At 33.9% G+C, this 69875-nt stretch overlaps 3 protein-coding genes across 3 annotated transcripts; all 3 read left to right on the top strand.

Moving 5' to 3' along the window:
* Positions 1 to 56998: 56998 nt before the first annotated feature.
* LOC137633676 (keratin-associated protein 21-1-like) lies at positions 56999 to 57651 on the top strand. Its single transcript, XM_068365923.1, has 2 exons — positions 56999 to 57219; positions 57543 to 57651. Exons 1-2 carry the CDS (start codon positions 56999 to 57001, stop codon positions 57649 to 57651), a joined length of 330 nt encoding a protein of 109 aa, XP_068222024.1.
* Positions 57652 to 58319: 668 nt separating this feature from the next.
* Positions 58320 to 60710, top strand: LOC137633675 (antifreeze protein Maxi-like). The gene is made up of 3 exons (XM_068365922.1): positions 58320 to 58551; positions 59591 to 59987; positions 60479 to 60710. The coding sequence occupies exons 1-3, from the start codon at positions 58320 to 58322 to the stop codon at positions 60708 to 60710; spliced, it is 861 nt and encodes a 286-aa protein (XP_068222023.1).
* An 86-nt stretch (positions 60711 to 60796) lies between these two features.
* LOC137633673 (keratin-associated protein 21-1-like) lies at positions 60797 to 62650 on the top strand. The gene is made up of 2 exons (XM_068365921.1): positions 60797 to 61014; positions 62467 to 62650. The coding sequence occupies exons 1-2, from the start codon at positions 60797 to 60799 to the stop codon at positions 62648 to 62650; spliced, it is 402 nt and encodes a 133-aa protein (XP_068222022.1).
* Positions 62651 to 69875: the final 7225 nt, after the last annotated feature.

Below are 69875 nucleotides of genomic sequence, written 5' to 3'. Positions count from 1 at the left end.
CACGTGTTAGCCCAACCATCAAGGCACACTTTCTAACACATAAACATGAAAAAAAAATGAATAATATACGGCAATTCCTTACTACGTAGTAATTTTTACAAATATTGAAAAAAAAACAGAAATTGGTAACCGCAGTTAAATACCCAATATACCAATAACTACGTCGTATCTGACAAAAACAAAGTCATGCATGGGTAGCCAGATCATCTAGACACACTTTCCAACACTAAACAAGCAAAAGTTTTACGACACTATTTGGCAATATCTTACGGAAAAATGACTTGGCAAAAAAATGAAAAAAAATGAAAAAGGGGCACTCGCGGTAAAATGGTCCTCGTGGTGATGAACGACATTTTAACTAAAAAAAAAAACATGCACATGGTAGCCAAACAATCCACCAAGACTTTCCACAACTGATAACCTATACAAGTTGCACCATTCTACGACAATTTCATAATACGTAATAACTTTGATAATTATGCAAACTACCTCAGAAGGGTAAACTCGGACGCGAACGACCCCGACGCGTCTCAGAAATCGGGGAAGGAGTACAGCTACAGCAATGCACATCTGGACACTACTAGAGCGTGTAGGGGAGACACCTCCTGCAGGTCGATCACCCACAAATTCAGTCACAGGGGTGAGTCACGTGAGAAAAACCTGTTTTTTTTTGACGCTCGGGGTCGCAAACGACCCACCGTACCTATCCAGGGTTAAGCATTCATTGAAGTTTTTTTTGGCAAAAGAAAAAATTAGGTTACTGCAAAAACTGATTTTTCAAGAATTTTTTTTGGCGTCGGGGTCGTTCGCGTCCGAGTATACCCTTAAAGGGGTGTCCGAGGACCGTACCTATCCAGGGTTAATCAAAAGCTTATTTCAAGCCTAAAAGCTTATTCTAAGCTTAAAAGCTTATTTCAAGCCCAAAAGCTTAATTCAAGCTTAAAAGCTTATTTCAAGCCCAAAAGCATATTTCAAGCTCAAAAGTTTATTTCAAGCCTCAAAGTTTATTACAAGCTGAAAGGTTATTTCAAGCCTAAAAACTTATTTCAAGCTTGAAAGCTTATTTCAATCCTAAAAGCTTATTTCAAGCTTAATAGATTATTTCAAGCCTAAAAGCTTATTTCAAGCTAAAAATCTTATTTCAAGCCTGAAAGCTTATTTCAAGCTCAAAAGATTATTTCAAGCCTTAAAGCTTATTTCAAGCCTGAAAGCTTATTTCAAGCGTGAAAGTTCATTTAAAGCCCGAAAGCCCATTTCAAGCCTAAAAGCTCATTTCAAGCTTAAAAGCTCATTTAGAGCCTAAAAGCTCATCTCAAGCTTAAAAGCTCATTTCAAGCCTGAAAGCTTATTTCAAGCTTAAAAACTTATTTCAAGCCTAAAAGCTTATTTCAAGCTTGAAAGCTCACTTCAGGCCTAAAAGCTCATTTCAAGCTAAAAAGCTCATTCCAAGCCTAAAAGCTTATTTCAAGCTCAAAAGCTCATTTCAAGCCTAAAAGCTTATTTCGAGCCCAAAAGCTTATTTCAAGTCTAAAAGCTTATATCAAGCTTAGAAGCTTATTTCAAGCTCAAAAGCTTATTTCAAGCCCAAAAGCTTATTTCAATCTCAAAAGCTTATTTCAAGCCTAAAAGCTCATTTCAAGCCTTATGGCTCATTTCAAGCTTAAAAGCTTATTTCAAGCTCAAAAGCTCATTTCAAGCCTAAAAGCTTATTGCAAGCTCAAAAGCTTATTTCAAGCCTAAAAGCTTTTTTCAAGCTCAAAAGTTTATCTCATTCTGAAAAGCTTATTTCAAGCTTAAAAACTTATTTCAAGCTTAAGAGCTTATTTCAATTGTCAAAACTTATTTCAAGCTTAAAAGCTCATTTCAAGCCTAAAAGCTTATTTTAAGCTTACAAGCTCATTTCAAGCCTGAAAGCTTATTTCAAGCCCAAAAGCTCATTTCAAGTCTCGAAAGCTTATTTCAAGCCTAAAAGCTTTTCTCTAGCTCAAAAGCTTATTTCAAGCTCAAAAGCTTATATCAAGCCCAAAAGCTTATTTCAAGCTTAAAAGCTTATTTAAAGCCTAAAAGCTCATTTCAAGCCCAATGGCTCATTTAAAGCTTAAAAGCTTATTTCAAGCTCAAGAGCATATTTCAAGCCTAAAAGCTTATTTCAAGCTCTAAAGCTTATTTCAAGCCTAAAAGCTTTTCTCTAGCTCAAAAGCTTATTTCAAGCTCAAAAGCTTATATCAAGCTTAAAAACTTATTTCAAGCTTAAAAGCTTATTTCAAGCCTCAAAGCTTATTTCAAGCTCAAAACCTTATTTCAAGCATAAAAGCTTATTTCAAGCTTAAAGGCTTATTTCCAGCCTAAAAGCTTATTTCCAGCTCAAAAGCTTATTTCAAGCCTAAAAGCTTATTTCAAGCTCAAAAGCTTATTTCAAACCTAAAAGCTTATTTCAAGATTAAAAGCTTATTTCAAGCTCATAAGCTTATTTCAAGCTTAAAAGCTTATTTCAAGCTTAAAAGCTTATTTCAAGCCTCAAAGCTTATTTCAAGCTTAAAAGCTCATTTCAAGCCTAAAATCTTATTTCAAAATCAAAAGCTTAATTCAATCCTATAAGCTTTTTTCAAGCTCAAAAGCTTATTTCAAGCTCAAAAGCTTATTTCAAGCTTAAAAACTTATTTCAAGCCTAAAAGCTTATTTCAAGCCTCAAACCTTATTTCAAGCTTAAAAGCTTATTTCAAGCCTAAAAGCTTATTTCAAGCCTAAAAGCTTGTTCCAAGCCTAAAAACTTATTTCAAGCCTAAAAGCTTATTTCCAGCTCAAAAGCTTATTTCAAGCCTAAAAGCTTATTTCAAGCTCAAAATCTTATTCAAACCTAAAAGCTTATTTCAAGCTTAAAAGCTTATTTCAAGCTCAAAAGCTTATTCCAAGCTTAAAAACTTATTTCAAGCCTAAAAGCTTATTTCAATCCTCAAAGCTTATTTCAAGCTTAAAAGCTCATTTCAAGCCTAAAAGCTTATATCAAGCTCAAAAGCTTAATTCAATCCTAAAAGCTTTTTTTAAGCTCAAAAGCTTATTTCAAGCTCAAAAGCTTATTTCATGCTTGAAAACTTATTTCAAGCCTAAAAGCTTATTTCAAGCCTCAAACCTTATTCCAAGCTTAAAAGCTTATTTCAAGCCTAAAAACTTATTTCAAGATTAAAAACTTATTTCAAGCCTAAAAGCTTATTTAAAGCTCAAAAGCTTATTTCAAGCCTAGAAGCTTATTTCAAGCCTAAAAGCTTATTTCAAGCTCAAAAGCTTATTCCAAGTCTAAAAGCTTATTTCAAGTTCGAAAGCTTATTCCAAGCCTCAAAGCATATTTCAAGCTCAAAAGCTTATTTCAAGCCTAAAAGCTTATTTCAAGCTCAAAAGCTTATTTTAAGCCTAAAAGTTTATTTCAAGCTTGAAAGCTTATTTCAAGCCCAAAGGTTATTTCAAGCTTAAAACCTTATTTGAAGCCTGCATGCTTATTTCAAGCCTAAAAGCTCATTTCAAGCTTAAAAGCTCATTTCAAGCTTAAAAGCTCATTTCAAGTCTAAAAGATCATTTCAAGCCTAAAAGCTTATTTCAAGTTTAAAAGCTCATTGCAGGCATAAAAGCTCATTTCAAGCTTAAAACCTCATTTCAAGCCTAATAGCTTATTTCAAGCCTCAAAGCTTATTTCAAGCTTAAAAGCTCATTTCAAGCCTAAAATCTTATTTCTAGCTCAAAAGCGTATTTAAAGCCTAAAAGCTTATATCAAGCTTAAAAGCTTATTTCAAGCCTTAAAGCTTATTTCAAGATTGAAAAATTATTTCAAGCCTCAAAGCTTATTTCAAGCTTAAAAGCTAATTTCAAGCCTAAAAATTCATTTCAAGCCTAAAAGCTTATTTCAAGCTTAAAAGCTTATTTCAAACTTAAAAGCTTATTTCAAGCCTAAAAGCTTATTTCAAGCTTAAAAACTTATTTCAAGCCTGAAAGCTTATTTCAAGCTCAAAAGCTTATTTCAAGCCTAAAAGCTTATTTCAAGCTCAAAAGCTTATTTCAAGCCTAAAAGCTTATTTCATGCTCGAAAGCTTAATTCAAGCCTAAAAGCTTATTTCAAGCTTTAAAGCTTATTTCAAGCTTAAAAGCTTATTTCAAGCCCAAAAGCTTATTTCAAGCTCAAAGGTTTATTTCGAGCCTCAAAGCTTATTACAAGCTGAAAGGTTATTTCAAGCCTAAAAACTTATATCAAGCTTAAAAGCTTATTTCAAGCCTAGAAGCTTATTTCAAGCTTAAAATATTATTTCAAGCCTAAAATCTTATTTCAAGCTTAAAAGCTCATTTCAACCCTAAATGCTCATTTCAAGCTCAAAAGCTTAATTCAATCCTAAAAGCTTTTTTTAAGCTCAAAAGCTTATTTTAAGCTCAAAAGCTTATTTCAAGCTCAAAAGCTTATTTCAAGCCTAAAAGCTTTTTTAGAGCTCAAAAGCCTATTTCAAGCTCAAAAGCTTATTTTAAGCTTAAAAACTTACTTCAAGCTTAAAAGCTTATTTCAAGCCTCAAAGCTTATTTCAAGCTTAAAAGCTCATTTCAAGCCTAAAAGCTTATTTCAAGCTTAAAAGCTTATTTCAAGCCTAAAAGCTTATTTCAAGCTTAAAAGCCTGTTTCAAGCCTTAAAGCTTATTTCAAGCCTAAAAACTTATTTCAAGCCTAGAAGCTTATTTCCAGCTCAAAAGCTTATTTCAAGCCTAAAAGCTTATTTCAAGCTCAAAAGCTTATTTCAAACCTAAAAGCTTATTTCATGCTTAAAAGCTTATTTCAAGCTCAAAAGCTTATTTCAAGATTAAAAACTTATTTCAAGCATAAATGCTTATTTCAAGCCTCAAAGCTTATTTCCAGCTTAAAAACTCATTTCAAGCCTAAAAGCTTATTTCAAGCTCAAAAGCTTAATTCAATCTTAAAAGCTTTTTTAAAGCTCTAAAGCTTATTTCAAGCCTAGAAGCTTATTTCAAGCTTAAAAACTTATTTCAATCCTAAAAGCTTATTTCAAGCTTAAAAAGTTTATTTCGAGCCTAAAAGCTTATTTCAACCCTAAAAGCTCATTTCAGGCTTGAAAGGTCATTTCAAGCCTAAAAGCTCATTTCAACCCTTAAAGCTCATTTCAAGCTCATTTCAAGCTTAAAAACCTCATTTTTTGCCTAAAAGCTCATTTCAAGCCTAAAAGCTTATTTCAAGCTTAAAACTTAATTTCAAGCCTAAAAGCTCATTTCAAGCTCAAAGCTCATTTCAAGCCTCAAAGCTCATTTAAGCTTAAAAGCTAATTTCAAGCCGAAAAGCTCATTTCAAGCCTAAAAACTCACTTCAAGCTTAAAAGCTCATTTCAAGCTTAAAACTTTATTTTAAGCCTAAAAGCTCATTTCAAGCTTAAAAGCTCATTTCAAGCTTAAAAGCTCATTTCAAGCCTAAAAGATCATTTCAAGCCTAAAAGCTTATTTCAAGCTCAAAAGCTAATTGCAGGCCTAAAAGCTCATTTCAAGCTTAAAACCTCATTTCAAGCCTAATAGCTTATTTCAAGCCTCAAAGCTTAATCCAAGCTTAAAAGCTCATTTCAAGCCTAAAAGCTTATTTCTAGCTCAAAAGCTTATTTATAGCCTAAAAGCTTATTTCAAGCTTAAAAGCTTATTTCAAGCCTAAAAGCTTATTTCAAGCTTGAAAACTTATTTCAAGCCTCAAAGCTTATTTCAAACTTAAAAGTTAATTTCAAGCCAAAAACTCATTTCAAGCCTAAAAGCTTATTTCGAGCTTAAAAGCTTATATCAAGCTTGAAAGCTTATTTCAAGCCTAAAAGCTTATTTCAAGCTTAAAAACTTATTTTAAGCCTAAAAGCTTATTTCAAGCTCAAAAGCTTATTTCAAGCCTACAAGCTTATTTCAAACTCAAAAGCTTATTTCAAGCCCAAAAGCTTATTTTAATCAAAAGCTTATTTCAAGCCTAAAAGCTTATTCTAAGCTTAAAAGCTTATTTCAAGCCCAAAAGCTTAATTCAAGCTTAAAAGCTTATTTCAAGCCCAAAAGCATATTTCAAGCTCAAAAGTTTATTTCAAGCCTCAAAGTTTATTACAAGCTGAAAGGTTATTTCAAGCCTAAAAACTTATTTCAAGCTTGAAAGCTTATTTCAATCCTAAAAGCTTATTTCAAGCTTAATAGATTATTTCAAGCCTAAAAGCTTATTTCAAGCTAAAAATCTTATTTCAAGCCTGAAAGCTTATTTCAAGCTCAAAAGATTATTTCAAGCCTTAAAGCTTATTTCAAGCCTGAAAGCTTATTTCAAGCGTGAAAGTTCATTTAAAGCCCGAAAGCCCATTTCAAGCCTAAAAGCTCATTTCAAGCTTAAAAGCTCATTTAGAGCCTAAAAGCTCATCTCAAGCTTAAAAGCTCATTTCAAGCCTGAAAGCTTATTTCAAGCTTAAAAACTTATTTCAAGCCTAAAAGCTTATTTCAAGCTTGAAAGCTCACTTCAGGCCTAAAAGCTCATTTCAAGCTTAAAAGCTCATTCCAAGCCTAAAAGCTTATTTCAAGCTCAAAAGCTCATTTCAAGCCTAAAAGCTTATTTCGAGCCCAAAAGCTTATTTCAAGTCTAAAAGCTTATATCAAGCTTAGAAGCTTATTTCAAGCTCAAAAGCTTATTTCAAGCCCAAAAGCTTATTTCAATCTCAAAAGCTTATTTCAAGCCTAAAAGCTCATTTCAAGCCCTAAGGCTCATTTCAAGCTTAAAAGCTTATTTCAAGCTCAAAAGCTCATTTCAAGCCTAAAAGCTTATTGCAAGCTCAAAAGCTTATTTCAAGCCTAAAAGCTTTTTTCAAGCTCAAAAGTTTATCTCATTCTGAAAAGCTTATTTCAAGCTTAAAAACTTATTTCAAGCTTAAGAGCTTATTTCAATTGTCAAAACTTATTTCAAGCTTAAAAGCTCATTTCAAGCCGAAAAGCTTATTTTAAGCTTACAAGCTCATTTCAAGCCTGAAAGCTTATTTCAAGCCCAAAAGCTCATTTCAAGTCTCAAAAGCTTATTTCAAGCCTAAAAGCTTTTCTCTAGCTCAAAAGCTTATTTCAAGCTCAAAAGCTTATATCAAGCCCGAAAGCTTATTTCAAGCTTAAAAGCTTATTTAAAGCCTAAAAGCTCATTTCAAGCCCAATGGCTCATTTAAAGCTTAAAAGCTTATTTCAAGCTCAAAAGCATATTTCAAGCCTAAAAGCTTATTTCAAGCTCAAAAGCTTATTTCAAGCCTAAAAGCTTTTCTCTAGCTCAAAAGCTTATTTCAAGCTCAAAAGCTTATATCAAGCTTAAAAACTTATTTAAAGCTTAAAAGCTTATTTCAAGCCTCAAAGCTTATTTCAAGCTCAAAACCTTATTTCAAGCATAAAAGCTTATTTCAAGCTTAAAGGCTTATTTCCAGCCTAAAAGCTTATTTCCAGCTCAAAAGCTTATTTCAAGCCTAAAAGCTTATTTCAAGCTCAAAAGCTTATTTCAAACCTAAAAGCTTATTTCAAGATTAAAAGCTTATTTCAAGCTCATAAGCTTATTTCAAGCTTAAAAGCTTATTTCAAGCTTAAAAGCTTATTTCAAGCCTCAAAGCTTATTTCAAGCTTAAAAGCTCATTTCAAGCCTAAAATCTTATTTCAAAATCAAAAGCTTAATTCAATCCTATAAGCTTTTTTCAAGCTCAAAAGCTTATTTCAAGCTCAAAAGCTTATTTCAAGCTTAAAAACTTATTTCAAGCCTAAAAGCTTATTTCAAGCCTCAAACCTTATTTCAAGCTTAAAAGCTTATTTCAAGCCTAAAAGCTTATTTCAAGCCTAAAAGCTTGTTCCAAGCCTAAAAACTTATTTCAAGCCTAAAAGCTTATTTCCAGCTCAAAAGCTTATTTCAAGCCTAAAAGCTTATTTCAAGCTCAAAATCTTATTCAAACCTAAAAGCTTATTTCAAGCTTAAAAGCTTATTTCAAGCTCAAAAGCTTATTCCAAGCTTAAAAACTTATTTCAAGCCTAAAAGCTTATTTCAATCCTCAAAGCTTATTTCAAGCTTAAAAGCTCATTTCAAGCCTAAAAGCTTATATCAAGCTCAAAAGCTTAATTCAATCCTAAAAGCTTTTTTTAAGCTCAAAAGCTTATTTCAAGCTCAAAAGCTTATTTCATGCTTGAAAACTTATTTCAAGCCTAAAAGCTTATTTCAAGCCTCAAACCTTATTTCAAGCTTAAAAGCTTATTTCAAGCCTAAAAACTTATTTCAAGATTAAAAACTTATTTCAAGCCTAAAAGCTTATTTAAAGCTCAAAAGCTTATTTCAAGCCTAGAAGCTTATTTCAAGCCTAAAAGCTTATTTCAAGCTCAAAAGCTTATTCCAAGTCTAAAAGCTTATTTCAAGTTCGAAAGCTTATTCCAAGCCTCAAAGCATATTTCAAGCTCAAAAGCTTATTTCAAGCCTAAAAGCTTATTTCAAGCTCAAAAGCTTATTTTAAGCCTAAAAGTTTATTTCAAGCTTGAAAGCTTATTTCAAGCCCAAAGGTTATTTCAAGCTTAAAACCTTATTTGAAGCCTGCATGCTTATTTCAAGCCTAAAAGCTCATTTCAAGCTTAAAAGCTCATTTCAAGCTTAAAAGCTCATTTCAAGTCTAAAAGATCATTTCAAGCCTAAAAGCTTATTTCAAGTTTAAAAGCTCATTGCAGGCATAAAAGCTCATTTCAAGCTTAAAACCTCATTTCAAGCCTAATAGCTTATTTCAAGCCTCAAAGCTTATTTCAAGCTTAAAAGCTCATTTCAAGCCTAAAATCTTATTTCTAGCTCAAAAGCGTATTTAAAGCCTAAAAGCTTATATCAAGCTTAAAAGCTTATTTCAAGCCTTAAAGCTTATTTCAAGATTGAAAAATTATTTCAAGCCTCAAAGCTTATTTCAAGCTTAAAAGCTAATTTCAAGCCTAAAAATTCATTTCAAGCCTAAAAGCTTATTTCAAGCTTAAAAGCTTATTTCAAACTTAAAAGCTTATTTCAAGCCTAAAAGCTTATTTCAAGCTTAAAAACTTATTTCAAGCCTGAAAGCTTATTTCAAGCTCAAAAGCTTATTTCAAGCCTAAAAGCTTATTTCAAGCTCAAAAGCTTATTTCAAGCCTAAAAGCTTATTTCATGCTCGAAAGCTTAATTCAAGCCTAAAAGCTTATTTCAAGCTTTAAAGCTTATTTCAAGCTTAAAAGCTTATTTCAAGCCCAAAAGCTTATTTCAAGCTCAAAAGTTTATTTCGAGCCTCAAAGCTTATTACAAGCTGAAAGGTTATTTCAAGCCTAAAAACTTATATCAAGCTTAAAAGCTTATTTCAAGCCTAGAAGCTTATTTCAAGCTTAAAATATTATTTCAAGCCTAAAATCTTATTTCAAGCTTAAAAGCTCATTTCAACCCTAAATGCTCATTTCAAGCTCAAAAGCTTAATTCAATCCTAAAAGCTTTTTTTAAGCTCAAAAGCTTATTTTAAGCTCAAAAGCTTATTTCAAGCTCAAAAGCTTATTTCAAGCCTAAAAGCTTTTTTAGAGCTCAAAAGCCTATTTCAAGCTCAAAAGCTTATTTTAAGCTTAAAAACTTACTTCAAGCTTAAAAGCTTATTTCAAGCCTCAAAGCTTATTTCAAGCTTAAAAGCTCATTTCAAGCCTAAAAGCTTATTTCAAGCTTAAAAGCTTATTTCAAGCCTAAAAGCTTATTTCAAGCTTAAAAGCCTGTTTCAAGCCTTAAAGCTTATTTCAAGCCTAAAAACTTATTTCAAGCCTAGAAGCTTATTTCCAGCTCAAAAGCTTATTTCAAGCCTAAAAGCTTATTTCAAGCTCAAAAGCTTATTTCAAACCTAAAAGCTTATTTCATGCTTAAAAGCTTATTTCAAGCTCAAAAGCTTATTTCAAGATTAAAAACTTATTTCAAGCATAAATGCTTATTTCAAGCCTCAAAGCTTATTTCCAGCTTAAAAACTCATTTCAAGCCTAAAAGCTTATTTCAAGCTCAAAAGCTTAATTCAATCTTAAAAGCTTTTTTAAAGCTCTAAAGCTTATTTCAAGCCTAGAAGCTTATTTCAAGCTTAAAAACTTATTTCAATCCTAAAAGCTTATTTCAAGCTTAAAAAGTTTATTTCGAGCCTAAAAGCTTATTTCAACCCTAAAAGCTCATTTCAGGCTTGAAAGGTCATTTCAAGCCTAAAAGCTCATTTCAACCCTTAAAGCTCATTTCAAGCTCATTTCAAGCTTAAAAACCTCATTTTTTGCCTAAAAGCTCATTTCAAGCCTAAAAGCTTATTTCAAGCTTAAAACTTAATTTCAAGCCTAAAAGCTCATTTCAAGCTCAAAGCTCATTTCAAGCCTCAAAGCTCATTTAAGCTTAAAAGCTCATTTCAAGCCGAAAAGCTCATTTCAAGCCTAAAAACTCACTTCAAGCTTAAAAGCTCATTTCAAGCTTAAAACTTTATTTTAAGCCTAAAAGCTCATTTCAAGCTTAAAAGCTCATTTCAAGCTTAAAAGCTCATTTCAAGCCTAAAAGATCATTTCAAGCCTAAAAGCTTATTTCAAGCTCAAAAGCTAATTGCAGGCCTAAAAGCTCATTTCAAGCTTAAAACCTCATTTCAAGCCTAATAGCTTATTTCAAGCCTCAAAGCTTAATCCAAGCTTAAAAGCTCATTTCAAGCCTAAAAGCTTATTTCTAGCTCAAAAGCTTATTTATAGCCTAAAAGCTTATTTCAAGCTTAAAAGCTTATTTCAAGCCTAAAAGCTTATTTCAAGCTTGAAAACTTATTTCAAGCCTCAAAGCTTATTTCAAACTTGAAAGTTAATTTCAAGCCAAAAACTCATTTCAAGCCTAAAAGCTTATTTCGAGCTTAAAAGCTTATATCAAGCTTGAAAGCTTATTTCAAGCCTAAAAGCTTATTTCAAGCTTAAAAACTTATTTTAAGCCTAAAAGCTTATTTCAAGCTCAAAAGCTTATTTCAAGCCTACAAGCTTATTCCAAACTCAAAAGCTTATTTCAAGCCCAAAAGCTTATTTTAATCAAAAGCTTATTTCAAGCCTAAAAGCTTATTCTAAGCTTAAAAGCTTATTTCAAGCCCAAAAGCTTAATTCAAGCTTAAAAGCTTATTTCAAGCCCAAAAGCATATTTCAAGCTCAAAAGTTTATTTCAAGCCTCAAAGTTTATTACAAGCTGAAAGGTTATTTCAAGCCTAAAAACTTATTTCAAGCTTGAAAGCTTATTTCAATCCTAAAAGCTTATTTCAAGCTTAATAGATTATTTCAAGCCTAAAAGCTTATTTCAAGCTAAAAATCTTATTTCAAGCCTGAAAGCTTATTTCAAGCTCAAAAGATTATTTCAAGCCTTAAAGCTTATTTCAAGCCTGAAAGCTTATTTCAAGCGTGAAAGTTCATTTAAAGCCCGAAAGCCCATTTCAAGCCTAAAAGCTCATTTCAAGCTTAAAAGCTCATTTCAAGCCTGAAAGCTTATTTCAAGCCTAAAAACTTATTTCAAGCCTAAAAGCTTATTTCAAGCTTGAAAGCTCACTTCAGGCCTAAAAGCTCATTTCAAGCTTAAAAGCTCATTCCAAGCCTAAAAGCTTATTTCAAGCTCAAAAGCTCATTTCAAGCCTAAAAGCTTATTTCGAGCCCAAAAGCTTATTTCAAGTCTAAAAGCTTATATCAAGCTTAGAAGCTTATTTCAAGCTCAAAAGCTTATTTCAAGCCCAAAAGCTTATTTCAATCTCAAAAGATTATTTCAAGCCTAAAAGCTCATTTCAAGCCCTAAGGCTCATTTCAAGCTTAAAAGCTTATTTCAAGCTCAAAAGCTCATTTCAAGCCTAAAAGCTTATTGCAAGCTCAAAAGCTTATTTCAAGCCTAAAAGCTTTTTTCAAGCTCAAAAGTTTATCTCATTCTGAAAAGCTTATTTCAAGCTTAAAAACTTATTTCAAGCTTAAGAGCTTATTTCAATTGTCAAAACTTATTTCAAGCTTAAAAGCTCATTTCAAGCCGAAAAGCTTATTTTAAGCTTACAAGCTCATTTCAAGCCTGAAAGCTTATTTCAAGCCCAAAAGCTCATTTCAAGTCTCAAAAGCTTATTTCAAGCCTAAAAGCTTTTCTCTAGCTCAAAAGCTTATTTCAAGCTCAAAAGCTTATATCAAGCCCGAAAGCTTATTTCAAGCTTAAAAGCTTATTTAAAGCCTAAAAGCTCATTTCAAGCCCAATGGCTCATTTAAAGCTTAAAAGCTTATTTCAAGCTCAAAAGCATATTTCAAGCCTAAAAGCTTATTTCAAGCTCAAAAGCTTATTTCAAGCCTAAAAGCTTTTCTCTAGCTCAAAAGCTTATTTCAAGCTCAAAAGCTTATATCAAGCTTAAAAACTTATTTAAAGCTTAAAAGCTTATTTCAAGCCTCAAAGCTTATTTCAAGCTCAAAACCTTATTTCAAGCATAAAAGCTTATTTCAAGCTTGAAGGCTTATTTCCAGCCTAAAAGCTTATTTCCAGCTCAAAAGCTTATTTCAAGCCTAAAAGCTTATTTCAAGCTCAAAAGCTTATTTCAAACCTAAAAGCTTATTTCAAGCTTAAAAGCTTATTTCAAGCTCATAAGCTTATTTCAAGCTTAAAAGCTTATTTCAAGCTTAAAAGCTTATTTCAAGCCTCAAAGCTTATTTCAAGCTTAAAAGCTCATTTCAAGCCTAAAATCTTATTTCAAAATCAAAAGCTTAATTCAATCCTATAAGCTTTTTTCAAGCTCAAAAGCTTATTTCAAGCTCAAAAGCTTATTTCAAGCTTAAAAACTTATTTCAAGCCTAAAAGCTTATTTCAAGCCTCAAACCTTATTTCAAGCTTAAAAGCTTATTTCAAGCCTAAAAGCTTATTTCAAGCCTAAAAGCTTGTTCCAAGCCTAAAAACTTATTTCAAGCCTAAAAGCTTATTTCCAGCTCAAAAGCTTATTTCAAGCCTAAAAGCTTATTTCAAGCTCAAAAGCTTATTCAAACCTGAAAGCTTATTTCAAGCTTAAAAGCTTATTTCAAGCTCAAAAGCTTATTTCAAGCTTAAAAACTTATTTCAAGCCTAAAAGCTTATTTCAATCCTCAAAGCTTATTTCAAGCTTAAAAGCTCATTTCAAGCCTAAAAGCTTATATCAAGCTCAAAAGCTTAATTCAATCCTAAAAGCTTTTTTTAAGCTCAAAAGCTTATTTCAAGCTCAAAAGCTTATTTCAAGCTTGAAAACTTATTTCAAGCCTAAAAGCTTATTTCAAGCCTCAAACCTTATTTCAAGCTTAAAAGCTTATTTCAAGCCTAAAAACTTATTTCAAGATTAAAAACTTATTTCAAGCCTAAAAGCTTATTTAAAGCTCAAAAGCTTATTTCAAGCCTAGAAGCTTATTTCAAGCCTAAAAGCTTATTTCAAGCTCAAAAGCTTATTCCAAGTCTAAAAGCTTATTTCAAGTTCGAAAGCTTATTCCAAGCCTCAAAGCATATTTCAACCTCAAAAGCTTATTTCAAGCCTAAAAGCTTATTTCAAGCTCAAAAGCTTATTTTAAGCCTAAAAGTTTATTTCAAGCTTGAAAGCTTATTTCAAGCCCAAAGGTTATTTCAAGCTTAAAACCTTATTTGAAGCCTGCATGCTTATTTCAAGCCTAAAAGCTCATTTCAAGCTTAAAAGCTCATTTCAAGCTTAAAAGCTCATTTCAAGCTTAAAAGCTCATTTCAAGTCTAAAAGATCATTTCAAGCCTAAAAGCTTATTTCAAGTTTAAAAGCTCATTGCAGGCATAAAAGCTCATTTCAAGCTTAAAACCTCATTTCAAGCCTAATAGCTTATTTCAAGCCTCAAAGCTTATTTCAAGCTTAAAAGCTCATTTCAAGCCTAAAATCTTATTTCTAGCTCAAAAGCGTATTTAAAGCCTAAAAGCTTATATCAAGCTTAAAAGCTTATTTCAAGCCTTAAAGCTTATTTCAAGATTGAAAACTTATTTCAAGCCTCAAAGCTTATTTCGAGCTTAAAAGCTAATTTCAAGCCTAAAAATTCATTTCAAGCCTAAAAGCTTATTTCAAGCTTAAAAGCTTATTTCAAACTTAAAAGCTTATTTCAAGCCTAAAAGCTTATTTCAAGCTTAAAAACTTATTTCAAGCCTGAAAGCTTATTTCAAGCTCAAAAGCTTATTTCAAGCCTAAAAGCTTATTTCAAGCTCAAAAGCTTATTTCAAGCCTAAAAGCTTATTTCATGCTCGAAAGCTTAATTCAAGCCTAAAAGCTTATTTCAAGCTTAAAAGCTTATTTTAAGCTCAAAAGCTTATTTCAAGCTTAAAAGCTTATTTCAAGCCCAAAAGCTTATTTCAAGCTCAAAAGTTTATTTCGAGCCTCAAAGCTTATTACAAGCTGAAGGTTATTTCAAGCCCAAAAACTTATTTCAAGCTTAAAAGCTTATTTCAAGCCTAAAAGCTTATTTCAAGCTTAAAATATTATTTCAAGCCTAAAAGCTTATTTCAAGCTTAAAAGCTTATTTCAAGCCTAAAATCTTATTTCAAGCTCAAAATCTTATTTCAAGCCTGAAAGCTTATTTCAAGCTCAAAAGCTTATTTCAAGACTAAAAGCTTTTTTCAAGCTCAAAAGCTTATTTCAAGCTCAAAAGCTTATTTCTAGCTTAAAAACTTATTTCAAGCTTAAAAGCTTATTTCAAGCTTCAAAGCTTATTTCAAGCCTAAAAGCTCATTTCAAGCCTAAAAGCTTATTACAAGCTCAAAAGCTTATTTCAAGCATAAAAGCTTATTTCAAGCTTGAAAGCTTATTTCAAGCCTAAAAGCTTATTTCAAGCTTAAAAACTTATTTCAAGCCTAAAAGCTTATTTCCAGCTCAAAAGCTTATTTCAAGCTTAAAACCTTATTTCAAGCCTAAAAGCTTAATTCGAGCCTCAAAGCTTATTTCAAGCTTAAAAGCTCATTTCAAGCCTAAAAGCTTATTTCAAGCTCAAAACCTTAATTCAATCCTAAAAGCTTTTTTCAAGCTCAAAAGCTTATTTCAAGCTTAAAAACTTATTTCAAGCTTAAAAGCTTATTTCAAGCCTCAAAGCTTATTTCAAGCTTAAAAGCTCATTTCAAGCCTAAAAGCTTATTTCAAGCTCAAAAGCTTAATTCAATCCTAAAAGCTTTTTTCAAGCTCAAAAGCTTATTCCATGCTCAAAAGCTTATTTCAAGCTTAAAAACTCATTTCAAGCCTTAAAGCTTATTTCAAGCCTCAATCCTTATTTCAAGCTTAAAAGCTTATTTCAAGCCTAAAAGCTTATTTCAAGCTTAAAAGCTTATTTCAATCCTAAAAGATCATTTCAAGCCTAAAAGATAATTTCAAGCCTAAAAGCTTATTTCAAGCTTAAAAGTTCATTGCAGGCCTAAAAGCTCATTTCAAGCTTAAAACCTCATTTCAAGCCTAATAGCTTATTTCAAGCCTCAAAGCTTATTTCAAGCTTAAAAGCTCATTTCAAGCCTAAAAGCTTATTTTCAGCCCAGCTTATTTCAAGCCTAAAAGCTTATTTCAAGCTTAAAAGCTTATTTCGAGCCTAAAAGCTTATTTCAAGCTTGAAAACTAATTTCAAGCCTCAAAGCTTATTTCAAGCTTAAAAACTAATTTCAAGCCTAAAAGCTCATTTCCAGCTCAAAAGTTTATTTCAAGCCTAAAAGCTTATTTCAATCAAAAGCTTATTTCAAGCCTAAAAGCTTATTTCAAGCTTAAAAGCTTATTTCAAGCCCAAAAGCTTAATTCAAGCTTAAAAGCTTATTTCAAGTCCAAAAGCTTAATTCAAGCTCAAAAGTTTATTTCAAGCCTCAAAGTTTATTTCAAGCTTAAAAGCTTATTTCAAGCTCAAAAGCTTATTTCAAGCTTGAAAGCTTATTTCAAGGCCAAAAGCTTATTTCAAGCTCAAAAGTTTATTTCAAGCCTCAAAGCTTATTACAAGCTGAAAGGTTATTTCAAGCCTAAAAACTTATTTCAAGCCTTAAAGCTTATTTCAAGCCTGGAAGCTTATTTCAAGCGTGAAAGTTCATTTAAAGCCCGAAAGCCCATTTCAAGCCTAAAAGTTCATTTCAAGCTTAAAAGCTCATTTCAAGCTTAAAAGCTCATCTTGAGCTTAAAAGCTCATTTCAAGCCTGAAAGCTCATTTCAAGCCTGAAAGCTCATTTCAAGCCTAAAAACATTTCAAGCCTAGAAGCTTATTTCAAGCTTAAAAGCTCACTTCAGGCCTAAAAGCTTATTTCAAGCTTAAAAGCTCATTTCAAGCCTAAAAGCTTATTTCAAGCTCAAAAGCTCATTTCAAGCCTAAAAGCTTATTTCGAGCCCAAAAGCTTATTTCAAGTCTAAAAGCTTATATCAAGCTTAAAAGCTTATTTCAAGCTCAAAATCTTATTTCAAGCCCAAATGCTTATTTCAAGCTTAAAAGCTTATTTCAAGCCTAAAAGCTCATTTCAAGCCCTAAGGCTCATTTCAAGCTTAAAAGCTTATTTCAAGCTCAAAAGCTTATTTCAAGCCTAAAAGCTTATTTCAAGCTCAAAAGCTTATTTCAAGCCTAAAAGCTTTTTTCAAGCTCAAAAGCTTTTTTCAAGCTCAAAAGCTTATTTCAAGCTTAAAAACTTATTTCAAGCTTAAGAGCTTATTTCAATTGTCAAAACTTATTTCAAGCTTAAAAGCTCATTTCAAGCCTAAAAGCTTATTTCAAGCTCAAAAGCTAAATTCAATCCTCAGAGCTTTTTTCAAGCTCAAAAACTCATTTCAAGCCTAAAAGCTTATTTCAAGCCTCAAACCTTATTTCAAGCTTAAAAGCTTATTTCAAGCCTAAAAGCTTATTTCAAACTTAAAAACTTATTTCAAGCCTAAAAGCTCATTCCAAGCTCAAAAGCTTATTTCAAGCCTAAAAGCTTATTTCAACCTAAAAGCGTATTTCAAGCTCAAAAGCTTATTACAAGCCTAAAAGCTTATTTCAAGTTCGAAAGCTTATTCCAAGCCTTAAAGCTTATTTCAAGCTCAAAAGCTTATTTCAAGCCTAGAAGCTTATTTCAAGCTCAAAAGCTTATTTTAAGCCTAAAAGCTTATTTCAAGCTTAAAAGCTTATTTCAAGCCCAAAAGGTTATTTCAAGCTTAAAAGCTTATTTGAAGCCTGCAAGCTTATTTCAAGCCTAAAAGCTTATTTCAAGCATAAAAGCTCGTTTCAAGCTTAAAAGCTCATTTCAAGCTCAAAAGCTCATTTCAAGCCTAAAAGATCATTTCAAGCTTAAAAGGTCATTTCAAGCCTAAAAGCTTATTTCTAGCTCAAAAGCTTATATCAAGCCTAAAAGCTTATTTCAAGCTTAAAAGCTTATTTCAAGCCTCAAAGCTTATTTCAAGCTTGAAAACTTATTTCAAGCCTTAAATCTTATTTCAAGCTTAAAAGCTAATTTCAAGCTTAAAAACTCATTTCAAGCCTAAAAGCTTATTTCAAGCTTAAAAGCTTATTTCAAGCTTCAAAGCTTATTTTAAGCCTAAAGGCTTATTTCAAGCTTAAAAACTTATTTCAAGCCTGAAAGCTTATTTCAAGCTCAAAAGCTTATTTCGAGCTTAACCCTGGATAGGTACGGTCCTCGGACACCCCTTTAAGGGTATACTCGGACGCGAACGACCCCGACGCCAAAAAAAATTCTTGAAAAATCAGTTTTTGCAGTAACCTCCTTTTTTCTTTTGCCAAAAAAAACTTCAATGAATGCTTAAAACAACTGTATAGATAAATACTACTCATCTGCAGAAAAACTATTTATTATAAATATTTTAAAAAATTAAGTAGAAAAAAAAAGACCTGACATAAAAATTCATAAAAAAAAAGTTTATACATATATACACAAATCCTTTTAGGAATTGATTCTTGAATGTTTAGGACACATCTTGATGTATTTTGGATGAAGTCAGACCCATGGAGGTGAAGATCTGAAATGAGAAAAAAAGGGTAACTTTTTTTGGCCAAAAAAATTTGTCCAAATTTCATGAATTTTTTTGGGTACCCAAATGAAATAGGAAGTGGCTAATTTTTTTAGGGAATAAACATATGTTATCCTAAAATAGAAATATGTAAAAAAATCTTCATTATTTTGTAAATTACATTTATATCAGGGGCCATATCTAAAGGTAATTTTTTGAGTACTTTTAAATTCCGTAAAAAAATACATATATTTAATATATAATATGATATTTATGCAGGTAAAAATATACCAAAATATCACAAATTCTATAGGGAACAAGAATATATATAGATAGGGCAGCTTACGCTTCGGATATGTCCACAAAATGGCCGCCAACCACACTGACTCAGACTCCCTAATCTGCCACTTGAAATGTAGGAAGGGTATGTCAATTTCAAGGTGTTATTTACTAATCTAATTATTATTGGATATGCATAAAAATTGTATGGTGGGTTGCTGGATAATTGTCGATTATTTTACGACTATAAAATTAAAATTCTGACCCAAAAAAATTTTTTTGAAGGGAAATAAAATCGAAAAAAAAAATGTAAAACAATATTTTAGCTAAAAAAATTTGATGATATTCAATCAAAAAAAAAGTAAACAAAATTTTCCGACAAATAAACATCTAGAGGAATCATTACTCTGTGATAGTTCCTTAGTACGTAGTAATTTTGAAAGAATTGGGAAAAAACGAAAAAATGGCAATCACCGGAAAATCGAACACATACCTATATATACGCCATATCTGGCTAAAAAAAAGATAGGCATGGGTAGCCAGATCATCTAGAAACACTTTCCAACACTATAAAATTATAAGTTTTGCGACACTACTTGCCAATTCCTTACGGTAACATGACTAAGCAAAAAAATGCAAAACAAATAAAAAGGGGCACTCGTGGAAAAATGGCCATTCTAATATACGGCATTTCAGAAAAAAAAAATTCAGCCACGTGCTAGGCAAACCATCAAGGCATATTTTCCGACAAATAAACATATAAATGAAATATTACTCTGTGATAGTTCCTTAGTACGTAGTAATTTTGAAAGAAATGGGAAAAAACGAAAAAATGGCAATCACAGGAAAATCGAACACATACTTATATATACGCCATATCTGGCTAAAAAAAAAATAGGCATGGGTAGCCAGATCATCTAGAAACACTTTCCAACACTATAAAAATATAAGTTTTGCGACACTACTTGCCAATTCCTTACGGTAACATGACTAAGCAAAAAAATGCAAAACAAATAATAAGGGGCACTCGCGGAAAATTGCCCAACATTCTAATATACGACATCTCAGATAAAAAAAAAGACATGCACGTGTTAGCCCAACCATCAAGGCACACTTTCTAACACATAAACATGAAAAAAAAATCAATAATATACGGCAATTCCTTACTACGTAGTAAATTTTTACAAATATTGAAAAAAAACAGAAATTGGCAACCGCAGTTAAATACCCAATATACCAATAACTACGTCGTATCTGACAAAAACAAAATCACGCATGGGTAGCCAGATCATCTAGACACACTTTCCAACACTAAAAAAGCAAAAGTTTTACGACACTATTTCGCAATATCTTACGGAAAAATGACTTGGCAAAAAAATGAAAAAAAATGAAAAAGGGACACTCGCGGTAAAATGCCCGACATTCTAATATACGACATCTCAGATAAAAAAAAAGACATGCACGTGTTAGCCCAACCATCAAGGCACACTTTCTAACACATAAACATGAAAAAAAAATGAATAATATACGGCAATTCCTTACTACGTAGTAATTTTTACAAATATTGAAAAAAAACAGAAATTGGTAACCGCAGTTAAATACCCAATATACCAATAACTACGTCGTATCTGACAAAAACAAAGTCATGCATGGGTAGCCAGATCATCTAGACACACTTTCCAACACTAAACAAGCAAAAGTTTTACGACACTATTTGGCAATATCTTACGGAAAAATGACTTGGCAAAAAAATGAAAAAAAATGAAAAAGGGGCACTCGCGGTAAAATGGTCCTCGTGGTGATGAACGACATTTTAACTAAAAAAAAAAACATGCACATGGTAGCCAAACAATCCACCAAGACTTTCCACAACTGATAACCTATACAAGTTGCACCATTCTACGACAATTTCATAATACGTAATAACTTTGATAATTATGCAAACTACCCTAGAAGGGTAAACTCGGACGCGAACGACCCCGATGCGTCTCAGAAATCGGGGAAGGAGTACAGCTACAGCAATGCACATCTGGACACTACTAGAGCGTGTAGGGGAGACACCTCCTGCAGGTCGATCACCCACAAATTCAGTCACGGGGGTGAGTCACGTGAGAAAAACCTGTTTTTTTTTGACGCTCGGGGTCGCAAACGACCCACCGTACCTATCCAGGGTTAAAAGCCTATTTCAAGCTCAATAGCTTATTTCAAGCCTAAAAGCTTATTTCATGCTTAAAAGCTTATTTCAAGCCTAAAAGCTTATCTCAAGCTTGAAAGCTTATTTCAAGCTCAAAAGCTTATTTCAATCTTAAAAGCTTATTTCAAGCCCAAAAGCTTATTTCAAGCTCAAAAGTTTATTTCAAGCCTCAAAGCTTATTACAAGCTGAAAGGTTATTTCAAGCCTAAAAACTTATTTCAAGCTTAAAAGCTTATTTCAAGCCTAAAAGCTTATTTCAAGCTTAAAAGCTTATTTCAAGCCTAAAAGCTTATTTCAAGCTCAAAAGCTTATTTCAAGCCTAAAAGCTTATTTAAAGCTCAAAATCTTATTTCAAGCCTGAAAGCTTATTTCAAGCTCAAAAGCTTATTTCAAGCCTTAAAGCTTATTCCAAGCCTGAAAACTTATTTCAAGCCTGAAAGTTCATTTCAAGCCTGAAAGCCCATTTCAAGCCTGAAAGCTCATTTCAAGCCTAAAAATATTTCAAGCCTAAAAGCTTATTTCAAGCTTGAAAGCTCACTTCAGGTCTAAAAGCTCATTTCAAGCTTAAAAGCTCATTTCAAGCCTAAAAGCTTATTTCAAGCTTACAAGCTCATTTCAAGCCTAAAAGCTTATTTCAAGCCCAAAAGCTTATTTCAAGCCCAAAAGCTTATTTCGAGCTTAAAAGCTTATTTAAAGCCTAAAAGCTCATTTCAAGCCCAATGGATCATTTCAAGCTTAAAAGCTTATTTTAAGCTCAAAAGCTTATTTCAAGCCTAAAAGCTTTTTTCAAGCTCAAAAGCTTATTTCAAGCCTAAAAGCTTTTATCAAGCTCAAAAGCTTGTTTCAAGCTCAAAAGCTTATATCAAGCTTTAAAACTTATTTCAACCTTAAAAGCTTATTTCAAGCCTCAAAGCTTATTTCAAGCTCAAAAGCTTATTTCAAGCATAAAAGCTTATTTCAAGCTTAAAGGCTTATTTCCAGCCTAAAAGCTTATTTCAAGCCTAAAAGCTTATTTCAAGCTCAAAAGCTTATTTCAAGCCTAAAAGCTTATTTCAAGCTCAAAAGCTTATTTCAAGCCTAAAAGCTTATTTCAAGCTTAAAAGCTTATTTCAAGCTCAAAAGCTTATTTCAAGCTTAAAAACTTATTTCAAGTTTAAAAGCTTATTTCAAGCATCAAAGCTTATTTCAAGCTTAAAAGCTCATTTCAAGCCTAAAAGCTTATTTCAAAATCAAAAGCTCAATTCAATCCTAAAAGCTTTTTTCAAGCTCAAAAGCTTATTTCAAGCTTAAAAACTTATTTCAAGCCTAAAAGCTTATTTTCAAGCCTCAAAACTTATTTCAAGCTTAAAAGCTTATTTCAAGCCTAAAAGCTTATTTCAAGCTTAAAAGCTTATTTCAAGCCTAAAAGCTTATTTCAAGCCTAAAAACTTATTTCAAGCCTAAAAGCTTATTTCCAGCTCGAAAGCTTATTTCAAGCCTAAAAGCTTATTTCAAGCTCAAAAGCTTATTTCAAACCTAAAAGCTTATTTCAAGCTTAAAAGCTTATTTCAAGCTTAAAAGCTTATTTCAAGCTTAAAAGCTTATTTCAAGCTTAAAAACTTATTTCAAGCTTAAAAGCTTATTTCAAGCTTAAAAAGTTATTTCAAGACTAAAAGCTTATTTCAAGCCTCAAACCTTGTTTAAAGCTTAAAAGCTTATTTCAAGCCTAAAAGCTTATTTCAAAATTAAAAGCTTATTTCAAGCCTAAAAGCTCATTTCAAGCTCAGAAGATTATTTATAGCCTAAAAGCTTATTTCAAGCTCAAAAGCTTATTTCAAGCCTAAAAGCTTATTTCAAGCTTAAAAACTTATTTCAAGCCTAAAGCTTATTTAAAGCTCAAAAGCTTATTTCAAGCCTAAAAGCTTATTTCAAGCCTAAAAGCTTATTTCAAGCTCAAAAGCTTATTCCTAGCCTAAAAGCTTATTTCAAGTTCGAAAGCTTATTCTAAGCCTCAAAGCTTATTTCAAGCTCAAAAGCTTATTTCAAGCCTAAAAGCTTATTTCGAGCTCAAAAGCTTATTTTAAGCCTAAAAGTTTATTTCAAGCTTAAAAGCTTATTTCAAGCCCAAAAGGTTATTTCAAGCTTAAAAGCTTATTTGAAGCCTGCAAGCTTATTTCAAGCCTAAAAGCTTATTTCAAGCCTAAAAGCTCATTTCAAGCTTAAAAGCTTATTTCAAGCTTAAAAGCTCATTTCAAGCCTAAAAGATCATTTCAAGCCTAATAGCTTATTTCAATCTTCGAAGCATATTTCAAGCTTAAAAGCTCATTTCAAGCCTAAAAGCTTTTTTCTAGCTCAAAAGCTTATTTCAGGCCTAAAAGCTTATTTCAAGCTTAAAAGCTTATTACAAGCCTGAAAGCTTATTTCAAGCTTGAAAACTTATTTCGAGCCTCAAACGTTATTTCAAGCTTAAAAGCTAATTTCAAGCCTAAAAACTCATTTCAAGCCTAAAAGCTAATTTCAAGCTTAAAAGCTTATTTCAAGCCTTAAAGCTTATTTCAAGATTGAAAACTTATTTCAAGCCTCAAAGCTTATTTCAAGCTTAAAAGCTAATTTCAAGCCTAAAAATTCATTTCAAGCCTAAAAGCTTATTTCAAGCTTAAAAGCTTATTTCAAGCTTAAAAGGTTATTTCAAGCCTGAAAACTTATTTCAAGCTTAAAAACTTATTTCAGCCCTGAAAGCTTATTTCAAGTTCAAAAGCTTATTTCAAGCCTAAAGCTTATTTCAAGCTCAAAAGCTTATTTCAAGCCTAAAAGCTTATTTCATGCTCGAAAGCTTAATTCAAGCCTAAAAGCTTATTTCAAGCTTAAAAGCTTATTTCAAGCTCAAAAGCTCATTTCAAGCTTAAAAGCTTATTTCAAGCCCAAAAGCTTATTTCAAGCTCAAAAGTTTATTTCGAGCCTCAAAGCTTATTACAAGCTGAAAGGTTATTTCAAGCCTAAAAACTTATTTCAAGCTTAAAAGCTTATTTCAAGCCTAAAAGCTTATTTCAAGCTTAAAATATTATTTCAAGCCCAAAAGCTTATTTCAAGCCTAAAAGCTTATTTCAAGCCTAAAATCTTATTTCAAGCTCAAAATCTTATTTCAAGCCTGAAAGCTTATTTCAAGCTCAAAAGCTTATTTCAAGACTAAAAGCTTTTTTCAAGCTCAAAAGCTTATTTCAAGCTCAAAAGCTAATTGCTAGTTTAAAAACTTATTTCAAGCTTAAAAGCTTATTTCAAGCTTCAAAGCTTATTTCAAGCTTAAAAGCTCATTTCAAGCCTAAAAGCTTATTACAAGCTCAAAAGCTTATTTCAAGCATAAAAGCTTATTTCAAGCTTGAAAGCTTATTTCAAGCCTAAAAGCTTATTTCAAGCTTAAAAACTTATTTCAAGCCTAAAAGCTTATTTCCAGCTCAAAAGCTTATTTCAAGCTTAAAACCTTATTTCAAGCCTAAAAGCTTAATTCGAGCCTCAAAGCTTATTTCAGGCTTAAAAGCTCATTTCAAGCCTAAAAGCTTATTTCAAGCTCAAAACCTTAATTCAATCCTAAAAGCTTTTTTCAAGCTCAAAAGCTTATTTCAAGCTTAAAAACTTATTTCAAGCTTAAAAGCTTATTTCAAGCCTCAAAGCTTATTTCAAGCTTAAAAGCTCATTTCAAGCCTAAAAGCTTATTTCAAGCTCAAAAGCTTAATTCAATCCTAAAAGCTTTTTTCAAGCTCAAAAGCTTATTCCAAGCTCAAAAGCTTATTTCAAGCTTAAAAACTTATTTCAAGCCTTAAAGCTTATTTCAAGCCTCACTCCTTATTTCAAGCTTAAAAGCTTATTTCAAGCCTAAAAGCTTATTTCAAGCTTAAAAGCTTATTTCAATCCTAAAAGCTCATTTCAAGCCTAAAAGATAATTTCAAGCCTAAAAGCTTATTTCAAGCTTAAAAGCTCATTGCAGGCCTAAAAGCTCATTTCAAGCTTAAAACCTCATTTCAAGCCTAATAGCTTATTTCAAGCCTCAAAGCTTATTTCAAGCTTAAAAGCTCATTTCAAGCCTAAAAGCTTATTTTCAGCCCAGCTTATTTCAAGCCTAAAAGCTTATTTCAAGCTTAAAAGCTTATTTCGAGCCTAAAAGCTTATTTCAAGCTTGAAAACTAATTTCAAGCCTCAAAGCTTATTTCAAGCTTAAAAACTAATTTCAAGCCTAAAAGTTCATTTCCAGCTCAAAAGTTTATTTCAAGCCTAAAAGCTTATTTCAATCAAAAGCTTATTTCAAGCCTAAAAGCTTATTTCAAGCTTAAAAGCTTATTTCAAGCCCAAAAGCTTAATTCAAGTTTAAAAGCTTATTTCAAGTCCAAAAGCTTAATTCAAGCTCAAAAGTTTATTTCAAGCCTCAAAGTTTATTTCAAGCTTAAAAGCTTATTTCAAGCTCAAAAGCTTATTTCAAGCTTAAAAGCTTATTTCAAGGCCAAAAGCTTATTTCAAGCTCAAAAGTTTATTTCAAGCCTCAAAGCTTACTACAAGCTGAAAGGTTATTTCAAGCCTAAAAACTTATTTCAAGCCTTAAAGCTTATTTCAAGCCTGGAAGCTTATTTCAAGCGTGAAAGTTCATTTAAAGCCCGAAAGCCCATTTCAAGCCTAAAAGTTCATTTCAAGCTTAAAAGCTCATTTCAAGCTTAAAAGCTCATCTTAAGCTTAAAAGCTCATTTCAAGCCTGAAAGCTCATTTCAAGCCTGAAAGCTCATTTCAAGCCTAAAAACATTTCAAGCCTAGAAGCTTATTTCAAGCTTAAAAGCTCACTTCAGGCCTAAAAGCTCATTTCAAGCTTAAAAGCTCATTTCAAGCCTAAAAGCTTATTTCAAGCTCAAAAGCTCATTTCAAGCCTAAAAGCTTATTTCGAGCCCAAAAGCTTATTTCAAGTCTAAAAGCTTATATCAAGCTTAAAAGCTTATTTCAAGCTCAAAATCTTATTTCAAGCCCAAATGCTTATTTCAAGCTTAAAAGCTTATTTCAAGCCTAAAAGCTCATTTCAAGCCCTAAGGCTCATTTCAAGCCCAAAAGCTTATTTCAAGCTCAAAAGCTTATTTCAAGCCTAAAAGCTTATTTCAAGCTCAAAAGCTTATTTCAAGCCTAAAAGCTTTTTTCAAGCTTAAGAGCTTATTTCAATTGTCAAAACTTATTTCAAGCTTAAAAGCTCATTTCAAGCCTAAAAGCTTATTTCAAGCTCAAAAGCTAAATTCAATCCTCAGAGCTTTTTTCAAGCTCAAAAACTCATTTCAAGCCTAAAAGCTTATTTCAAGCCTCAAACCTTATTTCAAGCTTAAAAGCTTATTTCAAGCCTAAAACCTTATTTCAAACTTAAAAACTTATTTCAAGCCTAAAAGCCCATTCCAAGCTCAAAAGCTTATTTCAAGCCTAAAAGCTTATTTCAACCTAAAAGCTTATTTCAAGCTCAAAAGCTTATTACAAGCCTAAAAGCTTATTTCAAGTTCGAAAGCTTATTCCAAGCCTTAAAGCTTATTTCAAGCTCAAAAGCTTATTTCAAGCCTAGAAGCTTATTTCAAGCTCAAAAGCTTATTTTAGGCCTAAAAGCTTATTTCAAGCTTAAAAGCTTATTTCAAGCCCAAAAGGTTATTTCAAGCTTAAAAGCTTATTTGAAGCCTGCAAGCTTATTTCAAGCCTAAAAGCTTATTTCAAGCATAAAAGCTCGTTTCAAGCTTAAAAGCTCATTTCAAGCTCAAAAGCTCATTTCAAGCCTAAAAGATCATTTCAAGCTTAAAAGGTCATTTCAAGCCTAAAAGCTTATTTCTAGCTCAAAAGCTTATATCAAGCCTAAAAGCTTATTTCAAGCTTAAAAGCTTATTTCAAGCCTCAAAGCTTATTTCAAGCTTGAAAACTTATTTCAAGCCTTAAAGCTTATTTCAAGCTTAAAAGCTAATTTCAAGCTAAAAAACTCATTTCAAACCTAAAAGCTCATTTCAAGCTTAAAAGCTTATTTCAAGCTTCAAAGCTTATTTTAAGCCTAAAGGCTTATTTCAAGCTTAAAAACTTATTTCAAGCCTGAAAGCTTATTTCAAGCTCAAAAGCTTATTTCGAGCTTAAAAGCCTATTTCAAGCTCAATAGCTTATTTCAAGCCCAAAAGCTTATTTCATGCTTAAAAGCTTATTTCAAGCCTAAAAGCTTATCTCAAGCTTGAAAGCTTATTTCAAGCTCAAAAGCTTATTTCAAGCTTAAAAGCTTATTTCAAGCCCAAAAGCTTATTTCAAGCTCAAAAGTTTATTTCAAGCCTCAAAGCTTATTACAAGCTGAAAGGTTATTTCAAGCCTAAAAACTTATTTCAAGCTTAAAAGCTTATTTCAAGCCTAAAAGCTTATTTCAAGCTTAAAAGCTTATTTCAAGCCTAAAAGCTTATTTCAAGCTCGAAAGCTTATTTCAAGCCTAAAAGCTTATTTAAAGCTCAAAATCTTATTTCAAGCCTGAAAGCTTATTTCAAGCTCAAAAGCTTATTTCAAGCCTTAAAGCTTATTCCAAGCCTGAAAACTTATTTCAAGCCTGAAAGTTCATTTCAAGCCTGAAAGCCCATTTCAAGCCTGAAAGCTCATTTCAAGCCTAAAAATATTTCAAGCCTAAAAGCTTTTTTCAAGCTTGAAAGCTCACTTCAGGTCTAAAAGCTCATTTCAAGCTTAAAAGCTCATTTCAAGCCTAAAAGCTAATTTCAAGCTTACAAGCTCATTTCAAGCCTAAAAGCTTATTTCAAGCCCAAAAGCTTATTTCAAGCCCAAAAGCTTATTTCGAGCTTAAAAGCTTATTTAAAGCCTAAAAGCTCATTTCAAGCCCAATGGATCATTTCAAGCTTAAAAGCTTATTTTAAACTCAAAAGCTTATTTCAAGCCTAAAAGCTTTTTTCAAGCTCAAAAGCTTATTTCAAGCCTAAAAGCTTTTTTCAAGCTCAAAAGCTTATTTCAAGCTCAAAAGCTTATATCAAGCTTTAAAACTTATTTCAACCTTAAAAGCTTATTTCAAGCCTCAAAGCTTATTTCAAGCTCAAAAGCTTATTTCAAGCATAAAAGCTTATTTCAAGCTTAAAGGCTTATTTCCAGCCTAAAAGCTTATTTCAAGATTAAAAACTTATTTCAAGTCTAAAAGCCTATTTCCAGCTCAAAAGCTTATTTCAAGCCTAAAAGCTTATTTCAAGCTCAAAAGCTTATTTCAAGCCTAAAAGCTTATTTCAAGCTTAAAAGCTTATTTCAAGCTCAAAAGCTTATTTCAAGCTTAAAAACTTATTTCAAGTTTAAAAGCTTATTTCAAGCATCGAAGCTTATTTTAAGCTTAAAAGCTCATTTCAAGCCTAAAAGCTTATTTCAAAATCAAAAGCTTAATTCAATCCTAAAAGCTTTTTTCAAGCTCAAAAGCTTATTTCAAGCTCAAAAGCTTATTTCAAGCTTAAAAACTTATTTCAAGCCTAAAAGCTTATTTTCAAGCCTCAAAACTTATTTCAAGCTTAAAAGCTTATTTCAAGCCTAAAAGCTTATTTCAAGCTTAAAAGCTTATTTCAAGCCTAAAAGCTTATTTCAAGCCTAAAAACTTATTTCAAGCCTAAAAGCTTATTTCCAGCTCGAAAGCTTATTTCAAGCCTAAAAGCTTATTTCAAGCTCAAAAGCTTATTTCAAACCTAAAAGCTTATTTCAAGCTTAAAAGCTTATTTCAAGCTTAAAAGCTTATTTCAAGCTTAAAAACTTATTTCAAGCTTGAAAGCTTATTTCAAGCTTAAAAAGTTATTTCAAGACTAAAAGCTTATTTCAAGCCTCAAACCTTGTTTAAAGCTTAAAAGCTTATTTCAAGCCTAAAAGCTTATTTCAAAATTAAAAGCTTATTTCAAGCCTAAAAGCTCATTTCAAGCTCAGAAGATTATTTATAGCCTAAAAGCTTATTTCAAGCTCAAAAGCTTATTTCAAGCCTAAAAGCTTATTTCAACCTTAAAAACTTATTTCAAGCCTAAAAATTATTTAAAGCTCATAAGCTTATTTCAAGCCTAAAAGCTTATTTCAAGCCTAAAAGCTTATTTCAAGCTCAAAAGCTTATTCCTAGCCTAAAAGCTTATTTCAAGTTCGAAAGCTTATTCTAAGCCTCAAAGCTTATTTCAAGCTCAAAAGCTTATTTCAAGCCTAAAAGTTTATTTCAAGCTTAAAAGCTTATTTCAAGCCCAAAAGGTTATTTCAAGCTTAAAAGCTTATTTGAAGCCTGCAAGCTTATTTCAAGCCTAAAAGCTTATTTCAAGCCTAAAAGCTCATTTCAAGCTTAAAAGCTCATTTCAAGCTTAAAAGCTCATTTCAAGCCTAAAAGATCATTTCAAGCCTAATAGCTTATTTCAATCTTCGAAGCATATTTCAAGCTTAAAAGCTCATTTCAAGCCTAAAAGCTTTTTTCTAGCTCAAAAGCTTATTTCAGGCCTAAAAGCTTATTTCAAGCTTAAAAGCTTATTACAAGCCTGAAAGCTTATTTCAAGCTTGAAAACTTATTTCGAGCCTCAAACGTTATTTCAAGCTTAAAAGCTAATTTCAAGCCTAAAAACTCATTTCAAGCCTAAAAGCTAATTTCAAGCTTAAAAGCTTATTTCAAGCCTTAAAGCTTATTTCAAGATTGAAAACTTATTTCAAGCCTCAAAGCTTATTTCAAGCTTAAAAGCTAATTTCAAGCCTAAAAATTCATTTCAAGCCTAAAAGCTTATTTCAAGCTTAAAAGCTTATTTCAAGCTTAAAAGGTTATTTCAAGCCTGAAAACTTATTTCAAGCTTAAAAACTTATTTCAAGCCTGAAAGCTTATTTCAAGCTCAAAAGCTTATTTCAAGCCTAAAAGCTTATTTCAAGCTCAAAAGCTTATTTCAAGCCTAAAAGCTTATTTCATGCTCGAAAGCTTAATTCAAGCCTAAAAGCTTATTTCAAGCTTAAAAGCTTATTTCAAGCTCAAAAGCTCATTTCAAGCTTAAAAGCTTATTTCAAGCCCAAAAGCCTATTTCAAGCTCAAAAGTTTATTTCGAGCCTCAAAGCTTATTACAAGCTGAAAGGTTATTTCAAGCCTAAAAACTTATTTCAAGCTTAAAAGCTTATTTCAAGCCTAAAAGCTTATTTCAAGCTTAAAATATTATTTCAAGCCTAAAAGCTTATTTCAAGCCTAAAAGCTTATTTCAAGCCTAAAATCTTATTTCAAGCTCAAAATCTTATTTCAAGCCTGAAAGCTTATTTCAAGCTCAAAAGCTTATTTCAAGACTAAAAGCTTTTTTCAAGCTCAAAAGCTTATTTCAAGCTCAAAAGCTTATTTCTAGCTTAAAAACTTATTTCAAGCTTAAAAGCTTATTTCAAGCTTCAAAGCTTATTTCAAGCTTAAAAGCTCATTTCAAGCCTAAAAGCTTATTACAAGCTCAAAAGCTTATTTCAAGCATAAAAGCTTATTTCAAGCTTGAAAGCTTATTTCAAGCCTAAAAGCTTATTTCAAGCTTAAAAACTTATTTCAAGCCTAAAAGCTTATTTCCAGCTCAAAAGCTTATTTCAAGCTTAAAACCTTATTTCAAGCCTAAAAGCTTGATTCGAGCCTCAAAGCTTATTTCAGGCTTAAAAGCTCATTTCAAGCCTAAAAGCTTATTTCAAGCTCAAAACCTTAATTCAATCCTAAAAGCTTTTTTCAAGCTCAAAAGCTTATTTCAAGCTTAAAAACTTATTTCAAGCTTAAAAGCTTATTTCAAGCCTCAAAGCTTATTTCAAGCTTAAAAGCTCATTTCAAGCCTAAAAGCTTATTTCAAGCTCAAAAGCTTAATTCAATCCTAAAAGCTTTTTTCAAGCTCAAAAGCTTATTCCAAGCTCAAAAGCTTATTTCAAGCTTAAAATCTTATTTCAAGCCTTAAAGCTTATTACAAGCCTCAATCCTTATTTCAAGCTTAAAAGCTTATTTCAAGCCTAAAAGCTTATTTCAAGCTTAAAAGCTTATTTCAATCCTAAAAGCTCATTTCAAGCCTAAAAGATAATTTCAAGCCTAAAAGCTTATTTCAAGCCTAAAAGCTCATTGCAGGCCTAAAAGCTCATTTCAAGCTTAAAACCTCATTTCAAGCCTAATAGCTTATTTCAAGCCTCAAAGCTTATTTCAAGCTTAAAAGCTCATTTCAAGCCTAAAAGCTTATTTTCAGCTCAGCTTATTTCAAGCCTAAAAGCTTATTTCAAGCTTAAAAGCTTATTTCGAGCCTAAAAGCTTATTTCAAGCTTGAAAACTAATTTCAAGCCTCAAAGCTTATTTCAAGCTTAAAAACTAATTTCAAGCCTAAAAGCTCATTTCCAGCTCAAAAGTTTATTTCAAGCCTAAAAGCTTATTTCAATCAAAAGCTTATTTCAAGCCTAAAAGCTTATTTCAAGCTTAAAAGCTTATTTCAAGCCCAAAAGCTTAATTCAAGCTTAAAAGCTTATTTCAAGTCCAAAAGCTTAATTCAAGCTCAAAAGTTTATTTCAAGCCTCAAAGTTTATTTCAAGCTTAAAAGCTTATTTCAAGCTCAAAAGCTTATTTCAAGCTTAAAAGCTTATTTCAAGCCCAAAAGCTTATTTCAAGCTCAAAAGTTTATTTCAAGCCTCAAAGCTTATTACAAGCTGAAAGGTTATTTCAAGCCTAAAAACTTATTTCAAGCCTTGAAGCTTATTTCAAGCCTGGAAGCTTATTTCAAGCGTGAAAGTTCATTTAAAGCCCGAAAGCCCATTTCAAGCCTAAAAGTTCATTTCAAGCTTAAAAGCTCATTTCAAGCTTAAAAGCTCATCTTGAGCTTAAAAGCTCATTTCAAGCCTGAAAGCTCATTTCAAGCCTGAAAGCTCATTTCAAGCCTAAAAACATTTCAAGCCTAGAAGCTTATTTCAAGCTTAAAAGCTCACTTCAGGCCTAAAAGCTCATTTCAAGCTTAAAAGCTCATTTCAAGCCTAAAAGCTTATTTCAAGCTCAAAAGCTCATTTCAAGCCTAAAAGCTTATTTCGAGCCCAAAAGCTTATTTCAAGTCTAAAAGCTTATATCAAGCTTAAAAGCTTATTTCAAGCTCAAAATCTTATTTCAAGCCCAAATGCTTATTTCAAGCCTAAAAGCTTATTTCAAGCCTAAAAGCTCATTTCAAGCCCTGAGGCTCATTTCAAGCTTAAAAGCTTATTTCAAGCTCAAAAGCTTATTTCAAGCCTAAAAGCTTATTTCAAGCTGAAAAGCTTATTTCAAGCCTAAAAGCTTTTTTCAAGCTCAAAAGCTTTTTTCAAGCTCAAAAGCTTTTTTCAAGCTCAAACGCTTATTTCAAGCTTAAAAACTTAAACCTAGCTTAAGAGCTTATTTCAATTGTCAAAACTTATTTCAAGCTTAAAAGCTCATTTCAAGCCTAAAAGCTTATTTCAAGCTCAAAAGCTAAATTCAATCCTAAGAGCTTTATTCAAGGTCAAAAACTCATTTCAAGCCTAAAAGCTTATTTCAAGCCTCAAACCTTATTTCAAGCTTAAAAGCTTATTTCAAGCCTAAAAGCTTATTTCAAACTTAAAAACTTATTTCAAGCCTAAAAGCTCATTCCAAGCTCAAAAGCTTATTTCAAGCCTAAAAGCTTATTTCAACCTAAAAGCTTATTTCAAGCTCAAAAGCTTATTACAAGCCTAAAAGCTTATTTCAAGTTCGAAAGCTTATTCCAAGCCTTAAAGCTTATTTCAAGCTCAAAAGCTTATTTCAAGCCTAGAAGCTTATTTCAAGCTCAAAAGCTTATTTTAAGCCTAAAAGCTTATTTCAAGCTTAAAAGCTTATTTCAAGCCCAAAAGGTTATTTCAAGCTTAAAAGCTTATTTGAAGCCTGCAAGCTTATTTCAAGCCTAAAAGCTTATTTCAAGCATAAAAGCTCGTTTCAAGCTTAAAAGCTCATTTCAAGCTCAAAAGCTCATTTCAAGCCTAAAAGATCATTTCAAGCTTAAAAGGTCATTTCAAGCCTAAAAGCTTATTTCTAGCTCAAAAGCTTATATCAAGCCTAAAAGCTTATTTCAAGCTTAAAAGCTTATTTCAAGCCTCAAAGCTTATTTCAAGCTTGAAAACTTATTTCAAGCCTTAAAGCTTATTTCAAGCTTAAAAGCTAATTTCAAGCTTAAAAACTCATTTCAAGCCTAAAAGCTTATTTCAAGCTTAAAAGCTTATTTCAAGCTTAAAAGCTTATTTTAAGCCTAAAGGCTCATTTCAAGCTTAAAAACTTATTTCAAGCCTGAAAGCTTATTTCAAGCTCAAAAGCTTATTTCGAGCTTAAAAGCCTATTTCAACCTCAATAGCTTATTTCAAGCCTAAAAGCTTATTTCATGCTTAAAAGCTTATTTCAAGCCTAAAAGCTTATCTCAAGCTTGAAAGCTTATTTCAAGCTCAAAAGCTTATTTCAAGCTTAAAAGCTTATTTCAAGCCCAAAAGCTTATTTCAAGCTCAAAAGTTTATTTCAAGCCTCAAAGCTTATTACAAGCTGAAAGGTTATTTCAAGCCTAAAAACTTATTCCAAGCTTAAAAGCTTATTTCAAGCCTAAAAGCTTATTTCAAGCTTAAAAGCTTATTTCAAGCCTAAAAGCTTATTTCAAGCTCAAAAGCTTATTTCAAGCCTAAAAGCTTATTTAAAGCTCAAAATCTTATTTCAAGCCTGAAAGCTTATTTCAAGCTCAAAAGCTTAATTTAAGCCTTAAAGCTTATTCCAAGCCTGAAAACTTATTTCAAGCCTGAAAGTTCATTTCAAGCCTGAAAGCCCATTTCAAGCCTGAAAGCTCATTTCAAGCCTAAAAATATTTCAAGCCTAAAAGCTTATTTCAAGCTTGAAAGCTCACTTCAGGTCTAAAAGCTCATTTCAAGCTTACAAGCTCATTTCAAGCCTAAAAGCTTATTTCAAGCCCAAAAGCTTATTTCAAGCCCAAAAGCTTATTTCGAGCTTAAAAGCCTATTTAAAGCCTAAAAGCTCATTTCAAGCCCAATGGATCATTTCAAGCTTAAAAGCTTATTTTAAGCTCAAAAGCTTATTTCAAGCCTAAAAGCTTTTTTCAAGCTCAAAAGCTTATTTCAAGCCTAAAAGCTTTTTTCATGCTCAAAAGCTTATTTCAAGCTCAAAAGCTTATATCAAGCTTTAAAACTTATTTCAACCTTAAAAGCTTATTTCAAGCCTCAAAGCTTATTTCAAGCTCAAAAGCTTATTTCAAGCATAAAAGCTTATTTCAAGCTTAAAGGCTTATTTCCAGCCTAAAAGCTTATTTCAAGATTAAAAACTTATTTCAAGTCTAAAAGCCTATTTCCAGCTCAAAAGCTTATTTCAAGCCTAAAAGCTTATTTCAAGCTCAAAAGCTTATTTCAAGCCTAAAAGCTTATTTCAAGCTTAAAAGCTTATTTCAAGCTCAAAAGCTTATTTCAAGCTTAAAAACTTATTTCAAGTTTAAAAGCTTATTTCAAGCATCAAAGCTTATTTCAAGCTTAAAAGCTCATTTCAAGCCTAAAAGCTTATTTCAAAATCAAAAGCTTAATTCAATCCTAAAAGCTTTTTTCAAGCTCAAAAGCTTATTTCAAGCTCAAAAGCTTATTTCAAGCTTAAAAACTTATTTCAAGCCTAAAAGCTTATTTTCAAGCCTCAAAACTTATTTCAAGCTTAAAAGCTTATTTCAAGCCTAAATGCTTATTTCAAGCTTAAAAGTTTATTTCAAGCCTAAAAGCTTATTTCAAGCCTAAAAACTTATTTCAAGCCTAAAAGCTTATTTCCAGCTCGAAAGCTTATTTCAAGCCTAAAAGCTTATTTCAAGCTCAAAAGCTTATTTCAAACCTAAAAGCTTATTTCAAGCTTAAAAGCTTATTTCAAGCTTAAAAGCTTATTTCAAGCTTAAAAGCTTATTTCAAGCTTAAAAACTTATTTCAAGCTTAAAGGCTTATTTCAAGCCTCAAAGCTTATTTCAAGCTTAAAAGCTCATTTCAAGCCTAAAAGCTTATTTCCAGCTCAAAAGCATAATTCAATCCTAAAAGCTTTTTTTAAGCTCAAAAGCATATTTCAAGCTCAAAAGCTTATTTCAAGCTTAAAAAGTTATTTCAAGACTAAAAGCTTATTTCAAGCCTCAAACCTTGTTTAAAGCTTAAAAGCTTATTTCAAGCCTAAAAGCTTATTTCAAAATTAAAAGCTTATTTCAAGCCTAAAAGCTCATTTCAAGCTCAGAAGATTATTTCAAGCCTAAAAGCTTATTTCAAGCTCAAAAGCTTATTTCAAGCCTAAAAGCTTATTTCAAGCTTAAAAACTTATTTCAAGCCTAAAAGCTTATTTAAAGCTCAAAAGCTTATTTCAAGCCTAAAAGCTTATTTCAAGCCTAAAAGCTTATTTCAAGCCTAAAAGCTTATTTCAAGCTCAAAAGCTTATTCCAAGCCTAAAAGCTTATTTCAAGTTCGAAAGCTTATTCTAAGCCTCAAAGCTTATTTCAAGCTCAAAAGCTTATTTCAAGCCTAAAAGCTTATTTCAAGCTCAAAAGCTTATTTTAAGCCTAAAAGTTTATTTCAAGCTTAAAAGCTTATTTCAAGCCCAAAAGGTTATTTCAAGCTTAAATGCTTATTTGAAGCCTGCAAGCTTATTTCATGCCTAAAAGCTTATTTCAAGCCTAAAAGCTCATTTCAAGCTTAAAAGCTCATTTCAAGCTTAAAAGCTCATTTCAAGCCTAAAAGATCATTTCAAGCCTAATAGCTTATTTCAAGCCTCGAAGCATATTTCAAGCTTAAAAGCTCATTTCAAGCCTAAAATCTTTTTTCTAGCTCAAAAGCTTATTTCAAGCCTAAAAGCTTATTTCAAGCTTAAAAGCTTATTACAAGCCTGAAAGCTTATTTCAAGCTTGAAAACTTATTTCGAGCCTCAAACGTTATTTCAAGCTTAAAAGCTAATTTCAAGCCTAAAAACTCATTTCAAGCCTAAAAGCTTATTTCAAGCTTAAAAGCTTATTTCAAGCTTAAAAGCTTATTTCAAGCCTAAAAGCTTATTTCAAACTTAAAAACTTATTTCAAGCCTGAAAGCTTATTTCAAGCTCAAAAGCATATTTCAAGCCTAAAAGCTTATTTCAAGCTCAAAAGCTTATTTCAAGCCTAAAAGCTTAGTTCATGCTCAGAAGCTTAATTCAAGCCTAAAAGCTTATTTCAAGCTTAAAAGCTTATTTCAAGCCCAAAAGCTTATTTCAAGCTTAAAAGCTTATTTCAAGCCCAAAAGCTTATTTCAAGCTCAAAAGTTCATTTCAAGCCTCAATGCTTATTACAAGCTGAAAGGTTATTTCAAGCCTAAAAACTTATTTCAAGCTTAAAAGCTTATTTCAAGCCTAAAAGCTTATTTCAAGCTTAAAAGATTATTTCAAGCCTAAAAGCCTATTTCAAGCTCAAAAGCTTATTTCACGCCTAAAAGCTTATTTCAAGCTCAAAATCTTAGTTCAAGCCTGAAAGCTTATTTCAAGCTCAAAAGCTTATTTCAAACCTAAAAGCTTATTTCAAGCTTAAAAGCTTACTTCAAGCTCAAAAGATTATTTCAAGCTTAAAGGCTTATTTCCAGCCTAAAAGCTTATTTCAAGCTTAAAAACTTATTTCAAGCCTAAAAGCTTATTTCCGGCTCAAAAGCTTATTTCAAGCCTAAAAGCTTATTTCAAGCTCAAAAGCTTATTTCAAACCTAAAAGCTTTTTTCAAGCTCAAAAGCTTATTTCAAGCTCAAAAGCTTATTTCAAGCTTAAAAACTTATTTCAAGCCTAAAAGCTTATTTTCAAGCCTCAAAACTTATTTCAAGCTTAAAAGCTTATTTCAAGCCTAAAAGCTTATTTCAAGCTTAAAAGCTTATTTCAAGCCTAAAAGCTCATTTCAAGCTCATAAGATTATTTCAAGCCTAAAAGCTTATTTCAAGCCTAAAAGCTTATTTCAAGCCTAAAAGCTTATTTCAAGCCTAAAAGCTTATTTCAAGCTTAGAAACTTATTTCAAGCCTAAAAGCTTATTTCAAGCTCAAAAGCTTATTTCAAGCCTAAAACTTTTTTCAAGCTTAAAAGCTTATTTCAAGCTCAAAAGCTTATTCCAAGCCTAAAAGCTTATTTCAAGCCTAAAAGCTTATTTCAAGCTCAAAAGCTTATTCCAAGCCTAAAAGCTTATTTCAAGTTCGAATGCTTATTCTAAGCCTCAAAGCTTATTTCAAGCTCAAATGCTTATTTCAAGCCTAAAAGCTTATTTCAAGCTCTAAAGCTTATTTTAAGCCTAAAAGTTTATTTCAAGCGTTAAAGCTTATTTCAAGCCCAAAAGGTTATTTCAAGCATAAAAGCTTATTTCAAGCCTAAAAGCTTATTTCAAGCTTAAAAGATTATTTCAAGCCTAAAAGCTAATTTCAAGATCAAAAGCTTATTTCACGCCTAGAAGCTTATTTCAAGCTCAAAATCTTATTTCAAGCCTGAAAGCTTATTTCAAGCTCAAAAGCCTATTTCAAGCCTAAAAGCTTTTTTCAAGCTCAAAAGCTTATTTCAAGCTCAAAAGCTTATTTCAAGCTTAAAAACTCATTTCAAGCCTAAAAGCTTATTTCAAGCCTCAAACCTTATTTAAAGATTAAAAGCTTATTTCAAGCCTAAAAGCTTATTTCAAGCTTAAAAGCTCATTTCAAGCCTAATAGCTTATTACAAGCTCAAAAGCTTATTTCAAGCCTAAAAGCTTATTTCAAGCTTAACAACTTATTTCATGCCTAAAAGCTTATTTCAAGATTAAAAGCTTATTTCAAGCCTAAAACCTTATTTTAAGCTCAAAAGCTTATTTCAAACCTAAAAGCTTATTCCAAGCTTAAAAGCTTACTTCAAGCTCAAAAGCTTATTTCAAGCTTAAAAAGTTATTCCAAGCTTAAAAGCTTATTTCAAGCCTCATAGCTTATTTCAAGCTTAAAAGCTCATTTCAAGCCTAAAAGCTTATTTCAAGCTCAAAAGCTTAATTCAATCTTAAAAGCTTTTTTTAAGCTCAAAAGCATATTTCAAGCTCAAAAGCTTATTTCAAGCTTAAAAAGTTATTTCAAGCCTAAAAGCTTATTTCAAGCCTCAAACCTTATTTAAAGCTTAAAAGCTTATTTCAAGCCTAAAAGTTTATTTCAAGATAAAAGCTTATTTCAAGCCTAAAAGCTCATTTCAAGCTCAGAAGATTATTTCAAGCCTTAAAGCTTATTTCAAGCTCAAAAGCTTATTTCAAGCCTAAAAGCTTATTTCAAGCTTAAAAACATATTTCAAGCCTAAAAGCTTATTTAAAGCTCAAAAGCTTATTTCAAGCCTAAAAGCTTATTTCAAGCCAAAAAGTTTATTTCAAGCTCAAAAGCTTATTCCAAGCCTAAAAGCATTTTTCAAGTTCGAAAGCTTATTCTAAGCCTCAAAGCTCATTTCAAGCTCAAAAGCTTATTTCAAGCCTAAAAGCTTATTTCAAGCTCAAAAGCTTATTTTAAGCCTAAAAGTTTATTTCAAGCTTAAAAGCTTATTTCAAGCCCAAAAGGTTATTTCAAGCTTAAAAGCTTATTTGAAGCCTGCAAGCTTATTTCCAGCCTAATAGCTTATTTCAAGCCTAAAAGCTCATTTCAAGCTTAAAAGCTCATTTCAAGCCTAAAAGATCATTTCAAGCCTAATAGCTTATTTCAAGCCTCGAAGCATATTTCAAGCTTAAAAGCTCATTTCAAGCCTCAAAGCTTTTTTCTAGCTCAAAAGCTTATTTCAAGCCTAAAAGTTTATTTCAAGCTTAAAAGCTTATTTCAAGCCTGAAAGCTTATTTCAAGCTTGAAAACTTATTTCGAGCCTCAAAGGTTATTTCAAGCTTAAAAGCTAATTTCAAGCCTAAAAACTCATTTCAAGCTCAAAAGCTTATTTCAAGCTTAAAGCTTATTTCAAGCTTAAAAGCTTATTTCAAGCCTAAAAGCTTATTTCAAGCTCAAAAGCTTATTTCAAGCCTAAAAGCTTATTTCAAGCTCAAAAGCTTATTTCAAGCCTAAAAGCTTAGTTCATGCTCAGAAGCTTAATTCAAGCCTTAAAGCTTATTTCAAGCTTAAAAGCTTATTTCAAGCTCAAAAGCTTCTTTCAAGCTTAAAAGCTTATTTCAAGCCCAAAAGCTTCTTTATGCTTGAAATAAGCCATTGGGCTTGAAATGAGCTTTTAGGCTTGAAATAAGCTTTTAAGCTTGAAATAAGCTTTTGGGCTTGAAATAAGCTTCCAAGCTTGATATAAGCTTTTAGACTTGAAATAAGCTTTCGGGCTCGAAATAAACTTTTAGGCTTGAAATGAGCTTGTAAGCTTGAAATAAGCTTTTAGGCTTGGAATGAGCTTTTAAGCTTGAAATGAGCTTTTAGTTCTGAAGGGACCTTTTAAGCTTGAAATAAGCTTTTAACCTTGAAATGTTTTTAGGCTTGAAATGAGCTTTTAGGCTTGAAATGAGCTTTCAAGCTTGAGATGAGCTTTTAGGCTTGAAATGAGCTTTTAAGCTTGAAATGAACTTTTAGGCTTGAAATGGGCTTTCAGGCTTGAAATGAACTTTCAGGCTTGAAATAAGTTTTCAGGCTTGAAATAAGCTTTAAGGCTTGAAATAAGCTTTTGAGTTTGAAATAAGCTTTCAGGCTTGAAATAATATTTTCAGCTTGAAATAAGCTTTTAGGCTTGAAATAAGCTTTTGAGCTCGAAATAAGCTTTTAGGCTTGAAATAATCTTTTAAGCTCGAAATAAACTTTTAGGCTTGAAATAAGCTTTTAAGCTTGAAATAAGTTTTTAGGCTTGAAATAACCTTTTAGCTTGTAATAAGCTTTGAGGCTTGAAATAAACTTTTGAGCTTGAAATTAACTTCTGGGCTTGAAATAAGCTTTTAAGCTTGAAATTAGCTTTTGGGCTTGAAATAAGCTTTTAAGCTTGAGATAAGCTTTTAGGCTTGAAATAAGCTTTTGAGCAAGAAATAAGCTTTTAGGCTTGAAATAAGCTTTTGAGCTTGAAATAAGCTTTTAGGCTTGAAATAAGCTTTTGAGCTTGAAATAAGCTTATAGGCTTGAAATAAGCTTTTAAGCTTTAAATAAGCTTTTAAGCTTGAAATAAGCTTTTGGGCTTGAAATGAGTTTTTAGGCTTGAAATTAGCTTTTAAGCTTGAAATAAGCTTTGAGGCTTGAAATAAGTTTTCAAGCTTGAAATAAGCTTTTAGGCTTGAAATAAGCTTTTATGCTTGAAATAAGCTTTTAGGCTTGAAATAAGCTTCTGAGCTAAAAATAAGCTTCTAGGCTTGAAATGAGCTTTTAAGCTTGAAATGATCTGTTAGGCTTGAAATGAGCTTTTAAGCTTGAAATGAGCTTTTAAGTTTGAAATGAGCTTTTAGGCTTGAAATAAGCTTTTAGGCTTGAAATAAGCTTGCAGGCTTCAAATAAGCTTTTAAGCTTGAAATAACCTTTTGGGCTTGAAATAAGCTTTCAAGCTTGAAAAAAGCTTCTAGGGTTATAATAAGCTTATAAGCTTGAGATGAGCTTTTTGGCTTGAAATGAGCTTTTAAGCTTGAAATGAGCTTTTAGGCTTGAAATGGGCTTTCGGGCTTTAAATGAACTTTCAGGCTTGGAATAAGCTTTTGAACTTGAAATAAGCTTTTAGGCTTGGAATAAGCTTTTGAGCTTGAAATAAGCTTTTAGGCTTGAAATAAGCTTTTAGGCTTGAAATAAGCTTTTGAGCTTGAAATAAGCTTTTAGGCTTGAAATAAGTTTTAAGCTTGAAATAAGCTTTTAGGCTTGAAATAAGCTTTTGAGCTCGAAATAAGCTTTTAGGCTTGAAATAATCTTATGAGCTTGAAATGAGCTTTTAGGCTTGAAATAAGCTTTTGAGCTTGAAATAAGCTTTTAGGCTTGAAATAAGCTTTTGAGCTTGAAATAAGCTTTAAGGCTTGGAATAAGCTTTCGAACTTGAAATAAGCTTTTAGTCTTGGAATAAGCTTTTGAGCTTGAAATAAGCTTTTAGGCTTGAAATAAGTTTTTAGGCTTGAAATAAGCTTTTGAGCTTGAAATAAGCTTTTAAGCTTGAAATAAGTTTTTAAGCTTGATTAAGCATTTAGGCTTGAAATAAGCTTTTCAGCTTGAAATAAGCTTTTAGGCTTGAAATGATATTATGAGGTTGAAATGAGCTTTTAGGCTTGAAATAAGCTTTTAATCTTGAAACAAGCTTTTAGGATTGAAATAAACTTTTAAGCTTGATATAAGGTTTGCGGCTTGAAATAAGCTTTTAGGCTTGAAATAAGTTTTTAAGCTTGAAATAAGCTTTTGAGCTTGAAATAAGGTTTTGAGCTTGAAAAAAGCTTTTAGGATTGAATTTAGCTTTTGAGCTTGAAAAAAGCTTTTAGGTTTGAAATGAGCTTCTAAGCTTAAAATAATCTTTGAGGCTTGAAATAAGCTCTTAAGCTTGAAATAAGTTTTTATGCTGGAAATAAGCTTTTGAGCTTGAAATAAGCTTTTGAGCTTGAAAACCGCTTTTAGGCTTGAAATAAGCTTTTGAGCTTGAAATAAGCTTTTAGGCTTGAAATAAGCTTTTGAGCTTGAAATAAGCTTTTAAGCTTGAAATGAGCCTTAGGCCTTGAAATGAGCTTTTAGGCTTGAAATAAGCTTTTGAGATTGAAATAAGCTTTTGAACTTGAAAACCGCTTTTAGGCTTGAAATAAGCTTTTGAGCTTGAAATAAGCTTTTGTGCTTGAAATAAGCTTTTGAGCTTGAAATAAGCGTTAAAGCTTGATATAAGCTTTTAGACTTGAAATAAGCTTTTGGGCTCGAAATAAGCTTTCAGGCTTGAAATGAGCTTGTAAGCTTGAAATAAGCTTTTAAACTTGAAATGAGATTTTAAGCTTGAAATGAGCTTTTCTGGCCTAAAGTGAGCTTTTAAGCTTGAAATAAGCTTTTAGGCTTGAAATGTTTTTAGGCTTGAAATGAGCTTTCAGGCTTGAAATGAGCTTTTAAGCTTGAGATGAGCTTTTAGGCTTGAAATGAGCTTTTAAGCTTGAAATGAGCTTTTAGGCTTGAAATGGGCTTTCGGGCTTTAAATGAACTTTCAGGCTTGAAATAAGCTTTCAGGCTTGAAATAAGCTTTAAGGCTTGAAATAAGCTTTTGAGTTTAAAATAAGCTTTCAGGCTTGAAATAAGATTTTGAGCTTGAAATAAGCATTTAGGCTCGAAATAAGCTCTTGAGCTTAAAATAAGCTTTTAGGCTTGAAATAATCTTTTAAGCTAGAAATAAGCTTTTAAGCTTGAAATAAGCTTTTAAGCTTGAAATAAGTTTTTATGCTTGAAATAACCTTTTAGCTTGTAATAAGCTTTGAGGCTTGAAATAAACTTTTGAGCTTGAAATAAGCTTTTGGGCTTGAAATAAGCTTTTAAGCTTGAATTAAGCTTATGGGCTTGAAATTAGCTTTTAAGCTTGAAATAAGCTTTTAGGCTTGAAATAAGCTTTTGAGCATGAAATAAGATTTTAGGCTTGAAAAAAGCTTTTGAGCTTGAAATAAGCTTTTAGGCTTGAAATATTCTTTTGAGCTTGAAATAAGCTTTTAGGCTTGAAATAAGTTTTTAAGCTTGAAATAAACTTTTAGGCTTGAAATAAGCTTTTAAGCTTGAAATAAGCTTTTAAGATCGAAATAAGCTTTTAGGCTTGAAATGAGTTTTTAGGCTTGAAATTAGCTTTTAAGCTTGAAATAAGCTTAGAGGCTTCAAATAAGTTTTCAAGCTTGAAATAAGCTTTTAGGCTTGATATAAGCTTTTAAGCTTGAAATAAGCATTTAGGCTTGAAATGAGCTTTTAAGCTTGAAATAAGCTTTGAGGCTTAAAATAAGCTTTTAGGCTTGAAATGAGCTTTTAAGCTTGAAATGAGCTTTTAAGCTTGAAATAAGCTTTCAGGCTTGAAATAAGCTTGCAGGCTTCAAATAAGCTTTTAAGCTTGAAATAACCATTTGGGCTTTAAATAAGCTTTTAAGCTTAGAATAAACTTTTAGGCTTGGAAAAAGCTTTTAGGCTTGAAATGATGTTTTAAGCTTGAAATGAGCTTTTAGGCTTGAAATGGGCTTCCATGCTTTAAATGAACTTTCAGGCTTGGAATAAGCTTTTGAACTTGAAATAATCTTTTAGGCTTGGAATAAGCTTTTGGGCTTAAAATAAGCTTTTAGGCTTGAAATAAGCTTTCAGGCTTGAAATAAGCTTTTGAGCTTAAAATAAGCTTTCACGCTTGATATAAGCTTTTGAGCATGAAATAAGCTTTTAGGCTTGAGATGAGATTTTGAGCTTGAAATAAGCTTTTAGGATTGAAATAAGCTTTTGAGCTTGAAAGAAGCTTTTGGGCTTGAAATAAGTTTTTAAGCTTGAAATAAGCTTTTAGGCTCGAAATAAGCATTTAGGCTTGGAATAAGCTTTTAGGGTTGAAATTAGCTTTTAACCCTGGATAGGTACGGTGGGTCGTTTGCGACCCCGAGCGTCAAAAAAAAACAGGTTTTTCTCACGTGACTCACCCCTGTGACTGAATTTGTGGGTGATCGACCTGCAGGAGGTGTCTCCCCTACACGCTCTAGTAGTGTCCAGATGTGCATTGCTGTAGCTGTACTCCTTCCCCGATTTCTGAGACGCGTCGGGGTCGTTCGCGTCCGAGTTTACCCTTCTGAGGTAGTTTGCATAATTATCAAAGTTATTACGTATTATGAAATTGTCGTAGAATGGTGCAACTTGTATAGGTTATCAGTTGTGGAAAGTCTTGATGGATTGTTTGGCTACCATGTGCATGTTTTTTTTTTTAGTTAAAATGACGTTCATCACCACGAGGACCATTTTACCGCGAGTGCCCCTTTTTCATTTTTTTTCATTTTTTTGCCAAGTCATTTTTCCGTAAGATATTGCCAAATAGTGTCGTAAAACTTTTGCTTGTTTAGTGTTGGAAAGTGTGTCTAGATGATCTGGCTACCCATGCATGACTTTGTTTTTGTCAGATACGACGTAGTTATTGGTATATTGGGTATTTAACTGCGGTTACCAATTTCTGTTTTTTTTCAATATTTGTAAAAATTACTACGTAGTAAGGAATTGCCGTATATTATTCATTTTTTTTTCATGTTTATGTGTTAGAAAGTGTGCCTTGATGGTTGGGCTAACACGTGCATGTCTTTTTTTTTTATCTGAGATGTCGTATATTAGAATGTCGGGCATTTTACCGCGAGTGTCCCTTTTTAATTTTTTTTAATTTTTTTGCCAAGTCATTTTTCCGTAAGATATTGCGAAATAGTGTCGTAAAGCTTTTGCTTTTTTAATGTTGGAAAGTGTGTCTAGATGATCTGGCTACCCATGCGTGATTTTGTTTTTGTCAGATACGACGTAGTTATTGGTATATTGGGTATTTAACTGCGGTTGCCAATTTCTGTTTTTTTTTCAATATTTGTAAAAATTTACTACGTAGTAAGGAATTGCCGTATATTATTGATTTTTTTTTCATGTTTATGTGTTAGAAAGTGTGCCTTGATGGTTGGGCTAACACGTGCATGTCTTTTTTTTTATCTGAGATGCCGTATATTAGAATGTTGGGCATTTTTCCGCGAGTGCCCCTTTTTATTTGTTTTGCATTTTTTTGCTTAGTCATGTTACCGTAAGGAATTGGCAAGTAGTGTCGCAAAACTTATATTTTTATAGTGTTGGAAAGTGTTTCTAGATGATCTGGCTACCCATGCCTATTTTTTTTTAGCCAGATATGGCGTATATATAAGTATGTGTTCGATTTTCCTGTGATTGCCATTTTTTCGTTTTTTCCCATTTCTTTCAAAATTACTACGTACTAAGGAACTGTCACAGAGTAATATTTCATTTATATGTTTATTTGTCGGAAAATATGCCTTGATGGTTTGCCTAGCACGTGGCTGAAATTTTTTTTTTCTGAAATGCCGTATATTAGAATGGCCATTTTTCCACGAGTGCCCCTTTTTATTTGTTTTGCATTTTTTTGCTTAGTCATGTTACCGTAAGGAATTGGCAAGTAGTGTCGCAAAACTTATATTTTTATAGTGTTGGAAAGTGTTTCTAGATGATCTGGCTACCCATGCCTATCTTTTTTTTAGCCAGATATGGCGTATATATAGGGATGTGTTCGATTTTCCGGTGATTGCCATTTTTTCGTTTTTTCCCAATTCTTTCAAAATTACTATGTACTAAGGAACTATCACAGAGTAATGATTCCTCTAGATGTTTATTTGTCGGAAAATTTTGTTTACTTTTTTTTTGATTGAATATCTTCAAATTTTTTTAGCTAAAATATTGTTTTACATTTTTTTTTCGATTTTATTTCCCTCCAAAAAAACTTTTTTGGGTCAGAATTTTAATTTTATAGTCGTAAAATAATCGACAATTATCCAGCAACCCACCATACAATTTTTATGCATATCCAATAATAATTAGATTAGTAAATAACACCTTGAAATTGACATACCCTTCCTACATTTCAAGTGGCAGATTAGGGAGTCTGAGTCAGTGTGGTTGGCGGCCATTTTGTGGACATATCCGAAGCGTAAGCTGCCCTATCTATATATATTCTTGTTCCCTATAGAATTTGTGATATTTTGGTATATTTTTACCTGCATAAATATCATATTATATATTAAATATATGTATTTTTTTACGAAATTTCCAAGTACTCAAAAAATTACCTTTAGATATGGCCCCTGATATAAATGTAATTTACAAAATAATGAAGATTTTTTTACATATTTCTATTTTAGGATAACATATGTTTATTCCCTAAAAAAATTAGCCACTTCCTATTTCATCTGGGTACCCAAAAAAATTCATGAAATTTGGACAATTTTTTTTGGCCAAAAAAAGTTACCCTTTTTTTCTCATTTCAGATCTTCACCTCCATGGGTCTGACTTCATCCAAAATACATCAAGATGTGTCCTAAACATTCAAGAATCAATTCCTAAAAGGATTTGTGTATATATGTATAAACTTTTTTTTTATGAATTTTTATGTCAGGTCTTTTTTTTCTACTTAATTTTTTAAAATATTTATAATAAATAGTTTTTCTGCAGATGAGTAGTATTTATCTTTACAGTTGTTTTAAGCCTTCATTGAAGTTTTTTTTGGCAAAAGAAAAAAGGAGGTTACTGCAAAAACTGATTTTTCAAGAATTTTTTTTGGCGTCGGGGTCGTTCGCGTCCGAGTATACCCTTAAAGGGGTGTCCGAGGACCGTACCTATCCAGGGTTAAGCTTGAAATAAGCTTTGAGGCTTGAAATAAGCTTTTAAGCTTGAAATAAGTTTTTAAGCTTGAAATAAGCTTTTGAGCTTGAAATAAGCTTTTAAGCTTGAAATTAGCTTTTAGGTTTGAAATAAGCTTTTGAGCTTGAAATAAGCTTTTAGGCTTGAAATAAGCTTTTGAGCCGGAAATAAGCTTTTAGGCTTGAAATAAGTTTTTAAGCTTGAAATAAGCTTTTAGGCTGGAAATAAGCCTTTAAGCTTAAAATGAGCTTTTATGCTTGAAATAAGCTTTTGAGCTTGAAATAAGCTTTCATGCTTGAAATGAGCTTTTAAGCTTGAAATAAGCTTTGAGGCTTGAAATAAGCCTTTAAGCTTGAAATAAGTTTTTAAGATTGAAATAAGCTTTTGAGCTTGAAATAAGCTTTTGAGCTTGAAAAAGGCTTTTAGGCTTGAAATAAGCTTTTGAGCTTGAAATAAGCTTTTAAGCTTGAAATGAGCCATTGGGCTTGAAATTAGCTTTCAAGCTTGATATATGCTTTTGGGCTTGAAATAAGCTTTCAAGCTTGATATAAGCTTTTAGACTTGAAATAAGCTTTTGGGCTCGAAATAAACTTTTAGGCTTGAAAAGAGCTTGTATTTTTAAAATAAGCTTTTAGGCTTGAAATGAGCTTTTAAGCTTGAAATGAGCTTTTAGTTCTGAAGTGAGCTTTTAAGCTTGAAATAAGCTTTTAGGCTTGGAATGTTTTTAGGCTTGAAATGAGCTTTTAGGCTTGAAATGAGCTTTCAAGCTTGAGATGAGCTTTTAGGCTTGAAATGAGCTTTTAAGCTTGAAATGAACTTTTAGGCTTGAAATGGGCTTTCAGGCTTGAAATGAACTTCCAGGCTTGAAATAAGTTTTCAGGCTTGAAATAAGCTTTAAGGCTTGAAATAAGCTTTTGAGTTTGAAATAAGCTTTCAGGCTTGAAATAAGATTTTAAGCTTGAAATAAGCTTTTAGGCTTGAAATAAGCTTTTGAGCTCGAAATAAGCTTTTAGGCTTGAAATAATCTTTTAAGCTCGAAATAAACTTTTAGGCTTGAAATAAGCTTTTAAGCTTGAAATAAGTTTTTAGGCTTGAAATAACCTTTCAGCTTGTAATAAGCTTTGAGGCTTGAAATAAACTTTTGAGCTTGAAATTAACTTCTGGGCTTGAAATGAGCTTTTAAGCTTGAAATAAGCTTTTGAGCTTGAAATAAGCTTTTAAGCTTGACATAAGCTTTTAGGCTTGAAATAAGCTTTTGAGCAAGAAATAAGCTTTTAGGCTTGAAATAAGCTTTTGAGCTTGAAATAAGCTTTTAGGCTTGAAATAAGATTTTGAGCTTGAAATAAGCTATCAGGCTTTAAATAAGTTTTTAAGCTTGATATAAGCTTATAGGCTTGAAATAAGCTTTTAAGCTTGAAATAAGCTTTTAAGCTTGAAATAAGCTTTTGGCCTTGAAATGAGTTTTTAGGCTTGAAATTAGCTTTTAAGCTTGAAATAAGCATTGAGGCTTGAAATAAGTTTTCAAGCTTGAAATAAGCTTTTAGGCTTGAAATAAGCTTTTATGCTTGAAATAAGATTTTAGGCTTGAAATAAGCTTCTGAGCTAAAAATAAGCTTTTAGGCTTGAAATGAGCTTTTAAGCTTGAAATGATCTTTTAGGCTTGAATTGAGCTTTTAAGCTTGAAATGAGCTTTTAAGCTTGAAATGAGCTTTTTGGCTTGAAATGAGCTTTTAAGCTTGAAATGAGCTTTTAGGCTTGAAATGGGCTTTCGGGCTTTAAATGAACTTTCGGGCTTGGAATAAGCTTTTAAAATTGAAATAAGCTTTTAGGCTTGGAATAAGCTTTTGAGCTTGAAATAAGCTTTTAGGCTTGAAATAAGCTTTTAGGCTTGAAATAAGCTTTTGAGCTTGAAATAAGCTTTTAGGCTTAAAATAAGTTTTTAAGCTTGAAATAAGCTTTTAGGCTTGAAATAAGCTTTTGAGCTTGAAATAAGCTTTTAGACTTGAAATAATCTTATGAGCTTGAAATGAGCTTTTAGACTTGAAATAAGCTTTTGAGCTTGAAATAAGCTTTTAGGCATGAAATAAGCTTTTGAGCTTGAAATAAGCTTTAAGGCTTGGAATAAGCTTTCGAACTTGAAATAAGCTTTTAGGCTTGGAATAAGCTTTTGAACTTGAAATAAGCTTTTAGGTTTGAAATAAGCTTTTAGGCTTGAAATAAGCTTTTGAGCTTGAAATAAGCTTTTAGGCTTGAAATAAGTTTTTAAGCTTGATTAAGCTTTTAGGCTTGAAATAAGCTTTTCAGCTTGAAATAAGCTTCTAGGCTTGAAATGATATAATGAGCTTGAAATGAGCTTTTAGGCTTGGAATAAGCTTTTAATCTTGAAACAAGCTTTTAGGATTGAAATAAGCTTTTAAGCTTGATATAAGGTTTGAGGCTTGAAATAAGCTTTTAGGCTTGAAATAAGTTTTTAAGCTTGAAATAAGCTTTGGAGCTTGAAATAAGGTTTTGAGCTTGAAAAAAGCTTCTAGGCTTGAAATGAGCTTCTAAGCTTAAAATAAGCTTTGAGGCTTGAAATAAGCTCTTAAGCTTGAAATAAGTTTTTAAGCTTGAAATAAGCTTTTGAGCTTGAAATAAGCTTTGAGGCTTGAAATAAGCTCTTAAGCTTGAAATAAGTTTTTAAGCTTGAAATAAGCTTTTGAGCTTGAAATAAGCTTTTGAGCTTGAAAACCGCTTTTAGGCAGGAAATAAGCTTTTGAGCTTGAAATAAGCTTTTAGGCTTGAAATAAGCTTTTGAGCTTGAAATGAGCCTTAGGCCTTGAAATGAGCTTTTAGGCTTGAAATAAGATTTTGAGCTTGAAATAAGCTTTTGTCCTTGAAATAAGCTTTTGAGCTTGAAATAAGCTTTTAAGCTTGATATAAACTTTTAGACTTGAAATAAGCTTTTAGGCTCGAAATAAGCTTTTAGGCTTGAAATGAGCTTGTAAGCTTGAAATAAGCTTTTAAACTTGAAATGAGCTTTTAAGCTTAAAATTAGCTTTTCTGGGCTAAAGTGAGCTTTTAAGCTTGAAATAAGCTTTTAGGCTTGAAATGTTTTTAGGCTCGAAATGAGCTTTCAGGCTTGAAATGAGCTTTTAAGCTTGAGATGAGCTTTTAGGCTTGAAATAAGCTTTTAAGCTTTTAAATGGGCTTTTAGGCTTGAAATGGGCTTTCGAGCTTTAAATGAACTTTCAGGCTTGAAATAAGCTTTCAGGCTTGAAATAAGCTTTAAGGCTTGAAATAAGCTTATGAGCTTGAAATAAGCTTTCAGGCTTGAAATAAGTTTTCAAGCTTGAAATAAGCATTTAGGCTTGAAATAAGCTTTTGAGCTTAAAATAAGCTTTTAGGCTTGAAATAATCTTTCAAGCTTGAAATAAGCTTTTAGGCTTGAATAAGCTTTTAAGCTTGAAATAAGTTTTTATGCTTGAAATAATCTTTTTGCTTGTAATAAGCTTTGAGGCTTGAAATAAACTTTTGAGCTTGAAATAAGCTTTTGGGCTTGAAATAAGCTTTTAAGCTTGAATTAAGCTTTTGGACTTGAAATAAGCTTTCAAGCTTGAAATAAGCTTTTAGGCTTGAAATATGCTTTCGAGCATGAAATAAGCTCTTAGGCTTGGAAAAAGCTTTTGAGCTTGAAATAAGCTTTTAGGCTTGAAATATTCTTTTGAGCTTGAAATAAGCTTTAAGGCTTGAAATAAGTTTTTAATCTTGAAATAAGCTTTTAGGATTGAAATAAGCTTTTAAGCTTGAAATAAGCTTTTAAGCTCAAAATAAGCTTTTAGGCTTGAAATGAGTTTTTAGGCTTGAAATTAGCTTTTAAGCTTGAAATAAGCTTTGGGGCTTCAAATAAGTTTTCAAGCTTGAAATAGGCTTTTAGGCTTGAAATAAGCTTTTAAGCTTGAAATAAGCTTTTAGGCTTGAAATGAGCTTTTAAGCTTAAAATAAGCTTTGAGGCTTAAAATAAGCTTTTAGGCTTGAAATGAGCTTTTAAGCTTGGAATGATCTTTTAGTTTGAAATGAGTTTTTAAGCTTGAATTGAGCTTTAAAGCTTGAAATGAGCTTTTAGGCTTGAAATTAGCTTTTAGGCTTGAAATAAGCTTGCAGGCTTCAAATAAGCTTTTAAGCTTGAAATAACCTTTTGGGCTTGAAATAAGCTTTTAAGCTTAAAATAAGCTTTTAGGCTTGAAATAAGCTTTTAGGCTTGAAATGATGTTTTAAGCTTGAAATGAGCTTTTAGGCTTGAAATGGGCTTTCGGGCTTTAAATGAACTTTCAGGCTTGGAATAAGCTTTTGAACTTGAAATAAGCTTTTAGGCTTGGAATAAGCTTTTGAGCTTAAAATAAGCTTTTAGGCTTGAAATAAGCTTTTAGGCTTGAAATAAGCTTTTGAGCACGAAATAAGCTTTCAGGCTTTAAATAAGTTTCTAAGCTAGAAATAAGCTTTTAGGCTTGAAATAAGCTTTTGAGCTTTAAATAAGCTTTTAGGCTTGAAATAATCTTATGAGCTTGAAATGAGCTTTTAGGCTTGAAATAAGCTTTTAAGCTTGAAATAAGCTTTTAGGCCTGAAATAAGCTTTAAGTTTGAAATAAGGTTTGAGGCTTGAAATAAGCTTTTTGGTTTGAAATAAGTTTTTAAGCTTGAAATAAGCTTTTGAGCTTGAAATAAGTTTTAAGGCTTGAAATAACCTTTCAGTTTGTAATAAGCTTTGAGGCTTGAAATAAACTTTTGAGCTTTAAATAAGCTTTTGGTCCTGAAATAAGCTTTTAAGCTTGAATTAAGCTTTTGGGCTTGAAATAAGCTTTTAAGCTTGAAATGAACTTTTAGGCTTGGAATAAGCTTTTGAGCATGAAATAAGCTTTTAGGCTTGAAATAAGATTTTGAGCTTGAAATAAGCTTTTAGGCTTGAAATAAGATTTTGAACTTGAAAGAAGCTTATGGGCTTGAATTAAGTTTTTAAGCTTGAAATAAGCTTTTAGGCTTGAAATAAGCCTTTAAGCTTGAAATAAGCTTTTAAGCTCGAAATAAGCTTGTAAGCTTGAAATGAGTTTTTAGGCTTGAAATTAGCTTTTAAGCTTGAAATAAGCTTTGAGGCTTAAATAAGTTTTTAAGCTTGAAATAAGCTTTTAGGCTTGAAATAAGCTTTTAAGCTAGAAATAAGCTTTTAGGCTTGAAATGAGCTTTTAAGCTTGAAATAAGCTATGAGGCTTAAAATAAGCTATTAGGCTTGAAATGAGGTTTTAAGCTTGAAATGAGCTTTTAGGCATGCAATGAGCTTTTAAGCTTGAAATAGGCTTTGAGGCTTAAAATAAGCTATTAGGCTTGAAATGAGGTTTTAAGCTTGAAATGAGCTTTTAGGCATGCAATGAGCTTTCAAGCTTGAAATAAGCTTTTAGGCTTGAAATGATCTTTTAGGCTTGAAATGAGCTTTTAAGCTTGAAATGAGCTTTTAAGCTTGAAATGAGCTTTTAGGCTTGAAATAAGCTTTTAGGCTTGAAATAAGCTTGCAGGCTTCATATAAGCTTTTAAGCTTGAAATAACCTTTTGGGCTTGAAATAAGCTTTCAAGCTTGAAATAAGCTTTTAGGCTTAAAATAAGCTTTTAAGCTTGAGATGAGCTTTTTGGCTTGAGATGAGCTTTTAAGCTTGAAATGAGCTTTTAGGCTTGGAATGGGCTTCCAAGCTTGAAATAAGCTTTTAGGCTTGAAATGATCTTTTAGGCTTGAAATGAGCTTTTAAGCTTGAAATGAGCTTTTAAGCTTGAAATGAGCTTTTAGGCTTGAAATAAGCTTTTAGGCTTGAAATAAGCTTGCAGGCTTCATATAAGCTTTTGAGCTTGAAATAACCTTTTGGGCTTGAAATAAGCTTTCAAGCTTGAAATAAGCTTTTAGGCTTAAAATAAGCTTTTAAGCTTGAGATGAGCTTTTTGGCTTGAGATGAGCTTCTAAGCTTGAAATGAGCTTTTAGGCTTGAAATGGGCTTTCGGGCTTTGAATGAACTTTCAGGCTTGGAATAAGCTTTTGAACTTGAAATAAGCTTTTAGGCTTGGAATAAGCTTTTGAGCTTGAAATAAGCTTTTAGGCTTGAAATAGGCTTTTAGGCTTGAAATAAGCTTTTGAGCTTGAAATAAGCTTTTAGGCTTGAAATAAGTTTTTAGGCTTGAAATAAGCTTTTAGGCTTGAAATAAGCTTTTGAGCTTGAAATAAGCTTTTAGGCTTGAAATAATCTTATGAGCTTGAAATGATTTTTTAGGCTTGAAATAAGCTTTTAAGCTTGAAATAAGCTTTTAGGCTTGAAATAAGCTTTAAAGCTTGAAATAAGGTTTGAGGCTTGAAATAAGCTTTTAGGCTTGAAATAAGTTTTTAAGCTTGAAATAAGCTTTTGAGCTTGAATTAAGCTTTTGAGCTTGAAAAAAGCTTTTAGGATTGAATTAAACTTTCGAGCTTGAAATAAGCTTTTAGGTTTGAAATAAGATTTTGAGCTCGAAATAAGCTTTTAAGCTTGAAATAAGCTTTTGGGCTTAAAATGAGCTATCAAGAGTGAAATGAGCTTTTAAGCTTGAAATGAGCTTTTATGGTTGAAACGAGCTTTTAGGCTTGAAATAAGCTTTTAAGCTTGAGATGAGGTTTTAGGCTTGAAATGAGGTTTTAAGCTTGAAATGAGCTTTTAGACTGAAAATAAAGTTTTAAGCTTGAAATGAGCTTTTAAGCTTGAAATGAGTTTTTAGGCTTGAAATAAGCTTTCCGGCTTGAAATAAGCTTTTAGGCTTGAAATAAGCTTTTAAGCTTGAAATAAGCTTTTAGACTTGAAATAAGCTTTTGAGCTCAAAATAAGCTTTCAGGCCTGAAATGTGCTTTTAGGCTTGAAATAAGCTTTTAGGCTTGAAATGAGCTTTTAAGCTTGAATTGAGCTTTTAGACTTGAAATATGCTTTCAGGCGTGATACGAGCTTTTAGGCTTGAAATGAGGTTTTAAGCTTGAAATGAGCTTTTAAGATTGAAATGAGCTTTTAGGCTTGAAATAAGCTTTTAGGCGTGAAATAGGCTTTTCAAGCTTTAAATAAGCTTTTAGACTTGAAATAAGCTTTTGAGCTCGAAATAAGCTTTTAGAACTGAAAAGAGCTTTTAAGCTTGAAATAAGCTTTCAGGCTTGAAATAAGCTTTTAAGCTTGAAATAAGCTTTCCGGCTTGAAATAAGCTTTTAGGCTTGAAATAAGCTTTTAGGCTTGAAATAAGCTTTTAAGCTTGATATAAGCTTCTAGACTTGAAATGAACTTTTAGGCTTGAAATAAGCTTTTAGGCTTAAAATAAGCTTTTTAAGCTTTAAATAACCTTTTAGACTTGAATTAGGCTTTTGAGCTCGAAATAAGCTTTTAGGCCTAAAATGAGCTTTTAACCCTTTTACCCCCGGGGTATTTGGATATGTCTATGGCTATGGCTATATCTATAGCTATGGATATATATATGTCTATGTCTATGGCTTTGCCTATGTCTCTATGGCTATGTCTATGGCTATGTTTGTGGGTATGGCTAGGGCTGTCTATGGATATAGCTATGCTTATGGCTATAGCTATGGCTATATTTGTGGGTATGGCTATGGCTATGTCTATGGATATGGCTATGTTTATGGCTATGGCTATGTCTATATCTATGGCTATGTCTATGGCTATGTCAATGGCTATGGATATGTCTATGGCTATGGCTATATCTATAGCTATGGATATATATATCTATGTCTATGGCTATGTCTATGTCTTTAACCCTGGATAGGTACGGTCCTCGGACACCCCTTTAAGGGTATACTCGGACGCGAACGACCCCGACGCCAAAAAAAATTCTTGAAAAATCAGTTTTTGCAGTAACCTCCTTTTTTCTTTTGCCAAAAAAAAACTTCAATGAATGCTTAAAACAACTGTAAAGATAAATACTACTCATCTGCAGAAAAACTATTTATTATAAATATTTTAAAAAATTAAGTAGAAAAAAAAAGACCTGACATAAAAATTCATAAAAAAAAGTTTATACATATATACACAAATCCTTTTAGGAATTGATTCTTGAATGTTTAGGACACATCTTGATGTATTTTGGATGAAGTCAGACCCATGGAGGTGAAGATCTGAAATGAGAAAAAAAGGGTAACTTTTTTTGGCCAAAAAAAATTGTCCAAATTTCATGAATTTTTTTGGGTACCCAAATGAAATAGGAAGTGGCTAATTTTTTTAGGGAATAAACATATGTTATCCTAAAATAGAAATATGTAAAAAAATCTTCATTATTTTGTGAATTACATTTATATCAGGGGGCATATCTAAAGGTAATTTTTTGAGTACTTGGAAATTTCGTAAAAAAATACATATATTTAATATATAATATGATATTTATGCAGGTAGAAATATACCAAAATATCACAAATTCTATAAGGAACAAGAATATATATAGATAGGGCAGCTTACGCTTCGGATATGTCCACAAAATGGCCGCCAACCACACTGACTCAGACTCCCTAATCTGCCACTTGAAATGTAGGAAGGGTATGTCAATTTCAAGGTGTTATTTACTAATCTAATTATTATTGGATATGCATAAAAATTGTATGGTGGGTTGCTGGATAATTGTTGATTATTTTACGACTATAAAATTAAAATTCTGACACAAAAAATTTTTTTTGAAGGGAAATAAAATCGAAAAAAAAAATGTAAAACAATATTTTAGCTAAAAAAATTTGATGATATTCAATCAAAAAAAAAGTAAACAAAATTTTCCGACAAATAAACATCTAGAGGAATCATTACTCTGTGATAGTTCCTTAGTACGTAGTAATTTTGAAAGAATTGGGAAAAAACGAAAAAATGGCAATCACCGGAAAATCGAACACATACCTATATATACGCCATATCTGGCTAAAAAAAAGATAGGCATGGGTAGCCAGATCATCTAGAAACACTTTCCAAAACTATAAAAAAATAAGTTTTGCGACACTACTTGCAAATTCCTTACGGTAACATGACTAAGCAAAAAAATGCAAAACAAATAAAAAGGGGCACTCGTGGAAAAATGCCCATTCTAATATACGGCATTTCAGAAAAAAAAAATTTCAGCCACGTGCTAGGCAAACCATCAAGGCATATTTTCCGACAAATAAACATATAAATGAAATATTACTCTGTGATAGTTCCTTAGTACGTAGTAATTTTGAAAGAAATGGGAAAAAACGAAAAAATGGCAATCACAGGAAAATCGAACACATCTTATATATACGCCATATCTGGCTAAAAAAAAAATAGGCATGGGTAGCCAGATCATCTAGAAACACTTTCCAACACTATAAAAATATAAGTTTTGCGACACTACTTGCCAATTCCTTACGGTAACATGACTAAGCAAAAAAATGCAAAACAAATAAAAAGGGGCACTCGCGGAAAAATGCCCAACATTCTAATATACGGCATCTCAGATAAAAAAAAAAGACATGCACGTGTTAGCCCAACCATCAAGGCACACTTTCTAACACATAAACATGAAAAAAAAATCAATAATATACGGCAATTCCTTACTACGTAGTAAATTTTTACAAATATTGAAAAAAAAACAGAAATTGGCAACCGCAGTTAAATACCCAATATACCAATAACTACGTCGTATCTGACAAAAACAAAATCACGCATGGGTAGCAAGATCATCTAGACACACTTTCCAACATTAAAAAAGCAAAAGTTTTACGACACTATTTCGCAATATCTTACGGAAAAATGACTTGGCAAAAACATTGAAAAAAATTAAAAAGGGACACTCGCGGTAAAATGCCCGACATTCTAATATACGACATCTCAGATAAAAAAAAAGACATGCACGTGTTAGCCCAACCATCAAGGCACACTTTCTAACACATAAACATGAAAAAAAAATGAATAATATACGGCAATTCCTTACTACGTAGTAATTTTTACAAATATTGAAAAAAAAACAGAAATTGGTAACCGCAGTTAAATACCCAATATACCAATAACTACGTCGTATCTGACAAAAACAAAGTCATGCATGGGTAGCCAGATCATCTAGACACACTTTCCAACACTAAACAAGCAAAAGTTTTACGACACTATTTGGCAATATCTTACGGAAAAATGACTTGGCATAAAAATGAAAAAAAAATGAAAAAGGGGCACTCGCGGTAAAATGGTCCTCGTGGAGATGAACGACATTTTAACTAAAAAAAAAAACATGCACCTGGTAGCCAAACAATCCACCAAGACTTTCCACAACTGATAACCTATACAAGTTGCACCATTCTACGACAATTTCATAATACGTAATAACTTTGATAATTATGCAAACTACCTCAGAAGGGTAAACTCGGACGCGAACGACCCCGACACGTCTCAGAAATCGGGGAAGGAGTACAGCTACAGCAATGCACATCTGGACACTACTAGAGCGTGTAGGGGAGACACCTCCTGCAGGTCGATCACCCACAAATTCAGTCACAGGGGTAAGTCACGTGAGAAAAACCTGTTTTTTTTTGACGCTCGGGGTCGCAAACGACCCACCGTACCTATCCAGGGTTAAGGCTATGTCTATGGTTATGTCCAGTTCTATGGCTATGGCTCTGGATATGGTTATAGCTATGGCTATGGCTATATTTATGGGTATGGCTATGGCTATGTCTATGGCTATGGCTATGATTATGGCTATGTCTATGGCTGATGCTATGTCTATGTCTATGTCTATATCTATGGCTATGGCTTTGGCTACGGCTAAGGCTAAGCCCTCGGATAAGGCTACAGCTACGGCTACAGCTATGGCCATGGTGTCATCTATGGCTATGGCTGTGGCTAGGGCTATGTCTATGCCTATGCCTATGTCTATGGCTATGGCTATGGCTATGGCTATGTTCGTGTTTATGTCTATGGCTATGGCTATGTCTATGTCTATGTCTATGGCAATGGCTTTGGCTATGGCTCTGTCTATGGCTATGGCTACGGCTATGGTTATGTGTATGTCTATGTCTATGACTATGGCTATGGCTATGGCTCTGGCTCTATCTATGTCTAAGTCTATGTCTATGGTTATGGCTATTGCTATTTCTGTTTATGTCTATGGCTATGTCTATGTGGCTATGGTTATGGTTAAGTCTATTTCTATGGCTATATCTATGGCTATGGCTATGTCTATGGCTACGGCTACACCTACGTCTATGGCTACGGCTACGTCTATCTCTAAGTCTATGGCTATAGCTATGGCTATGGCTATGTCTATTTCTGTGTATGGCTATAGTTATGGCTAAGGCTATGGCTAAGTATATGGTTATGGTTTTCTATCGCTATGGCTATGTCTATGGTTATGGCTATGGGTATGTCTATGTCTATAGCCATGGCCATGGCCATGTCCATGTCTATGGCTATGGTTATGGCTATGGCTATGTCCTTGGCTATAGCTATGTATACCATGGCTATGGCTATGGCTATGTCTATGTCTTTGGCTATGGTTATGGCTATGGCTATGTCTATGGGTATGTCTATGGCTATCGCTATGTCTATGTCTATGGCTTTGGCTATGGCAATGGCTAAGGCTAGGGCAATGGCTATGGCTATGTCTATGTGTATGTCTATGGCTATGTATACCATGCCTGTCTATGTCTATGTCTATGGCTGTGGCTATTTCTATGTCTATGTCTATGGCTACGGCTATGGCTAAGGCCAAATCTATGGCTACGGCTACACCTAAGGCTATGGCTATAGCTATGGCTATGGCTATTGCAATGTCTATGGATATGGCTATGGCTATGGCTATGGCCATGTCTATTGCTATGGCTATGGCTATATCTATGTCTAGGTCTATGTGTATGTCTATGGCTATGGCTATGGCTATGCCTATGGCTATGGCTAAGGCTACAGCTAAGGCTACACCATATGGCTTTGGCTATGGCTATGGCTATGGCTAAGGCTAAGGCTACGGCTACATCTATGGCTTCAGCTATGGCTACGTCAATGGCTATGGCTATGGCTATGTCTATGGCTATTGCTATGGCTATGGCTATGTCTTTGGCTATGGCTTTGGCTATGTCTATTGCTAGGTCTATGACTATGGCTATGTCTCTGTCTATGTCTATGGCTTTGGCTATGGCTATGACTATGGCTATAGCTCTGGCTATGTGTATGTCTATGGCTATGGTTATGGCTATGGCTATAGGTCTGTCTATGTCTATGGCTATGTCTATGTCTATGGCTATGTCTATGTCTATGTGTATGGCTAAGTCTATGTCTATGGCTATGGCTATGGCTATGTCTATGGCTATGGATGCTATGGCTATGGCTTTGGCTATGGCTATTGCTATGCGTATGGCTATTGCTAGGGCTATTGCTCTGTCTATGACTATGGCTATGGCTATGGCTATGGCTATGTCTATGTCTATGGCTATGGATGCTATGGCTATGGCTTTGGCTATGGCTATTGCTATGAGTATGGCTATTGCTAGGGCTATTGCTCTGTCTATGACTATGGCTATGGCTATGTCTATGTCTGCAGCTATGGCTATGGCTAAGGCTATGTCTATGTCTATGTCTTACTATGGCACTGGCTATGGCTCTGGGAATGTCTAAGAATAATGCTATGGCTATGGTTATGTCAATGTCTATGTCTCTGGCTATGGCTATGGCCATGGCTACGTCCACGTCCACGTCCATGGCTACAGCTATGGCTTCGGCAACGACGATGGCAATGGCGATGGCGACATCTACGGCTACGGCTACGTCTCTGGCTATGGCTTTGTCTATGTCTATGTCTATGGCTATATCTATGGGTATGGCTATAGCTATGGCCTTGGCTCTGGCTATATCTATGTGTATGTCTATGGCTATGGCTATGTCTGTTTGGCTTTGGCTATGGCTATGGCTATGGCAATGGCAATGGCAATGGCTATGGCTATAGCTATGTTTATGGCTGCTGGATATGGCTATGGCTATGTCTATGTATATGTCTATCATGGCTATGGCTATGTCTATTTCTATGGGTATGGCTATGGCTATGGCTATGTCTATGTCTATGGCTATGGCTATGTTTATGGCTATATCTTTGGCTATGGCTATGTCTATGTTTATGTCTGTCTGTCTCTCTATGGCTATGGCTATGACTTTTTATATGGCTATGGCTATGGCTATGGCTATGTCTGTCTATGGCTAAGGCAATGGCTATGTATATGTCTCTGGCTATGGCTATGACTATGTCTGTGGCTATATCTATGCCTATATCTATGGCTATGTCTATGTCTATGACTATGGCTAGGTCTCTGTCTATGTCTACCATGGCTATGGCTATGGCTAGGTCTATATCTATGTCTAAGACTATGTCTATGTCTATGGCTATGGCTATGGCTTCAGCTATGGCTATAGCTATGGCTATGTCTATGTCTATGGTTATTTCTATGGCTATGGCTATGTCTATGTCTATGGCTATGGTTATGGCTATGTCTATGTCTATGGCTATGTCTGTCTATGCCTATTGCTATGTCTATGTCTATGTCTATGGCTATATCTATAACTTAGTCTATGGCTATGTCTATGTCTATGTCTGTGGCTATGTATACCATGGCTATGGCTATGTCTATGTCTATGTCTATGGCTACGGCTACAGCTACCACTATGGTTACGTATAAGGCTACGGCTATGGCTACAGCTATGGCTATGTCTATGGCTATGGCTATGGCTATGGCCTTGTTTATGTGTATGTCTATGTCTATGTCTCTGGCTACGTCTATGGCTACAGCTACTTCTATGGCTATATCTATGGCTATGGCTATGGCTACGACTACAGCTACGGCTACGGCTACGTCAATGGCTATGCTATGTCTATGTCTATGGCTATGTCTATGTCTATGTCTATAGTTATGGCTATGGCTATGGCTATGGCAATGTCTATGTGTATGGCTATGGCTATGTCTATGGCTATCGTTAAGTCCAAGGCTATGGCTATGTTCATGTCTATGTCTATGGCTATGGCTATGGCTATGACTATGGCTATGTCTATGTCTATGGCTATTGCTATGGGTATGTCTATGGCTCTGGCTCTGGCTAAGGCTATGTCTATGTCTACCCCGGGTATGGATATATCTCAGGCTATGGCTTTATCTATGTCTATGGCTAGGGCTATGGCTATGTCTTTGTTTAGGGCTATGGCTATGGCTATGGCTATAGTTATGGCCATATCTAAGTCTTTGGCTCTGGCTATATCTATGTCTTTGGCTATGGCTATGGCAATTGCTAAATCTCTGGCTATGGCTATGTCTTGTGCTATGGCTATGGGTATGGCTATTGCTATGTCTAAGTCTATGGCTATGGCTAAGGCTATGTCTATGTCTATGTCTATGGCTACACCTATGGCTACATCTATGGCTATGCCAATGGCTATGACCATATATGTTGCTATGGCTGTGGCTAAGTCTATGCCTATTTTTATGGCTATGGCTATGTCTAGGGCTATGGCTATGGCTATGACTATGGCTATGGCTATGTCTTTGTCTGTCTATGGCTATGGCTATGGCTATGTCTATGTCTATGGCTATGGCTATGGCTCTGTCAATGTCAATATCTATGGCTATGGCTATGGCTATGTTTATGTCTATGGCTATGTCTGTGGCTATGGCTATGGCTATGTTTATGGTTATGGTAATTTCTATGTGTGTATGTCTATGACTATGGCTCTGGCTATGGATATGTTTATGGCTATGGCTATGTCTATGTCTACCATGGGTATGGCTATGGCTATGGTTACAGCTACCCCTACGGCTACATCAATGGCTATGCTATGGCTATATCTATGTCTATGTCTATAACTATGGCTATGGCTATGGCTATGGCAATGTCTCTGTCTATGGCTATTGTTATGTCCATGGCTATCACTATGTCTAAGGCTATGGCTATGGCTATGTGTATGTCTATGGCTATGGCTATGTCAATATCGATGTCTATTTCTACAGTTAGGCTACAGCTACGACCAGGGCTATGACTATGGCTAAGGTTACAGCTTAGGCAACGTCCTTGGCTACGGCTAGAGCTACGGCTACGGCTACGGCTCTGGCTACATATATGGCTATGGCTATAGCTCTGGCCCTGTCTATGGCTTTGGCTATGGCTATGTCTATGTCTATTTATATGGCTATAACTGTCTTTGGCTATGGCTATGGCTATGTCTATGTCTATGGCTATGGCTATTTCTATGTCTATGGCTATGTCTATGTCTATGGATATGGTTATGGCTATGGCTATGGCTATGTCTATATCTATGGCTATGTCTATGGCTCTGTCGATGGGTATGGATATGTGTATGGCTATCTCTATATCTATAGACATGGATATACATATGTCTATGTCTATGGCTATGTGTATGTCTCTATGTCTATGGCTAAGTCTATGTCTATGGCTCTGGCTCTGGATATGGCTATGGCTATGGCTATGTTTATGGGTATGACTATAGCTATGTCTATGGCTATGGGTCTGGCTATGGCTATGTCTATATCTACCAGGGCTATGGCTATGGCTATGTCTATGTCTATGTCTACAGCTACGGCTATGGCTATGGCTACGTCTACTGTTAGGGCTCTGTCCTTGGCTATGGCTACGGCTACGGCTACGGCTATGGCCATGACGTCATCTAAGGCTATGGCTATGGCTCTGGCTATGGCCATGTCTATAGCTATGGCTATGTCTATGCCTATGTCTATGGCTATGGCTATGGCTATGTTCATGTTTATGGCTATTGCTATGTCTATGTCTCTGTCTATGGCTATGACTATGGCTATGACTCTGTCTATGGCTATGGCTACGGCTATGGCTATATGTATGTCTGTCTATGACTATGGCTATGGCTATGGCTCTGGCTCGGGTTATGTCTATGTGTATGTCTATGGCTATGGCTATGGCTATGTCTATGTTTATGTCTATGGCTATGTCTATGTGGCTACGGCTATGGCTATGCCTATGGCTATGACTATGGCAATGGCTATGGCTAAGGCTATGCCTACATATACGGCTACGGCTACGTCTATAGCTATGTCTATGGCTATAGCTATGGCTATGGCTATGTCTATTTCTGTGTATGGCTATGGCTAAGGCTAAGTCTATGGCTAAGTCTATGGTTATGGCTGTCTATGGCTATGGCTATATCTAAGGCTATGGCTATGGGTATGTCTATGTCTATAGCCATGGCCATGCCCATGTCCATGTCTATGTTTATGTCTATATCTATGGCTAGGGCTATGACTATGGCTATGGCAATGTCTATGGCTATGGCTATGGCTATGGCTATGTATACCATAGCTATGGCTCTGGCTATGTCTATGTGTATGGCTAGAGCTACGGATAAGGCTACGTCCTCGGCTACGGTTACGGCTACGGCTATGGCCATGGCATCATCTATGGCTATGGCTATGGCTCTGGTTATGGCCATGTCTATGGCTATGGCTATGTCTATGCCTATGGATATGGCTATGTCTATGCCTATGGCTATGTCTATGGCTATGGCTATGGCTATGGCTATGTTCATGTTTATGGCTATGGCTATGTCTAAGTCTATGTCTATGGCTATGGCTATGGCTATGGCTCTGTCTATGGATAAGGCTATGGCTAAGGCTATGTGTTTGTCTCTGTCTATAACTATGGCTATGGCTATGGCTCTGGTTCTGGCTCTGTCTATGTCTATGTCTATTGCTATGGCTATGGCTTTGTCTATGTTTATGTGTATGGCTATGTCTATGTGGCTACAGCTATGGGTACATCTTTGTGTATGGCTATGGCTATGGCTATGGCTATGCCTTAATCTATGACTACGACTACGTCTATATCTATGGCTATGCCTACATCTACGACTACGACTACGTCTATATCTATGTCTATGGCTATAGCTACTGCTATGGCTATGTCTATTTCTATGTGTATAGCTATGACTAAGGTTAAGGCTATGGCTAAGTCTATGATTATGGCTGTCTATGGCTATGGCTATGTCTATGGCTATGGGTATGTCTATGTCTATAGCCATGGCCATGGCCATGTCCATGTCTATGTTTATATCTATGTCTATGGCTATGGCAATGGCAATGTCTATGGCGGTTGGCCGACATTTGAGCGCAAGACTAATGAGCGCCGTCAAATAAGCGCCGACAATTTAGCGCAAGACAGTTGAGCGCAATAACATATGAGCGCCGACATTTGAGCGCCATAAATTCAACCCTTTCTCTCCATATTTGTTGCATGGTTATTACAGTCGTGTAGTAACCATCGTGAAAATCATTCCATTTAGGAAAAGTAAACATTTCATCAAACTCTTTCTCTCTTTCTCTCTCAGTATTCGTGTTTGGCTATTACAATCGTTTGATATATTATCGTTAACATTTCGAAGCTTGTTAAACAATTTTGAACAATTTTTTCTAAAATTTGAACAATTTTGAACAATCTTACTTTGTTATGAATTACCATAAAATATAAATAAAAACAATTAGGGATAATAAACACAATTATTCAATATGGGACACTCATTCATTTATTACAAGTAATTAACATGAAATATAGTAAAAGATATTGACCGGAGATATTCTATTGGTTCTGTTGAAGAATATTCACTAACAATTCTAGATATTGCTTTATTGACTCTTACATATTTAGTGTTTTTTCCAATGTCTTGCCCCGAATCTATCCGGATCACTTTATTTGCTGTATGATTTTGTTCTAGTTTTAAAATATTAACACATTTGTAAATTGTAGGATGCATATGACCTACGGACATCTGTATTGCCCGATGCCACCCTTCTAATGAATTATTGGTACGTGGAAGTTCACTAAGAACACGTTCATATACACTCCAAACACTTGGAGGGAACATTGCATTTCTTCTCCCTCTCCTGCAAGGTCTACCTATCCAAGTATCTTCAAAATATAGTACTAGATCATCTAACTCATCAGGAACTACATCTTGTAATAATTCAAAAACATTTACTATTTCATTGGGAGGAACGAATGCTAAGGCCACCAGCATTTTTGTGTATTTTCGTACTTCTTCACTGCCACAGTATAAGTCGTTCAAACCTAAATCTTGAATTTTTCGCCAAACGGCTTGCGATAAATGGAAAAAACACCCTAACACCTCAGCGTTATTAAAAATGGAAAGAAAAGCATTATGAAACGCTTTCTCATAGTCGCAGGAAATGGAAACTGGAGCAATCTCGTTATCTATGCATTATATTTGAAGCAGAGCACGACGATATAGTTCTTCGGACTTTCTCTGAAGGAGCATATAAACCATTGGAAGGACGTTTCCTTTATACTGAATGTGAATCACATATAGCTGATAAAATAGCTGAGGAGCTATCTTAAATGTCCTATCTCCCATCCAATGCTTATTTTCCTTAATCCTCCTCAAGTTTTCAGACGTTGCAAATATAAAATAGCGATCAGGGTCTTCAATCCCAGAGTCATATGCAAGGAAATTTTCTCCAGTGTATGTATAAACAAGTTCTTGAGGTATGTCTATTTCACTTATGTCACTTGGAGCCGAGATAGGCAGTCCTTCGCATTTCCTTTTTCTTTGTACTGTTCGCTGAAGGGAATGATATTTTGGAAGAAGAGCAACTGCTTCAGGTTGCAAATTAAGCTGGGTCTCTTGAATGATTCGTCTTGGTGGATCATTTGATGTTGCGGCCCTTTCACGAAGCCTCATTATAGATAAGCTAGCAGCTGACTTTGCAGGATCCGGCACATGGTTGTGATCACTGGCAGATGTGCATTCATCTCCACAAACGTATATTCTTCCTTTGCACGTTCCTATTACACAGCGCCAAGATTCTTTCCCACTCTTCAGCACTCTGTGGAGTCTGTAAACATAGCCTTGGTGTAATAAATTTACTTTTCCTTTGGTAGATGTTAGCTTCTCCATACCGTGGGTTTCAAGAAATAAATATATTCAAGTAATATCCCTTTAAGAAAGTTTTGTTTACATTCCTAAGAGTTTTGTTTATATTTCCTAAAAGGGATAATTCCAAGTTTTAATGTTAATAACCAAACGACTGTAATTATATTTAACATTGGAGAGAGAGAGAGAGAGAGAGAGAGAGAGAGAGAGAGAGAGAGAGGTGAGAGAGATTGGCGCTCAACTGTCAGCGCTCAAATGTTACTGCGCTTAAGTGTCTTGCGCTCATACGTCGGCGCTCATTTGCCGGCGCTTATTTGTCTTACACTCAAACGTCGTCGCACGGTCTATGGCTATGGCTATGGCTATGGCTATGTCCATGTTTATGTCTATGGCTATGTGTGTGTGGCTATAGCTTTGGCTATGTCTATGTCTATGGCTATGGCTAAGGCTATGTCTATGTCTATGGCAATGTCTATGGTTTTGGCTATGGCTATGTCATTGGGTATGTCTATGGCTATGTCTATCTCTATGGATTTGGCTATGGCAATGGCTAAGGCTAGGGTAATGTCTATGGCTATGGCTATGGCTATGTCTATGTCTATGTCTATTTCTATGGCTGTGGCTATGTCTATATCTATGTCCACGGCTACAGCTATGGCTACGGCTACGTCTTTGGCTACGGCTAAGGCTACATTTATGGCTATGGCTATGGCTATGTCTATGGCTATGGCTATGGCTATGGCCATGTCTATGACTATGGCACTGGCTATATATATGTCTATGTCTATGTCTATGGCTACGGATAAAGCTACAGCTACGGCTACGGCTACATCATATGGCTATGGCTACGGCTACGGCTACGGCTACATCTTTGGCTATGGCTATGGCTACGTCATTGGCTATAGCTATGGCTATGTCTATGGCTATGTTTATAACTATGGCTATGTCTCTGTCTATGTCTATTGCTATGGCTATGGGTATGACTATGGCTATAGCTCTGGCTATGTGTGTGTCTATGGCTATGGCTATGGCTATGGCTATAGCTCGGTCTATAACTATGGCTATGTCTATGTCTATGGCTATATCTATGTCTATGTGTATGGCTATGTCAATGGCTATGGCTCTGGCTGTCTATGTCTATGTCTATGGCTATAGCTATGGCTCTGGATGCTATGGCTATGGCTATGACTATGATTATGGCTATGTCTATGGTTATGGCTATGGCTATGTCTATGTCTATGGCTATGGCTATGGCTATGTGTATGGCTATGGCTATGGCTATGTTCATGTTTATGGCTATTGCTATGTCTATGTCTCTGTCTATGGCTATGACTATGGCTATGACTCTGTCTATGGCTATGGCTACGGCTATGGCTATATGTACGTCTATGTCTATGACTATGGCTATGACTATGGCTCTGGCTCGGGTTATGTCTATGTGTATGTCTATGGCTATGGCTATGGCTATGTCTATGTTTATGTCTATGGCTATGTCTATGTGGCTACGGCTATGGCTATGGCTATGACTATGGCAATGGCTATGGCTACGGCTATGCCTACATCTACGGCTACGGATACGTCTATAGCTATGTCTATGGCTATAGCTATGGCTATGGCTATGTCTATTTCTGTGTATGGCTATGACTAAGGCTAAGGCTATGGCTAAGTCTATGGTTATAGCTGTCTATGGCTATGGCTATATCTAAGGCTATGGCTATGGGTATGTCTATGTCTATAGCCATGGCCATGCCCATGTCCATGTCTATGTTTATGTCTATATCTATGGCTAGGGCTATGACTATGGCTATGGCAATGTCTATGGCTATGGCTATTGCTATGGCTATGGCTATGGCTATATATACCATAGCTATGGCTATGGCTATGTCTATGTGTATGGCTAGAGCTACGGATAAGGCTACGTCCTCGGCTACGGCTACGGCTACGGCTATGGCCATGGCATCATCTATGGCTATGGCTATGGCTCTGGCTATGGCCATGTCTATGGCTATGGCTATATCTATGCCTATGGATATGGCTATGTCTATGCCTATGGCTATGTCTATGGCTATGGCTATGGCTATGTTCATGTTTATGGCTCTGGCTATGTCTAAGTCTATGTCTATGGCTATGGCTATGGCTCTGTCTATGGATAAGGCTACGGCTAAGGCTATGTGTTTGTCTCTGTCTATGACTATGGCTATGGCTCTGGTTCTGGCTAAGTCTATGTCTATGTCTATTGCTATGGCTATGGCTATGTCTATGTTTATGTGTATGGCTATGTCTATGTGGCTACAGCTATGGCTATGTCTTTGTGTATGGCTATGGCTATGGCTATGGCTATGCCTATATCTACGACTACGACTACGTCTCTATCTATGGCTATGCCTACATCTACGACTACGACTACGTCTATATCTATGTCTATGGCTATAGCTACTGCTATGGCTATGTCTATTTCTATGTGTATGGCTATGACTAAGGCTAAGGCTATGGCTAAGTCTATGATTATGGCTGTCTATGGCTATGGCTATGTCTATGGCTATGGGTATGTCTATGTCTATAGCCATGGCCATGGCCATGTCCATGTCTATGTTTATATCTATTTCTATGGCTATGGCAATGGCAATGTGTATGGCTATGGCTATGGCTATGGCTATGGCTATGGCTATGTCTATGTTTATGTCTATGGCTATGTATGTGTGGCTATAGCTTTGGCTATGTCTATGTCTATGGCTATGGCTAAGGCTATGTCTATGTCTATGGTAATGTCTATGGTTTTGGCTATGGCTATGGCTATGTCATTGGGTATGTCTAGGGCTATGTCTATCTTTATGGATTTGTCTATGGCAATGGCTAAGGCTAGGGTAATGTCTATGGCATCGGCTATGGCTATGTCTATGTCTATGGCTATATATACCATGGCTATGTCTATATCTATGTCTATGTCTATGTCTATGGCTGTGGCTATGTCTATATCTATGTCCACGGCTACAGCTATGGCTACGGCTACGTCTTTGGCTACGGCTAAGGCTACATTTATGGCTATGGCTATGGCTATGTCTATGGCTATGGCTATGGCTATGGCCATTGTGATGGCTGGCTTTGACCACCACTTAAAACACTACACTTATCAAATAGTATTCACCATCCTACAGTACTAAGTCCACTAAAGGTGGAATAGTAACCAAACATCAATACGAGTGCAAAGTCAACTCAAGGGGACAAAGAAAATACCACAAAAATTTCCTTAATTTTAATACATAATAACAAGACAGAAATAACACCTGAACCACAATAATACAATAATAAATGATACACACTCAATCTTAACTCCCTGTAAAAGAAAACAATTACACGATTACAGAAAGATCATCAACACATGCATACTAAATGGAGAGAGGGTCCAGAAAGGAGAAGGCCAACGAAAAGTGAGAACATCCTAACAAATACAAACTAAATATCCCTATCAAATTGACGATGACTGGTGTGATTGAAAGGCTTTCACAAGCTCCACTAATGACGTCAGCTGACTATCAACGGTCGTGATGACGATATTTAAGCAGGTATAAATATTATTACCTTGGGACAGAGAGGTCCCCTTGGCTTTTACTGAACCAAGGGCAGTGCACAAAATGTTAAGACGATCTGGGTCCTTGCTGCAGAGAAAGGATATCCAAAAAGCTAAATAGCTTCACACTGTAGCTCTGCAACGGCGAGGAGTAAATATAATCCAGTAGCAAATGTCGTGCCCTTCAATGTTGGAGGCTCAGAAACACACTGAGGAACCATCCTCAAAAAAAGCCCCTCCAAAACTCCGTTCACGCAGGAGCGCAGCCACGTAATCCGCACCACTTGAAAATATAAACAGCCGTTAGTCCATTATAAACACTAACAAAACCAGTGAAAAGACAAACTAGTAAACAATAAGTCTACAGTATATTTAACCTTATACATCTATAAAACTTAAATAATTTAGAAATATATAGCAATAATATTACACCATGTCTATGGCTATGGCACTGGCTATATATATGTCTATGTCTATGTCTATGGCTACGGATAAAGCTACAGCTACGGCTACGGCTACATCATATGGCTATGGCTACGGCTACGGCTACGGCTACATCTATGGCTATGGCTATGGCTACGTCAATGGCTATAGCTATGGCTATGTCTATGGCTATGTCTATGACTATGGCTATGTCTCTGTCTATGTCTATTGCTATGGCTATGGCTATGACTATGGCTATAGCTCTGGCTATGTGTGTGTCTATGGCTATGGCTATGGCTATGGCTATAGCTCGGTCTATATCTATGGCTATGTCTATGTCTATGGCTATATCTATGTCTATGTGTATGGCTATGTCAATGGCTATGGCTCTGGCTGTCTATGTCTATGTCTATGGCTATAGCTATGGCTCTGGATGCTATGGTTATGGCTATGGCTATGATTATGGCTATGTCTATGGTTATGGCTATGGCTATGTCTATGTCTATGGCTATGGCTATGGCTATGTGAATGGCTATGGCTATGGTTATGTTCATGTGTATGGCTATTGCTATGTCTATGTCTCTGTCTATGGCTATGACTATGGCTATGACTCTGTCTATGGCTATGGCTACGGCTAGGGCTATATGTATGTCTATGTCTATGACTATGGCTATGGCTATGGCTCTGGCTCGGGTTATGTCTATGTGTATGTGTATGGCTATGGCTATGGCTATGTCTATGTTTATGCCTATGGCTATGTCTATGTGGCTACGGCTATGGCTATGCCCATGGCTATGACTATGGCAATGGCTATGGCTACGGCTATGCCTACATCTACGGCTACGGCTACGTCTATAGCTATGTCTATGGCTATAGCTAAGGCTATGGCTATGTCTATTTCTATGTGTATGGCTATGACTAAGGCTAAGGCTATGGCTAAGTCTATGATTATGGCTGTCTATGGCTATGGCTATGTCAATGGCTATGGGTATGTCTATGTCTATAGCCATGGCCATGGCCATGTTCATGTCTATGTTTATATCTATGTCTATGGCTATGGCAATGGCAATGTCTATGACTATGGCTATGGCTATGGCTATGTCTATGTTTATGTCTATGGCTATGTCTGTGTGGCAATAGCTTTGGCTATGTCTATGTCTATGGCTATGGCTAAGGCTATGTCTATGTCTATGGCAATGTCTATGGTTTTGGCTATGGCTATGTCACTGGGTATGTCTATGGCTAGTCTATCTCTATGGATTTAGCTATGGCAATGGCTA

This window comes from Palaemon carinicauda, chromosome 43 (genome assembly GCF_036898095.1).
Source record: "Palaemon carinicauda isolate YSFRI2023 chromosome 43, ASM3689809v2, whole genome shotgun sequence".
In the NCBI taxonomy this organism is placed as follows: domain Eukaryota; kingdom Metazoa; phylum Arthropoda; class Malacostraca; order Decapoda; family Palaemonidae; genus Palaemon; species Palaemon carinicauda.
The sequence above is the reverse complement of the archived record's forward strand: the minus strand, read 5'-3'. Positions and strand labels throughout refer to the sequence as shown.

What these genes read in the sequence shown, in the direction of transcription:
- LOC137633676 (XM_068365923.1), top strand. Translation starts at nt 56,999, where the DNA reads ATGGCTAAGTATATGGTTATGGTTTTCTATCGCTATGGCTATGTCTAT. An exon ending in GGCTATGGCTATGTCTATGG is followed by an intron (nt 57,220 to 57,542) that starts GTATGTCTATGG and finishes ATCTATGTCTAG; the next exon opens with GTCTATGTGTATGTCTATGG.
- LOC137633675 (XM_068365922.1), top strand. Translation starts at nt 58,320, where the DNA reads ATGGCTATGGTTATGTCAATGTCTATGTCTCTGGCTATGGCTATGGCC. An exon ending in GGCTCTGGCTATATCTATGT is followed by an intron (nt 58,552 to 59,590) that starts GTATGTCTATGG and finishes CTATGTCTATAG; the next exon opens with TTATGGCTATGGCTATGGCT. An exon ending in AAATCTCTGGCTATGGCTAT is followed by an intron (nt 59,988 to 60,478) that starts GTCTTGTGCTAT and finishes CTATGGTTACAG; the next exon opens with CTACCCCTACGGCTACATCA.
- LOC137633673 (XM_068365921.1), top strand. Translation starts at nt 60,797, where the DNA reads ATGGCTATAGCTCTGGCCCTGTCTATGGCTTTGGCTATGGCTATGTCT. An exon ending in GTCTATGGCTCTGTCGATGG is followed by an intron (nt 61,015 to 62,466) that starts GTATGGATATGT and finishes ATGTGGCTACAG; the next exon opens with CTATGGGTACATCTTTGTGT.